This window comes from Rhopalosiphum maidis, chromosome 1 (assembly GCF_003676215.2).
Source record: "Rhopalosiphum maidis isolate BTI-1 chromosome 1, ASM367621v3, whole genome shotgun sequence".
Classification (NCBI taxonomy): Eukaryota; Metazoa; Arthropoda; class Insecta; order Hemiptera; family Aphididae; genus Rhopalosiphum; species Rhopalosiphum maidis.
In genome coordinates, this window is record NC_040877.1 from 30,964,161 (window position 1) to 31,015,103 (window position 50,943).

At 25.2% G+C, this 50,943-nt stretch overlaps 7 protein-coding genes across 13 annotated transcripts; 5 read left to right on the forward strand and 2 right to left on the reverse strand.

The window, feature by feature from the left end:
• Nucleotides 1-6,740: 6,740 nt before the first annotated feature.
• LOC113549159 (vesicle-trafficking protein SEC22a-like) lies at nt 6,741-12,046 on the forward strand. The gene is made up of 5 exons (XM_026950339.1): nt 6,741-7,170; nt 8,862-9,025; nt 10,641-10,820; nt 11,205-11,329; nt 11,692-12,046. Exons 1-5 carry the CDS (start codon nt 6,980-6,982, stop codon nt 11,953-11,955), a joined length of 924 nt encoding a protein of 307 aa, XP_026806140.1. The 5' UTR covers nt 6,741-6,979; the 3' UTR covers nt 11,956-12,046.
• A 2,561-nt stretch (nt 12,047-14,607) lies between these two features.
• LOC113548830 lies at nt 14,608-18,402 on the reverse strand. Of its 3 annotated transcripts, none has more exons than XM_026949913.1 (11): nt 18,238-18,402; nt 18,041-18,060; nt 17,159-17,257; nt 16,991-17,098; nt 16,685-16,801; nt 16,508-16,606; nt 16,308-16,359; nt 16,053-16,171; nt 15,874-15,957; nt 15,264-15,687; nt 14,608-15,188 (listed from the first exon to the last, which is right to left on the reverse strand). In XM_026949913.1, exons 3-11 carry the CDS (start codon nt 17,237-17,239, stop codon nt 14,725-14,727), a joined length of 1,548 nt encoding a protein of 515 aa, XP_026805714.1. In that variant the 5' UTR covers nt 17,240-17,257; nt 18,041-18,060; nt 18,238-18,402; the 3' UTR covers nt 14,608-14,724. The 3 variants fall into 3 exon arrangements, with proteins under 3 accessions (XP_026805714.1, XP_026805712.1, XP_026805713.1); XM_026949911.1 differs by having other exon boundaries at nt 18,041-18,098; XM_026949912.1 differs by having other exon boundaries at nt 18,041-18,402.
• Nucleotides 18,403-18,736: 334 nt separating this feature from the next.
• LOC113560917 (60S ribosomal protein L37a) lies at nt 18,737-20,640 on the forward strand. Its single transcript, XM_026967042.1, has 3 exons — nt 18,737-18,876; nt 19,098-19,226; nt 20,438-20,640. Exons 1-3 carry the CDS (start codon nt 18,874-18,876, stop codon nt 20,582-20,584), a joined length of 279 nt encoding a protein of 92 aa, XP_026822843.1. The 5' UTR covers nt 18,737-18,873; the 3' UTR covers nt 20,585-20,640.
• A 3,253-nt stretch (nt 20,641-23,893) lies between these two features.
• On the forward strand, nt 23,894-29,282 carry LOC113548879. Of its 4 annotated transcripts, none has more exons than XM_026949966.1 (5): nt 23,894-24,217; nt 24,524-25,562; nt 27,627-27,695; nt 28,181-28,270; nt 29,099-29,282. In XM_026949966.1, exons 2-5 carry the CDS (start codon nt 24,558-24,560, stop codon nt 29,165-29,167), a joined length of 1,233 nt encoding a protein of 410 aa, XP_026805767.1. In that variant the 5' UTR covers nt 23,894-24,217; nt 24,524-24,557; the 3' UTR covers nt 29,168-29,282. The 4 variants fall into 4 exon arrangements, with proteins under 4 accessions (XP_026805767.1, XP_026805768.1, XP_026805769.1 ...); XM_026949967.1 differs by having other exon boundaries at nt 23,894-24,064; XM_026949968.1 differs by having other exon boundaries at nt 23,894-24,051.
• Nucleotides 29,283-33,958: 4,676 nt separating this feature from the next.
• Nucleotides 33,959-38,401, forward strand: LOC113549524. The gene is made up of 5 exons (XM_026950871.1): nt 33,959-34,954; nt 37,064-37,132; nt 37,211-37,300; nt 37,511-37,629; nt 37,842-38,401. Exons 1-4 carry the CDS (start codon nt 33,959-33,961, stop codon nt 37,568-37,570), a joined length of 1,215 nt encoding a protein of 404 aa, XP_026806672.1. The 3' UTR covers nt 37,571-37,629; nt 37,842-38,401.
• Nucleotides 38,402-38,576: 175 nt separating this feature from the next.
• On the reverse strand, nt 38,577-44,603 carry LOC113558075 (ATP-binding cassette sub-family F member 2). The gene is made up of 13 exons (XM_026963595.1): nt 44,445-44,603; nt 43,947-44,089; nt 43,146-43,352; nt 42,884-43,072; nt 42,684-42,824; nt 42,456-42,582; nt 41,341-41,443; nt 41,170-41,265; nt 40,867-41,046; nt 40,123-40,263; nt 39,867-40,058; nt 39,602-39,805; nt 38,577-38,790 (listed from the first exon to the last, which is right to left on the reverse strand). Exons 2-13 carry the CDS (start codon nt 44,086-44,088, stop codon nt 38,659-38,661), a joined length of 1,854 nt encoding a protein of 617 aa, XP_026819396.1. The 5' UTR covers nt 44,089; nt 44,445-44,603; the 3' UTR covers nt 38,577-38,658.
• Nucleotides 44,604-46,681: 2,078 nt separating this feature from the next.
• LOC113548970 (uncharacterized protein KIAA1143 homolog) lies at nt 46,682-48,320 on the forward strand. 2 transcript variants are annotated; one of them, XM_026950088.1, is made up of 4 exons: nt 46,682-46,966; nt 47,227-47,353; nt 47,462-47,638; nt 48,062-48,320. In XM_026950088.1, exons 1-3 carry the CDS (start codon nt 46,859-46,861, stop codon nt 47,617-47,619), a joined length of 393 nt encoding a protein of 130 aa, XP_026805889.1. In that variant the 5' UTR covers nt 46,682-46,858; the 3' UTR covers nt 47,620-47,638; nt 48,062-48,320. The 2 variants fall into 2 exon arrangements, with proteins under 2 accessions (XP_026805889.1, XP_026805888.1); XM_026950087.1 differs by having other exon boundaries at nt 46,685-46,966; nt 47,462-47,625.
• Nucleotides 48,321-50,943: the final 2,623 nt, after the last annotated feature.

Consider the following 50,943-nt stretch of genomic DNA (forward strand, 5'->3'; position numbering starts at 1 on the left):
TGTGAAAATATTGTACATAATTTATCTCTTATATATTTTTATTAGGAGAATGATAAAAAAAATAATCAATATTTAGTATACCTATCTTTGAAATGGTTGGTAATTTTTTTTGTTCTTTAAAATTTAACTGCATATATATATAGAGCTTATAGTTTTTATTTTTTCATTATTATCATATTATTTTAAATACGCCTCATAAAACTAATGAACTATCAATTATCCAATCATGTTCAAATATTTAGGTAGGTAACCTATTATTAGATTCTGAGCGGAGAAATTAATGTATTAATTTTATAATAATATTTATTTATTTGTGTCTATCATCATTTTTTGAGACACTATAAAGGCTTTGACAGTGAGTTAAACTTTTAACTTTAAGGGTTTTTTTTTAAAAAAAAAAAACTGGATCTAGTTATTATTTTTTGGGGATCAAAACTAAAAAAAATCGTAGCAATTCTCTAAATAACCAGGAAAAACAAGCAAAAATTAAGGAAAACGGGAATTTTCACGCAAAATCAGTATTTTCTGTAGTAAAATAATTTTTTTTTTTAGTTTAACTTAAAAATGAATAATCTTAATTACTTGAAATATTTATCAAATGTTAATTTTAGCGTTTCTTACACATAGTATAATCATCAAAATATTTTGAGCTATTAATAGATTAAAAATTTTCATGTTTAAATGTTTTTAATTTACGTATAATTTCTTATACCTATAAAGAAATTTTAATAAATATATGAAAATAATTTTAGCCGTAAATTGATAAATGCTTAAATTCTTTTTTAATTGATACCACTACGTACAATAATAATGTGAAGTTGAACTAGTATTGTAGCATGTAGGACCATCATGGAGTAATAATTAGTCTATATGTACTATAGGACATACATTTTTCAATGGATATCAATATATTTTTAGTAAATTTTGTATTATTTTATTACGATTATGGAAAACTTGTTGTCTGATCAGTAAATGTGTTATTAATGACTGTCGATGAGATATCGGTCGAATTGAGCAACAGCCAACAAGCAGTACATCGAGACTACGATAGTAAGTACAAATAAAAACTTTTAGTTTATGATTAAACACTCATTTCTAAATATTTTAATTTAAAAATAATCTTTGTATTAAACATAATTATGTATTTATTATTATTGATTGAATTAAATTAAAATTCAATAATAAAAATAATTGTTAATAATAATTACTATATAAAACAATAAATTAAAAACGTAATACCTAAAGTCCTAATTTCCTAACAAGCTCTAAAGTCAAAATGAGAAGAAAGATTTATCGATAACGATAAATAAATAAAATTGATAATTATACTATTATACTATATTAAAGTACCTACCTACAACTTAAATAATTTAAAATTCATATAATATAATATATTGCATATTTTCTCCGTTACCTTATATATTTTCATATTCTCTATTAAAAGTAATTATAAGAGTCTGTGAGACTGTATCTAGTAACTATTGATAATTCGGATTCCATACCCCACCTTTCAAATTTAATACATTGATTTTTGTAAAAATTGTATTAAAATTAATGTACTTCAGTTTTATTTGTTATTATTATTATTTATTATCATTGTATTTTTATCTAATTTACATAAACCATTTTTGTTCATAGTTATCTGCCCGTAAATAAAAAAAATATATAACAGCGACAAATATGCAATATGCCATTGAGGTTTTAAATTAAATATATATGATTGTCGTGATATCAATTAAATGCTGCTTTTATAGTATTCATTACTCCTTAAAAATGACAACAATTTATAATATGGGCTCTGGCCTGCTTTTATAAATGCTAAAAGATGTGCTAAAATTGACCGACATCATAAATTTGATCGTAAAAATTAATAATAATTAGAGTGTGAAAAATTCCCCAGTCTCCTCACTCAAATGATATACCTGCTACTACATAATACATAATTATATGAGAAAGAAGACACTCATTAATGACAATTTAAATTATATTATAGTTCAATTATGTAGATTCTTTATAGTCATAGAGCTATTATAAGAGTACAAAATTCCGGGTGCTGCCTGAATTAAAAACAATTTATACAAAAATGTATAGTAAACATATATAAATTAATATAACCTTATATATATGCCAGCTGATAGTGTGTTATGTGTATGGTAACCAGATGTATAGTTCAGTCCGTATAGATGTTTTATAGTGACAATGCACTTCTCTATTCCCTCAGATATGTCTGAATGTATGAATCTCAAATACCGATGTTATAATGATGTTACATGTGTGTATAAATATACATACTAATAATAATATGACACCATATACTACACAGTGCGGCAATAATTACAAGAAATTAGTCGATATTCCTCGTTTAGAATCGACATTGATTAAATTATATACTACAAGAGTATAAGATACAGGAAACTAATATATTTGTTATAGTGTATATTTATTATCATCTATGTATTCTAAACAATTATGGTACATTGGTATATAATATATTTATTTAAGTCTTTTACAAACATAATTATTAATTTTATGCTTATTGTTAATTATTATTACAATTTTTGATTATTTCCGAAAATAGTAACACATAAATTAAAAACATTTGTATATAATATATATGTGATATATAATATTAATATGTATATAATGTATCGATTATAGAGTATTATTAACACAACTGTAATACAAGAGCTATACATATTGTACACACAATGAAATGTCATAGTCTTATATAATATATGTATTATTATTATATATATATATATATATATATATATTCATTCACTTTATGAAGTCTATAATGAACATAATGTATTATACTATTGTATATTACATATCATACTAAATTGTTAAAATATATACCTAAAAGCATTAACTATTTACTAACATACAATGTGTTCCGAGGGGGAGGGGAGTGACCGGCCGACGTTATACGAAAGTATACCTAAAATTATGAAGAAATTCCTTTAAAGAGGTGATCTAACTTTTTTATTTTTTAAATTATAGTCGATTTAACTTTTTTTAAACAAAACCAAACCTACCACGCATATTTTTTTGTTTTTAATAGAAAAAATTAAACATTTTTTTTATCAAAAGGTAGAATTTTTAAAAATAAATCTCGTATTTATCTAAATAATTCAATATTTTGTATGGGTTTTTTGTTTGTGTATTATTTTACTGAACAATACCTAAAATACCTTATAAGTTTGGTTTTCAAATCTTCCATAATTGCAGAGTTATACGCAGGGCGTTTAAACATTACAGATCTTTTGTTATTGTAGTTGTTGGTTATTTATAAATTATAATTATACTAAACATCAAGCCTAAATGAGGCATAAACGCACTAGAGGTAAAATAAAATAATTTAATAAGTTAGTTTATTTTTTAAAAACAAAATGGAACCTGATAAACGTATAAAAATACAAAATAATAATAAAGTAGTTTAAAAATAAAAATAAATAACAAGAAAATAAATGTTATGTAAATTTACTTAATTAATCATATATTCAAAGTGTTCCCTACTTGAATGTAAACAAGCTTGAGCTTGAAATGAAACACTTTGTGTAGTTCTTTGTTTTAATGGCCGATATTCGATTCTAAGAAAATTAAGATAGTGATAATAACAGCGTATAACTCTGCAATTATGAAAGGTATGTAAACCAAACTTATAAAGCTATAAGTTATTCTAGGTATTGTTCAGCAAAATAATACACGACCAAAAAACCCCACGCTAAATATTGAATTATTTGGATTAATACGAGATTTATTTTTAAAAATTCTACCTTTTGATAAAAAATGTTTACTTTTTTCAATTTAACAATAATAATTTGCATAATTTCTGATTTAATTGCATATGTTGGTTTATTGGTTGATAGAATAGTTAAATAGCTTTAAAATAAAATAATATTTGTTAAATCGTTGAAAAATTTTGAAAAAACATAAAAAATGCAAAACTCAAAAGTTGCAAATTATTAAAATTGAAAATTTTTATTTAAATTTGTTTTGTTTAAAAAATATTACATCATTGGTGAATGATGATCATTGATAGGCCCAATTAATAGTGTACACTTCAATACTTTAGTTAAATTATATAATATAAGAATATTAAATACATATACTATTACAGATTATAACTCCTTATAATATAATATACTCTAACTCTATACCAAATAACTTTATAATAAATACCCTACACATTATATTATTATTATACACCTACATTCATATATATTTTGTAATATCAGATCATTTTTTTGCTCTGTAATAAAAACAGTATAATTAATGTAATTTAGTCATTAGTCGTACTTGTATTGAGACGCAATCTTTCATTATTGACATTCACTCTTCGTCTTACTCGCTTGCGTAAGCCAGGAAAAGGACTAAAAGAATGTCGTAAATGACAAACTGAAGGATACATACGCCACTAGTTTTTTTTTTATCAAATCCGGTATTAATTACTATTTTTTTCTTTAAATGAATTATTATATATTATTCCTAAAAATAACATGGGATCTAATCAACGTAAAGTGGTTTCATCAGTCCATTTACAAACTATAATTCCGATGAAATAATTACTCTATAATGTGAACCGTTTAAGGCGTTTTCAATAACTCGCTATATCATACATGGAAACAAGGTGTTAATAAATCATCTCAATGAATGACATAAGAGTCATAAGACTATTCAATAATCATATCTGAGCATATTATGATACGTGAGAAAAATATTACAACGATTTCTCATTTTCTCATAAACTCGAGGATATATAATAATATTAAATTATAGGAGACGGAATGACCGCGAGTAGAGTAAGGCGACGTAGCCGACGAGCAACGTCGCCTGTTCGAACTTCGGTTATGGGTGGATTTTTCTCTAGAGCTAGCAACTATAAGAAAAAGAACAGCCATCACCCTAGCTATTAAAACATTAAATACATAGTCTTACAACTTCATGATAAAATAAAGAATCAATAAGCTATGCTTAAGGTACCAATAAGGAATATGTATAGACTTTTTTTCTAATTTTTATTTGAGCAATTCAATAATCTATACGTTTTTCTTTGTACAATAAGCCAAAAAGATAGAAATTAGAATTAGCAGTTATGTGGTTTGAATAGAAGACCATTTAGAGACGGCACTCTGGGTGTACTAAACTACTAACTAATCAGTAATAATTTTAATGATTAATGACTAATTTTATTAAATATATTATAAATTATAATAAAATAGAATAATTATTTTAAATAATAACTTCAAGCAATTTAGCCTGTAAAAACATACATAGGCATTTTATATACATTATTGCATTTTGTATTACTTGTAAAATATTTTAGTATTGTACCATTGATTAAGTATACTGTATAATATACTGTATATTTAATCAACGATTGTACTGTATAATGCCCTGCCTGCTACCAATAAATTAGTAACTACAAAAATAAAATTAATGGGAAAATAAAGTTTTGTGTTTTTATTTTATATTAATTAATTAAAAATGTTGAGTTTAATGTTTTACTAAAACAGATGTACAATTATAACAGAAATTCAATAAAAACTAATAATTTTACGATAAATAAATATTTTTGAGTTTTCTTAAAATTACGGAGTTACTGATTTTCACTCTAGTATTACGCCATTATCACATATAAATATAAATACTATATTATGTACATAATGACATCAGTATTAACAATAAGTATAATTTTTGCTTTAGTAGTGCTACTAACACAGTGGCGTCATTTCAATTTTTTTTTTTTTTAAGCATGGCCTATAGAGCAGGCTTATATCAATTATAATTCAGGCCAATCAATTTATAAAGTGGGTAAAATAACTATAACATTGGATTTTAAATACGCAAATATTTACCTTGTGTGGCATAGGCGCAAATAGTGTTTGAAATTTGGGGGGCTGTATCTCAGTAAGTTGTGTACTGTATTTCGAATGTATTACCTATGTAATTAAATCATTAGTTTTTTTGTGGAGTGGGGGGCATAGCAATTCTAGGGGGGCTAAGCCTATTTGCGCTTATGCTGCGTGGTCCAAATGACGCCACTGTAGTAGCATATTATACATTCACACATAAATAGGTATAAATAAATAATATTTATGAATTATTAATAATTTACATTCTGTTTTATAATTTTCAAGTATAATAAATAGTTTTATAACATTAAAAGAATTATACTTACTGAATAGGTAGGTGCTTACTGCTTAATGTAATCACAGTAACTTATATATATATAAATATATTGCTTTTAACTGGAATTGTTGTTTATTATGATTTTTTATAGGACATATTATTTATTTATACATAACCATGTATATAGTCATAAGCCGTAAATAAGTATGATTTTGTACACGATTAAAGATATTTTCATGATTTTTTATGATTTTCGTTTATAATCTGTATTCATGTTTTAATGCCAAATTCTAAGGAACTAAATGTTGATTTAAATTCAAAATCTTTCGTGATAAATAATTATATATTTATATTTTTATATATTATACATTATAAATTAAATAGCTTTATTTCTCTCAACTTGAAATTCTTTTTAAATCAAGTAGGTATTATGGTTATTCTTGGATATTATTGTATTTTAGGAACGGGCGTGGTAGAACTGAGTCGGTGAAATGATAACATTTTGATAAGATTAGGTACTGATAATAGCCACGAAAACTATAATAAATTAATAATACTAATACTGCATAGTGCATACCTATATTAAAGTACCTAGTAGTATAGATATTATTTTAAGCAAATTAGTTATTATTTATTACCATTGAGTATAAAAATATAAAATATAAATTCTACAATACTTGCCAAATGCTATTAGTTATTAGTTATTAGTTATTACTTTTTTGTATTGAATTACAGTGCTCAATATAACCGTTAAAATAGATACCTATAGTAATAAAAATTTCTGTTGTCAATTAATAATGAACTTGTTTTAAGTGTGAAACCGGTAGTGTGTCAACTTTGGGATATGATTTTATATGCTTTAATTTTAAGAAGCCGGGACCTCCTACCACTGACGTCCACTACTAATTATCATTGTAGTAATGGCGAGAGCGCCATTGACTTGAAATTAATTAACAAGATTGTAAAGAATGTTTTAAAGAAAAATGATATGCCCAAAAACAAATGTTTCCTTCGCACAAATGACAAGACCTACTAGTATGTATACATTTTTAAATATTTGAATGACTCAATCAAAAATAAGCATATCTAGGTTTATAAATATTATCTTCTTAGATATGTATTTAAAATATTATTTAAATTTAATGCTTAAACATTTACTGATTAATGACTGTGGGTAAAATATCCACAACTATCTATTTATTATTTTATTCATAGGCATAACTTGGACTCTTTTCATGTGGGGGCAAAAATAATTTTTGTGAATCTCTACACATTTTCATAATCTTATTTGAATTTGATTTTTATAATAAAACTGTTTTATCATTTTTACAACCATTTCTATATTATCCACCATTATATATACTATAATTTTTATACCAAACAATAATAAAATTGACTAATTAACTAATAGTATAGTTCAGTTAGTCGTGGGAGCAGTTGCCCTCATTTGTCTCCCCCTTAGTTACGCCTATGATTTTATTACTATAAAAATAATAATATTTAATATTCAATAATATATTAGGGTTTTTTGTTTTGATAAATTAAATTAATCCCTTAATGTCCAATTTTTTTTTTTTTTTATTTTGAATGTATTATTATATTTTTCTTTAATAATGGAGTTATTCAAAATCTGATATTTGGAATTTTCAAATACTAAAGATTTTTTACACTATTTAGAAGAACGTCAACACAACATTTGTTTTCTCGCATAGACCTATGTACAAAACAAAATAGAATCTTATAAAATTTTTATTTTTTTTTAATTTTTGAGTAGTTTAAAACTTACTACAAAAATTATTGAGTATAATATTTTTTAATATTTAACTTATTGGTTTTAAATTTTATTATTATTTGACTTTGAATTCAACTTTAAGAATTTGTCTTTTTTTTCAACTTATATGAATTTTAAATTGTTCTTAGACAATATAAAGACTAAATATAGTATATATATTATAAAATTTGTAAAACTTAGTTTTAATCTAACATTGCTTAAAAACATAAAAAAACTGATTTTTTGTTGCGTGTTGATCAGAGAGAAAAAACTAATAGTGGGTCGATTGTGGGATATAAACTTCTGTTTTTTAAACAATTACAATAATAAATAGAGTTATTAAACTTTAAGTTTAAAGGATAACGGTCAGTGCCTATAGCCCAGGGATCAAATCTTGTATCTAATATATTTTATAAATATAAACATTCACTTGATAACTTACAAATTAAAAATTTGTAAAGTCTTTTTTAAATATTTTGACAAATAGATTATGTACACTTATATGTTTTTCTAATTAATGTCTTTAATATACTACCAATTTTTAAAAATTAATAGTATTACAAAGTTTAAGTAAAAAAATATAAACGCATAATAGATAAGTATTTTTCACAAAGTAAAACACAAGATACTTTTGTATCAACTTTTCATTAAATTTTAAATTTGCTTTTTTATATTATTTTTTGATATATATGTTCCAAAATCATAATTATCAAGCAGAAAAATTAATTTTTATAATTTGTGCAAAACGTTTTTATTTTAAGAATTTGTAAAATACACATTATATTTTTAGAACAGCTAAAAATCTTCCACTTTGATTGTGTGATGTTATTTTAAAGAGGAATTGTATTTATGCATATTAAATCACGTTGACTAGTAATGAGCTATAATTAATTATGTAATAAATTAACAATTTTAAATATTATAATGCTTACCTTTTTAATTTTTTTTGTTTTAGCTTTTTACCATGCTTAAATATAATTTGCATGGCCATGTGCATTCCTTCATATCCTCAAGTTTTAGCCTACAGCTTTTTAGAAGAACTAGCTGGAGAATTTACAAAAAAATATGACCGTTTCAAAGTTGAACAAGCTTTGAGGCCTTACAATCTTATTGAATTTGGTAATATGTTTAAAATATTTTATGTATAAATCATAAATCATAATGTATAAATCTACATCTAAAAATGTAGAAAAATCCCATAAACATACAATCAAATACCTTAAAAATGCAATGATACAATAAAAATTGAATTCAAATTTTGATTGGGCTTATTATTAAAAAAAACATCACAGTTTTTGATCAAATCCATCTAATTTTTTTTACACACAGTTAATGTATTTAAGTTGCCATTTTAATCTTACAAACTTGACAAAATATGCTAAAAAAAATATTTTCCCAAATTTTCAAACATAACATGTATTTACAAATTAATAGCATTAAAAAATTAAAAATTCTACATTTTTAAAAATAAAACATAATATATTGTAAGTAATCCTTAGTATTGAAAAGTCAGTTATATTATATTGTCATTATTAATGATATTTAAGAAACTTAGAATATTATCCGTGTATACAAAATATGAATATTGTGTTCAGCTAGATAGATTCAAGTATACAAGGTGATTCTTTTATCATTGTACACTACATTATTTCAAAAAGTATTCATGTTTTTTAAAACATTTTTTTACATAGTTTTAAGTTGTTAAGAAAACAACGTTTTTATTAAAAAATTATATTTTTAAATATTTTTTATCTTTATATTTTTTTTAAGTTTTTTACTTTTTTCAATGACAATTTAATGTTTGATGCGTGGATTGAAGTGATACGTGGTTACCCCGCAAAATGTTTGTCCACTACTCCGCTTGTCTAAACTTTAAATACGTATAACTCATAAATTACTCGACCTAAATTTGATTTTTATGTATCAAGATACTCAGAAAATCATTCTGATTTGGAATATGAAGTTAAAACTATGTTGTCATTCAAAAAAGTAAAAAACTTAAAAACCAAAAGGATAAAAAATATTTAAAAATATAATTTTTTAATGTAAACGTTATTTTTCAACAACTTTAAACTATGTAAAAAAATGTTTTCAAAAACATGAATACTTTTTGAAATAATGTGTGTACAATGATAAAAAAATCACCTTGTATAATAATTATTGTGCATTATATAATATTTGAATTAAGCAGTCCCAATAATCCTTCTTACTATAAATTATAATGTTTTTTAATTTCTATGGTCCACACATGAAAAAATTCTTCAAATATCAAAATTAAAATTACAAGTCAGGTTAAATTTTCTTATGTATGAATATAATTTTGTGATTAAAAATCATTTTCTTTGACTACACTAAAAAAAAAAAGGTCTTTAACTATAAAAACTAACTAAAATATTAATATATAGTTTAATTTAAAAATAGTATACTGCCTATTGGTACTGAGTTACCGACCAAGTACATGGTTTATTAATACACAGTGGAACCTCAATAAGTTGAAAGCCTTGATAAGTCAAAATAAATGCCATTATTAAAATCCTTTACAAAAATCTCGGTTACTCAAAAATAAAAACTCTAGATAACTCAGACTTTTTGAGTTATGAATATAATTCCCTAAAAAGTTGATAACTTAAAAATTTTGATAAGTTGAAAAAACTGCATTTGAATTTTGATTTATTGAGGTTCCACTTTATTTACATTAAATCATATTCTTACACTGTGTATTTATATCATTTAGATACTACAATACATCCTATTCAACAAATGTATAATAAACCTCAACAACTGACATCCAGAATAAATTTAGCTGAAATTACTCGTGATATCACATTAGATCCCCCTCAAGAAGTATTTATTGTTGAAGAAAATTCCAAGAATAATATTCATACACCACAAGTTATTCCTCCGACTGTTCGAGGTAAATTTCAAATTAATATTTAAGTCAGATAATAAATTTAGATCGGTTTAGGTGTAATAGAATACTTAGAAAAAAAAATAATATGGTTTGTTATTTACAATATATATTTATTATTTTTGAATTACGCAATTAAACATTTTATTTTTAACAGAATTAGAGAATATAAATATAATAACAATTTATTTATAGAAAATATCCATCAATTTTGTGTAGAAACTGTGTTTGATACACTAATAATTTTAAAAAGTTTTACTTATATTCTCTAATTTATAATGCGTTTATAATATTGTTGATCATTTCTAAATACATACTTTTATAAATATTTAGGACTTATAAAAAAAATGTTTTATTAATATCATTTTTATTATTCTGATTTTTTTTCAGTTGGACCACTGCCTACTTTAGAACCTTTATCTTTCATTGACAAAACATCTTTAATTTTTACTATATGTTTAATTATTCATAGTATTGTCGTAGTAATGGATACATGGAGGAGTTGGACAACTGAGGTGTGTAATATTTTTAATAATAACGATGTTTTATAAAGTGTAAACAGCATTTTGTATATACCTATACAACTAATTACATTTCGACTAGAAAATAATAATAAAACCAATACTTAGACTTTTTAATTTTGATCTACATACAATGCATTGGGAGGCGGTTTTTTTGTCAGTATTACTCATGATACAGCTTATAAAAGGTGGGAATTATCATAATAAAGTTATTATATTTACTGTTATACATTTATGAACCATTGATTAGAGTAGTAACCGTTACCCTGCATGCTCTAATCGAGGCGCATTTGATGTAAAACATACTATAGTTTTAAATTTAATATTATTAAAAATTAACTGGTATACTGTTTCAGGAAGATGACTCACTGGATACTGGTTGGCTTCACTTTTGTAGTATTCTCTTCCGATTATCTCAAATGTATGTTCTTACGCACAAGCAAATGTATAGATGGAAGAAAGGGTGGGCACTCTTCTTAGTATTATTAGGTATAGATTGGTTTCTGTATTTCAATGATGACCTATGGCAGGTGGTTTTAGTATATGTCATTACTACACTGACACATACATGCATACTTAAACGAAAAATTGCCATTAAGTTACCACAATATCAAATTTAAACATGAATAAAATATTTAAATATTTAAAAATTTATTTTGTTATGATACTTGAGCATTAAACATAAATTGTTAAACCATTACCCCCCAAAAACATAACAATTTTCTTTTTTATACAAAAATTGCAATATAAAATAAATTTAATCTAGTTTTTTCTGAATAATTTATATTTGCTAATATATTATATTATATTGTATTTATTATTATTATTATTGTTATATTGTGATAATATAATAATTCGATTTTATAAATCTCATGTTCAGATATCTAATTTGTAACAGTATACAATTATAAACCAGTGTTAACAAGGGTAATTGAATACAATATTTCTATAATGCTATGTATATAGTTTAAATGTATGTATGCTCAGTTACAATATTTCGATTTATTGGAGTTTTTATTCAATAATTTACCTGGTATTGATAAACTAGTCTTGCTTATGGTTAATTCTGAAAGTGGAAAAAATATAGCATTCTTTTCATATACTGCAGAATGTATTTATTAATATTGGATTAATTTTTTTTGTTTAAGATGAATTTAAGAATTTATTGTATTTTTTTATAACTGTTACTAAGACGTTTATTTTGTAAAATCAATATATTGGATATTTATGTAAGTATAAGTTTGTAAGGGTGCGTCACAATATACTTAGTAAACTGTACATGTTTTAATAAATATTGTTAAAAAGAAATACATTATTACTATTTATTACATGTATACAGTTGTTGCCAGATAAATTGAGACGGCAACGGTGTGGTAACAAAAATCCTGAGGTTCTTAAATGTTATTACCGAAAATATATCAACAATAGTTTTAAAACATTTTAGAACTAATTTTATGTTCTGCTGTAGTTTTAGCATTTTATCATGGTTTAAAATTAATTTAAACTTTAAAATATTGGTTTTTTATTTTATTTATCATGCTCTTAAGTTATTTTAAATTCAAAACACACCAATATTTGGTCTATAACAATAAAAGCTTCTTAATGTAAGAATACTAAGAATGCTTAATTTATTGTTATAATTAAATACTTAAATTATGTTAATTACTATAAATTAGCTCTATGTTGTTTTATAATTTTTTATTTAGTAGATAATAATTGTATCCAATATAAATAGTTTAATATTATATTAATATATACAATATATATTATTATTATATATTAATTTTAATTAACTTAAGATAAATATTATTTAAAATTTAAAAAATTATATATTTTATAAGGGAGAATAATTAAATTAACACTTCAAAATATATATATTTTACAGAGGCTGTCATTCCTATTGATTCTGTTATGTAGTTTCAGCACAATTTTGTATTAAAATTAAATGTTCCAATCAAAGTTATAGTGCTTAATCTAGAGACATAAATCTTTTTATGTCTACGAATTGATTTTTTCAAGTTTGCCTTCGCATAATTGTCAGCTTTTTCTATCCCAATCAATTATTTTGATAATTTAAAAAAAAGGGGGTTTAGGTTTTTAAAATCAATAGATGTCTTTATAAATAGCTTTAGTGTTTTGGCACATAAAAATGTTACATCACTAAAAATCTTTAGATCTAAAACATAATTATTAAACTTACATGTACAGTATTTATAGAAGGCATCATGGTTTTACAAAATCTATCATACAATAGAACCTCAATAACCGTTAGTCTCGGGACCAGAGCTTTGACGGATAATCGAAAAGACGGTTAAGCGAGCAACATCATTTTTTTTAAACATACATTTTATTTATTATTATTTTTTAGTAATTATGATATACTTAAAATATTTGCACACAAAGAGACTAAAAACGCAAACTGTCAAGCGAACAAACAAACATGTAATATAACTAACTGACTTTTCAAAATCAAAATGTGATCACTATCACAATTAACAGTTTTTATCTCGCCCATAAAATATATATATACATAAGTATCTATCACGTATCTAGTAGATATTTCCGGAAAGTTTTGGATTATATATATTATTATTTACTGCAAGGCATAAGTAGTCCGTGCAAGTGTGGCCTGACGGTTAACCAAGAAAGACGGTTAATCGAGAGAAGGATAATCGGATAATTCTACTGTATTTTCTTTTTAAATACCACTCGACATTAATACAACCTATAGTAAGCAATTAATATAAACTTAAAGTGAACTATTTTAATTACAATTGCTCAAAAGTGCCATGCAATGAATAATTATGTACGCAGCATCCTAGTAATAATTAAAATTAAATATAATGATCCTAAAACTCATGTAGTCTGTAAAATCTGGATGTAACACAGAAACCAAGTATTAGACAATTACCTCTCTAAAATCAACACACTATCATTATAATATATATATATTAAATTTGAAAAAAGTAATTAATTAGGTACTGCCTAATTTGTTAGAGCTATAAAAAAATGATAAAAAAACTTGTAACTAAGAAAATATAAAAATAAATATGCTTACTATCAATCAAACTTTTAAATGGTGTAAAAATCTTATAACTACAATAAATCTAAGAACCTTAAGTAAAAATAGTAAAATTGAAACAGTTTAAATTACTTTCAATTATAATTTTATTTAATATTATTTTATAAAGGTAAAAAATCATTTAACAAAGATGTTATCTGTAGACATGAAGAATAATACAGCCTAAATAAAATCAACAGTGGATATAAACTGTTCTCGCAAACAATTAGATTTATTTACAAATAAAAAAAAAAAAAAATTACAAACTACAATTGAATTAAATTAAAGCACCTTTGAAATAAAATAGATTTGCTGTTCAAAAAGCACCTCAACAACAAAAATCATTAAACATTTCATCTTCATCGATTCCTTCAAAAATATTTTGAATAATAGAAATATCGTTATTTGAACATTGATATTCATTTTTTAATTCATTTCTTCTTCGTTTGGTTGGTGGTTCTTCTGGAAAATTACTAGAAATACTAGGAACATTTTTGAATAGATTATGAACTACAGGAGTTTTTGGTTTAAAAACTTTTTTAATAGTTGTTGATTGGCCAGGAGTATTATTTGTGATTTGGTAGTTAGTATTTGATGGTAGAGAAATATGATTGGTCAAAATGTTTGGTGATTTTAAATTATTAAGCATATTGGTCTGGTTCTTAATAATTACTGAATTAGAATTTTTATTTAAAGCTTCCACATTATATGCATTCCATTGCTTGGCTCTATTAACAATTTCATAATTTGTCATATCTGTTGTTCGAGTAATAATTACTCTTTGAACATCCTCTAAAATTTCATAAATCATTATTTAAAATTAGTACATTAATATTTCTTAATATAGTTTATCAATGTTATTCATACCAGAAGAATAACTGTAAATGGCAACTAAATGATCACTAGTAATATTAAGTGTAAATCCTTTAAGTATTTTTTGACATGATACGCCAACATTGGTTAATACTAAAACAGCCCCTAGTTTCAATTGACTACTAAATTGGTTCCAAACAGCTCTATGAATTGTTCCTCTGATATTTCCTGTTTTGTCAGCAAGTAGAACTGTTGGATCTGGTGATAAACAATCAATTTCTTTTAAAACAGAAACAAAAAATGGTATTTTATCTGTGAAAAAACGACCGGACGCAGTGTGGGGAAGAAGTTTCTGCTTTATCCATGCCACATTAAATTTATCTATCAAAGCATCAACATCGACGGTGAAAAAATCTGATAGAAATTGTTGGTATGGTGATGAAGAAAAAGATAAATCATTTGCTTGAGTGCACAAATTCTAAATAAAAATCATTAATACAAACTAAAATTAATAAAACATGAAACGTATATTATATATAAAATGTTATGAGTAAGTGTCCAAATAATTTAAATTTAACTGTCATTAAAATAGAATAAACAAAATAAAAAATTTAGGTTTTGGTTATAAATTATTATAAACATTTAAAATAATTAAGGTAATTACTTCTTCTTTGCTATCGTGTTCATTAACGTTAACTGACATGTCCAGAGATTCCAAGTTTGAAGGATCTTCAGAATATAGTTCTTCCTGGAAATAAGATAAAAGAAAACTATAAATTTTAAATAAATAAATAAAATATGATTAACAGTTTTAAATAATAAATAAAACTATAAAGTATTTACATTTTCTGAAAGTAGACCAGCAGGTCCAGGAAATTTTCTAGAAGTACATTTTGGAGTCATTATTTTTACACTAGTAATAGTTGTATTAAGATTACCATTGCAATTTAATTTATTAGAATCTGAAAACAGAAGTTGTACAGTTCATTATAACATATATTAGGATTTATAATAAATGCAAGTCAATAAATAAGATGAATATTTATCATGTTAAATAATTAAAATTGTGTATACCAATTTAAGATTTTTTAAATTTACTTTTTATGTCTGAAGACTTAAATTGATAATTTCCAGAGTTGACAATTGAAACCTAAAATAAGCAATTAAGAGAATTATAATTCATATTTAATAAATATGGATTTATGAAATATAATTTAAGGATAATAATATTATGATAAATATGATTTAAACATCAATTAATTTAAAAATATAATAATAATGTTTTCATAGAAAAAAACCTCATTACGATCATCATTTAAATCAAATTTAGCTGTACAGTCATTGTACTTTGATGGACTCATAGCACCTTCTATTATACTGGATGTGTTGAAAAAAGTCTGAAACATAAGTAATTTAAAAATAAATAATTAAAATTCATACTACTAACCTATGTATTTAATATATTAATATATTACTTCATCGTCAGAATCAAAATCATCATCAAAATTTAATTTAATATTATTTGGCTGACTTTCATTGAATGATTTTGTAATTTCTGGTTTGGATTGGGTTTTAAGCATATTTTGCAAAATCTTGGAAAATAAATAGAATCAATAAACACAATATCATTTTTATTTTATAAATAGAAAAACTTTCATTTTTCTTTTAATTTCGAGGTTGTAACTAAATTAATATTGATTTACTGTAGTTATATTAAAATATATTGACATTTTTATCTTAGTATTAATAGCGTGTGCCATATACATATAATATAAACTTACATCATTATTCTTTTTTTGTTCTTTTGTTGTATTTTTAATTTTTAATTCAATATTTTCAGAATGTGAAGATTCCAATTCAAAAACTGAATTTGATACATTAAGAAATATCTGAAAAATAAATATAGTATGTAAATACAAAATAATTTTATAGAAAATAAGTTAAAGTACTTCATCATCGTCTTCAAAATTTGAAGTAACAGGATTTGAATTTGATGATATTATTGGTGATCTATTAATGTCTGTTGGCATTTGAGTATTAAGAAATACCTAAAAAAAATTATATACTAATAAGTTATTTCTTAATGTAAGTGTTGTAATAAATATTAACTGTCTGATATAATTATGAGTAATCTCTATATTTTAAGTTATTGTAATTGTCTATTATTATTTATTAATAATTATTTTAAATATTTTTGTAATCACAAATGTGTAATGTTAAAATGTCAATAGGACCATATAATAAATTTAAATAAAATATATTCTACACCAGCGGTTCTTAACCTTTTGTAGAACACGGACCCCCGATGAAAGATTTTTAGAAATAGCGGACCCCCTACCAATTTTTTGTTGAATACCTTTTTTTTACAAGACATCGAATGTTATCATAACTAAAATTATAATAATTATTTTATATTACAAATTATATAAAGTAGACACAACAAAACATACACAGTTATAATTATTTTTATTAAACTTAATTTTTCATAAAACTGTAATGTAAATTATTTTATTTTTTATATTCTTAAAGCTGCCGTGGACCCCCAGGGGTCCGCAGACCACAGGTTAAGAACCGCTGTACTACACATTATATATAAATAAAATCAAATATAAAATATGTATAAATGCAGGATCGACCTGGATATTTGAGGGCCCAATAATTGTATACTGTATTTAGGGGTAACACAGTACAAGGGCCCAGGAACTATAATATGGCAAGGGGCCAGGCAGAAATCCCGGCCCTCACCAGACCGACCCTGTATAAATTTAAATTTGCTTTATATTCAATTTCAATCACTACTATAATTTTTATAATATATAAAATAGATTTACTTCATCATCTAAATCAAAATCTTCAAGTTCAAACATGTTAAAGATAAATCGTTAATATCTGTCACAACAAATAATCACATTTTAATGGTTATTGGAAATTAATAAATTAAAAATGTATTAAATGTATATTGTACAGTATTTTATCCTTTCATAGTAAAAAGCAAAAACAATTAATAATTTTATTAAAAACTAATTACTGTTAGTTTTACACTTCCACAACAATTTAAAATTTTTTGTTTTAACAGCAAGTTTCTGTTTCTCAGCTGTTTATATTTTGAAAGTTGTAACTTTTTAGATAATAAATATCCAGATCACACAATTAAATCAACTTCTCCATCATAAGTAAAATATTTATTATTATTTTTTTGTGACATTTTAAAAACATAATTATAAAATCCCGCTAAGATAAATCTTGATAACGATTAAATAAAAGATGATAATGTATTATCTAGTGCTAAACAAACAGTTATACCACAACTTATTATTCTGTGACATAATTCGTTAAATTTTAACCCCACGTTTCAATTTTATTTATTTGTAAACCAGTTATAATCATGAACTTTTAATTAAAAATGCATTATCTAAAGTATTTTAATACATTTAAAAAAATCTAAACTATGACAAAAATAAAAATGAATTGAAAATCATTTTTATGAAATATTGTATTGTGTATATATTCTATTGTTTTGTGGTAACACTGACTGTTAAATGTTTTAACCTCACAAAATGTACAATCACAAAATCTCTTTCCTTAGCTAACTCTTCTCGTTAGTGTTATTTTGCTCTATTAATTTATTTACTTGTACTTGAAAGAGGACTTCACCGCCGTCAAAATGGTATGTTAATCCAAATTTATCTAAATAATCGTTTAAGTAAAACCTATTACACCTCTGTAATGAATAATTCACAGTATTTTCAATGTTCGCTATGTATTAGATTTTTACTTGTTCAACTTGTATATGTTTTTAATTGAACAAGACAAAACTCAACTATAGTCATATAATTATTGTATTATTTTTTTACTTTTTCCTATTAATAAATTATTTTATTTTTACAGGCCAAACGTACAAAGAAGGTAGGAATTGTAGGTAAATATGGTACCCGATATGGTGCCTCGCTGCGTAAGATGGTCAAGAAAATTGAAATCACCCAGCACAGCAAATATACCTGTTCATTCTGCGGAAAGGTAAGGATATTTCAATCTTATCTTACTCAATTGATATCGATAAAATGAATTGTGGTTTAATTATGTTTTAAGTAGTGATCTGTTTAAAAAGAATTATTTCTCTGATAATATCAAATAAATTATAGGTGTTCTAATTACCTTAAAATTAAACTTAGAATGTTGAATTATCTAAACGTTATTTTAATTTTAAGTAAATTACTGTCAAGATAAAAGCTATGTCTAGATGCCCGACCATGGTTAGTAAAATAAACAACAGCTGTCTACTGTCAACAATTAGAAGCTATTGAAAAATATTTTATTGTTCAAGATCCTCCTTTAATACTCGCTAAATAGTTTTTAATTTTGTATTCTTCAAATTGTTTTGAAAATAAGAATGTCATATATGGTTAGTGTATAGTTTACTCCATGAGTCAAACGTATATTATTTAGCATCTTTCTGACAAAAAACTGGTAGCTTCTGACTGTACTTCTTAAACCAACATGAGTATAAAAAGATCATAACACAGATTAGGTTATATTCAAATTAGGTCAATTAATATGTGAATAAAGAAAATACTAAATAAGTACCTTTATCATTCAAATAAAAGCGGTTTATTTGTGTACTGTCAAGTATTCTCATCTTACTATCCGTGATCATTTATATATAGTATTAATTATATTTTACTGAAAGTTACAAATTAATTACATTTAAATATGTTGGTAATAACTTAAATTATTTGTCTTTGTTAAAATTATCTATATTATTTGGGTGTGGGCAGGGCCATACTCGGAACACACTGGAGTTTTAATTAATTAATATATTAAGTCAGACCAAACAATATTTTTATATACATCAAAATCAATCCACGATTACTAGATGTACAGTTTTTTAAATTACTATACCTACATAAATGTACAGTGGAATCACTAACATGCAACAGAATAATTTATAAATAAAGATAATTATTCAATTAAATTAGTATTATAATATTTATAATTATAGATCCTGGTGTATTCTACAATAGGATAATATCTTAGTAAATCATGAAGAAAATATAATTAAAATAAGATAATATTTCAATCTATTTTAATTTAAAATAAAACTGCATGATATCTCATTTGTCTAATTTATAAATTTTGTTGTATTAAGGTTTTTTAATGTTATGATAGTTAAAAACTATTGGTTTATAACATATATATATTAATGCCTTTATTTACCTAATTTTTTATAGGAATCTATGAAGAGAGCTTGTGTAGGAATTTGGTCATGCAAACGGTGTAGAAGAACTGTAGCAGGTGGAGCTTACGTATATTCTACAACAGCTGCAACTACTGTAAGATCCGCAATCAGACGTTTGAGGGAAGTGAATGACTTGTAATTTCCAGCATTTGATTATTATCTAATATAAGGACATTAAAAAAAAAAATGCATTTGTTTCATTTTTTCTTTATCCTTTGAAATTAATTTGTAAAAACTATTTATGATCATCTTTATTGAGTTTAGTTTTTATATTTTAATATAGATAAAATCTTGAGTGTGTAATATTCATCTAAAATAAAACTTTGCTATAGTATTTATATTTCTAATTAATTTCTTGTTTTAAAAAAACCTATTACTATTACAATTCTGTTTCTTGGAAATTATTCAAGTGGTCTAGACATTATTTATACATAAATGCTTTGAAATGCAAAACTTTGATAGGTTAAATGATGGAATTTGGAGGTGGCCAACATTTAATTTGAGTTCTTTTTTGATTTTCATGTCATATACATTATATATTAATTTGATGAATGTTAAGAAAATATGACAGCTGTTGTATAAATACAGAATTTTTTTAAAAGCATTAGTTATAATTTACATAATATTTGCTAATTTGATTTGTATACAAAATATTGGTGTACAATTGTTAAGGTATAAACAATTAACAACTATCTATTATGAAAATTAATATTGATAATACTTCTCTAACAAAACCACTAAAGTAATATCAAAATGGTCAACCATTAGTTTTGACATTTAAATGCTTGATATTTCATAAGTTATATTAACAAGTCGACTTGAAGTGCTTTTTAATGGTTAAACATAACATACTTCATATTAAGTTTAACAAAGTAATAAGCATATTATTGTTTATCAAAATACTATTTTAGTTGAGTTTAAATAGTTTTTATATTGATAATAATTTCAACATTACATTTTTTGATCATATAATATATGTTATTAAGTGTTGCTGTGTGTTCAGGTACATAAATATGTGTTTTTTATTATATTTATCTGTAATGTGTGGTAGTGAATTTATAGGTCTAACTATTGTACTCAACTAATAATTCTTTATTCAAATAAGAGGGCAAATTTTCTAGCAAATGTATTGCACGAAACCATGGCTCTTGGAATAGGAAAGATTTTTAAATAATGTATGCTGTTTAATGGTAAGTAAAACATGGTAGTAGTTTGATTATTATAGGTTGGACTGTTAAATGGAATATTTTGTAATAAATAAGTAATGTAGTTTTTTGATTATATAGAAAATAAATGTCAACTAATTCACGTCCAGAGGTGAAGGTTTAGAGGGGATATTATTGATTTTTAATCACCCCAGGGACATGGGCAGAAAAAAAGTTTCGGGAGGTGTTTTTGAAAATTAGTTATTGTTATTTCTATAATCCTGAAAATTATGGTTTTGGGTTAAACTTAAGTCTCTAATGGATGAGGCTGTTACTGAAATAAGTTAGTTTATTGTTTTTTACACAATATGTAAGTTGAATATGTTCATGAGATCTATAGAAACACATCAAGTAGCATTTATTAAAGTCTCATGCCTTAAGCCAACATGGAAATGTCTATTGCTGTGCTGGTAGGTAATTAGGCTAATGATGTTTGGAAAATGAGAAGATTGGTATATTTTAATGTATTTGTGTATGTTATTCTATATAATGTGGTGTAGGTACCAGCAGTGTTTGGAAGAAACAAATTCTTTTTTTCAAGAAAAAAGAACGAAATTTTTCGTTTCTTTCGAGTTTTAATTTACAAAAATATAATTGAAATCGAAATTTATTTTTTCTTAGTTAAGTTATCGATTATCGATATAAATTTTTACAACAATATAGACTAAATGAAATTTTTGAAAAATTAGCTCTTATTCTTAAAACAAAACCAAATAAGTAATTACATTTTATTACTGTCTATTTTTATTTAATATTAATTTGTGTCGTTTAAAAAATATTAATAAAAGAAAAAAAACTATATTATTTATTATACTATATCCTAAAATAACTAAATCGTAAATTATAAATTATAAACAGATGTATACTCAAAAAGTTAACTCAAAAATTAATAACTAACAATGCTATTTAATTAGTTATTATATGAATATTTTTATTTTTTCATTTAGCCAGTATTATTATTTCTATAAAATATAAGTGTATATACATAAAGAAAAAAAATATTGATGATTAAATAAGAAATTTTATTTTATTTGGAACTAAAAAAGGAACTAATTTATTTTCTTAAGGAACGAATTCATTTTTTTTTTAAATACAAGGAACTGAACTAATTCCCTTTTATAAGGAACTTGCCGAACAATGAGTACCAAGGTATATATATATATATATATATATGTAATAAATAGTAATTACTAATAATACCTACCTAACTATTCTATATCAATATCATTATTGATTCTCTCTATTTCACATGATAAAACATTCATTTATTAATACTGTGTCTGTTGTAGTTTCTTATTTATTTTAATTGCAAATTGCAATTGCATTTTTTCCCAATGTCCCAAAATATTATTTTTCATTGTCTTCATTTTTCTATCTTTAAATTATTTTTGGGACATTTTTTAAACCATATTTTTTTTTATATTTCATAAGTATAAATTCGAAAAAAATTAACCATAAATTATATAATTATGTAAATAAAAAAATAGGTAAGTATAATTTTGGTATTTTGCTTTGTATAATATCTGTATTATGTATATTATTATACATTTATCCCTATGTATCAGACACTAGAGAATAGACAATAGCAATAGTGATTGCATAACGAACGATCAAACAAAAGTAATTTTTGTCACGAACACTGAGTAGATAGATATAATACGACTTTAAGTAGTTTATTACTATATTTAAACCAATTTTCATTATAATTTTGTAATATTACTAATATTAGTGCATTAAGTAGTATTTTTAAAGGTATTATTCTTGATTTTTAAAATATAATAATCTATGCCATTATAATATTATTATTTTATGAGTTTATGACATAATAGTAAATACGATCTTAAGGGCTGTACAATAGGACAAGAGCTCTAGGGTGCTGAACGCAATACTACATTCGTTTTATTTAATATTCACAGTATCATCTTTAATTTGGTAAAATGTTTACCTATTCGAATATAATAATATTTTAATCTAAAAACTAATCAGTTTCTATTCATGCATTAAAAAATAAATAAATATAATTTAAGTTTTGCACATAAGTGCATGATAAATAAAGATAAAAATTTTTTTTTTATTAAGAATAAAGGTTTCAACAGCTAGGTCATGCCCGCGGTTGTATTTACATTATTGTTGGTAGGTAATTTATCTATAATTTGAGATTACATGGTTGTGAAATAAGTAGTTTTTCATTATTTAATAATAAATATTTATATTATATTAGTTTAGTTAGTTGTGTAGTTTTGCTTAGTATTAAATTTTTGTGTCGATGCCGATTGATTGAGGATATTTCTTGCGTTTAAATATAACGGACAATCTAAGACTATGTGCTTGATTGAGAGCGGTTCGTTGCATTGGCTACAGAGAGGTAACCTCAGAGGTTGTTCTTCATGTTTTATGATATGTATGTGTGTGAGGTTAGTATGACTTATTAGTTATTCTTGTTCTGGTGTTGATAACGTTGAAACGTCTAGAGGCGTTGGGCGAGTAAACCATTGAGTTATTTTCTTTTTTATTAATTTTAATTTGAGATAGGTATTTCATCCCAGGATGTTTGCCACATATTGGTAGTATGTATGATTATGTTTTTTTTATGTCTTTGTATAAAAATGATATTATTCATATTTTAAAAATATTGATTTAAAAAATGCGATAGAAATAGTAAAAAAATATCCTTAAACAACTTGTGTTATTTACTTATTTTGTTTTATTTAAAGAATATAAAAGTTGTAGATCCCTAAGAATAATAAATTTGAATTCTATATTTTTAAAAGTATTTGTATAATTTTTATAATAATGTTTTTAAAATATTCAATAATAATTACAAATGATAATCGTGTTATACAATAATACATAAAGTTTGTATGTTTGTGTAGGTATATTATATTATATTGAGGCGACACAAGCTGTATGTGGTCAATTATGTTAAATTTACAACATTTTGGTGTGATATTCTTTGACTCAAATAACGATGATAATATATATAAAACTGCATACTCTATAATGTTATTTACCACTGGCATAATTCAAGTTTCTATGTATCCTTTTGTAAGCCATAAGTTTGACGACTGGTCTGAGGTGTTTTCCATGTCTTTCACAGCAGTGACATGTAGTGCGGGAATCATAACTTCATTGCTATCAAAATTGATCATTCTGTACAACGTCAAGTATAAAAAATATCAAAAATATAAGACGACATTAGAAGGATTTGAGATTTATATACCATTGAACACAGTCGCTATGAAACACATCAAATATTTTTCTTTTACCATGATTTCCTTGTGTTTAATTATAATCGTACCTATAAATGGCCTGAAGTTAATTTATTTATTTAATAATCACACCAATCCTATTTTGATGACTACATTTTTTTTTTTCTATTACATTCACAACCTGAGCATGACTTTTACGGAATTGCACTTTGCCATCCAGTGTTTTGTAGTGTACACGAAGTTTCAAGATATAAACAAGGAGTTAATTCAAATAAATGATGAACATAACTACCACAACTACAATGTACGATATCCGTTTATTGCAAGCAGAGTGGAAACTTCAAAGAATAGAGAAGAGATGTCACCGTCTAGTATGATTATATATGAAAAAGATTTTTACTGTCCAAAGGACAAAATATACCCATTGGCGAACACTATCGAGCTTTTAAGAATTAAACATTGGTTATCTCGGGAAGCAATCAACGACCTAAAATGTTTGTTCGGCGTTCCAATGTGCCTGTCGATCATTACTTTAGCAATTACATTATTATTCGACATATATGCTGATGTATTTCATTCATCCCTAAGTATGTCATTTAATAAATCAGTATTTCGAACAAACATCTTATTCATTGGGTGGATGCTACAATATTCCTTAAGATTATGTCTTATAATTGTCACAACACACGCTACAATACGGCAGGTTGGTAAAAAAACTCTACCTATACCTCCCAATACAAAATTATTTAATACCTATAACTTATATGAGTTATACAGGATGATTCTTTTTTCAAAAAACACTCATTATTTCAAAAAGTATTAATGTTTTTGAAAAGAATTTTTTACATAGTTTTAAGTTGTTAAAAAACAACGTTTACATTAAAAAATTATATTTTTAAATATTTTTTATCCTTTTGGTTTCTAAGTTTTTTACTTTTTTGAATGACAACATAGTGTTTTAATTTCATATTCCAAAGCAGAATAATTTTCTAAGTATTTTGATACATAAAATTCGAATTTAGGGCGATTAGTTTATGAGTTATACGTATTTAAAATTTAGTTGCGCGGAGTGGAGTGGTACGGGATTACCCTGCAAAATGTTTGTCCACTACTCCGGTTGTCTAAACTTTAAATAAGTATAACTCATAAACTACTCACCCTAAATTCAAATTTTATGTATCAAAATACTTAGAAAATTATTCTGCTTTGGAATATGGAATTAAAATACTATGTTGTCATTCAAGAAAGTAAAAAACTTAAAAAATTATAAGGATAAAAAATATTTAAAAATATAAATTTTTAATAAAAACGTTGTTTTTTAACAACTTAAAACTATGTAAAAAATTTTTTTCAAAAACATTAATACTTTTTGAAATAATGAGTGTTGTTTGATAAAAGAATCATCCTGTATAGTACTTAAGTACCTTATAGTATTACATCAATATTATACGTGTAACAATGCTTTGTTTACGAGCATAAATCAAGGATAGTGGCGTGACTATACAATTCTATAACTAGGCAGTACCCAGTAGTCGTGTTTATTCATACTATATATATAGGTTATAAAGTGATAAGTTGGACTTCCATAAAAATGCATTTTTTTAAGGTGCCCAACAATTGTACTATACAACGATACTGAGTCTTAATAAACTTTTAAATGTATCTAGATTTGTTCTAAATGTTTTAAGTGTACACTATATTCTATCGAAGAATATTTTATATTTTTGTGAGTTTTAAATTCTTAAGATTTTTTGTTCATTTTGGAATTATTTTTAGAAAAATAAAAAAGAAAAAGAAAAAATATTATTTTAATTCAATTGTACCTATTAAAAAAGGTACTTTTTAAAAAATTTTAATTTATGCACTATAGCATGTAGTCTTATTATAAAACTTGTTTTCATTCATTGATCTAACTACCTAAGTATATAAAATCATTTTTCGTTCAATGCAATCTTTTTAAACATTTGTTCATTGGAATGCAATGATTGGATTCATTTTTATTCATTCTATGATACTACAATAATCAGATTCATCGAATGTTTTGATTTCGTCTAATAATCGCTTAATTTTTTTTTTCGTTCAACTAGCAATTTTATAATTATTTCTTCATCTGTATATATTGGAAATTATTATTGATGAATATATCCATCATTAAACTAAAAATGACCTAACTTATTGATAAATTGCCGGGAAAATGATTTTTGAGATATTTTTGTAAGAAAATGAATGATTATTGAACATTCTATAAATTCAATAATTGCGTTTAAACAAAAAAACAATTTATTAATACTTATTGAACAAAAACCTATCTTAAAACTATATAAATACGATTATTTTCTGATTATAGAATGATAAAATACTTATTGAATAATAATTTGACGAAATATTATTTTTTAAATACTGTCATTATTGAATAATCATAATGTGTCACCATTTAAAAAAAGTTGAAAACATTGCACTATACTGTCTACTACTGTACTTCTTTGATCTTTCAGTAAATTAATACTATTATATTATGATTCATATGATTTGTAAGCAGTCAACTGTATAAAATTCTGTTATAAAAGATATTATATTGTTTATATTATTATTTATTCGTGTGAATTGTATTTACTAAGTAAGTTGGTTCACCTATATTTTAATATAATACTTAAATTACGTATCTTGAGCTATTTCAAATATAAATAAATTATCAATGTTTTTTAAAAGTTATAATAAGCACTACTTATTTATAGATTATTATTCAGTCAATCGTTGTTTATTGTAGGCGATTAAAACCAAAAAGTTAATAACAAAAATGAACAATCGACACACAGATATTAATACGAAAGAAGAGGTAATTATGAAGCAATAAATTCCCATAAAAAAAAAATCTTCATTATTATTTTATTAGTTTTTATTATTATACATTTGTCATTTATACAAGGTAATTCTGTGGTCAAACAACACATATTATTTCAAAACATATTAACATTTTTGAAAATATATTACTCGTATAATTTACAGTTTCAATAACACAACATTTTGCATGAAACAGAATGTCAGAATATTTCTCTGAGTAATTTCGATTTTCATATGTATATTTAAATACTGCGAAAAAGATTTTGCTTCAGAATATGAAATTCAAAATATATATTATCATTCAAAAAATTAAAAAACTTGAAAAATTATAACAATAAAAAAAATGTTGTTTTATTTTGACTGGAAATTATATAAGAAAAATATTTTTAAATAATAAGTGTTCACTGTTCAACAATAAAATAATCACCCTGTATTAATACATACACGTTTTTTTCAATTTATGTATTTATTTATTTACAGCTACAATTATTTTATAATCAATTAACTGTCTGTTCATCCGAGTTCACCATTTGCGACATTTTGACTATAGAAAATAGTCTCCTAACTTCGGTAAGCAAATAACGAATAAAGGGATATATTATAATTATTAAATGTAATTAAGATGTTGAACATATAATTTTTATGAAATAAAAATATCTCGATTTATATCAATATGGGCGTTAACTAAGTACGTTAGTATACTTATAAGCAAGGCCGTAACTGAAAAAAATTTCGGGGGGGGGGTTCAAAATTTCTTTATATATAAACGTTGAAAATGTATAGTTAATAAACTATATTCATCACTAAAATATTTCAACTTTTTAAAATTTCGGGTGGGGGGTTCGGACCTCTGGACCCTCCCCCAGTTACGACCTTGCTTAAAAGGCTATAACTTACAAGGTATAACTATAAATGTTGTTATGTAATGTATTACAATATAATTATTATACTTATGCTGTATGTAGTGGCGGAACATATAGGGTCCAAGTGTGAAATGATGTTCCGTCAACTCCTTAAAGTTAGGTGGGGTCATGGTGGGTATTGATAGATGACCCACGATGAAGTAATTAACTAGTAAGTATTGATAGAAATATGATATTATAATAGGGCTGTTAGCTAGAATAGTAAAAGTATTAAATATGCATTCTACTAGATTAAATGAGTGCATTAATATTGAACAATTTTATTAAATAACATTTATTCTTAAAACGCTCTATTATTATAGGTAGGTTGCACCTACTATTATTTGAATATTTGAATATTTTAAAAAATGCCATTTTTTTATGCACTATTGTTCAATATTAATTGTCCAATTTAAATTTAATATAATTCCTCATTGAACACTGAACGATTATATTACTTACTCCTATTTTAATCTAAATATTGTTTTGATAATAGATATGGTCTGCTGGTGCAACATATATACTTATACTAGTACAATTTCATTCGGACAGAACAAGGAAATAAAAAGAACATTATTTATGTTCACACAGTCCAAGAATTAAAACTGGTAGGGTATTTGTATGCAAAATAAAATTATATTTTATTATTATAGCCTAAATGTATCATTTTCTATATTACCTTTATACTGTACTTAATATTTTATTGTATTTTAATACAAATTGAAATAACAATAACTAAATATATTATAAAGTTATAAACATAAAAGATAAATTTTATGTTAAAATGGGTTTGTAAAAAAAAATATGTAATATAATATAATATATATATATATAAGATAATATGTTTAATAATTACTATAGTATTGCAAACTCGTAGTGTATAGTGTAGGTTAACGGTTACTTTTATCAAAAGTTACATATAACTATATGCGGTGGTCATACAATTTTATTTATAAATAGCACTATATTTATCATTATTTATTTGTTAAATTTGATTGATTAAGCTTTTGATTTTGAAATGTCAATTTTTACAGCACTACAAATCTGAAATCTTAAAGTTTATATAATATTTATTTTTAAACGTTAGGGTTATTGCTGTGATCGACAATCATTTATCACTTAGGAACGCACACAGCACAGTACACAATATATTATAGTCTTTGAATTTTTGAAGAACAAACAAAAATACAAGATTAATATTTGGTATGAATGTATGCTGTCTCTTAGAATCTAGTTTATGCGTAACTAAATGTGATGTAAGACTACTCTTGTGTACGATAAGGATGCTAGGTGCAGTTACAATAGTCACAACTACAATCATTTTGATGCAATTGCACTTTTGCGGTAACTTTTTCAAAACGATTTGTATCCATCGTCTATATTTTTTATTTATTATGTATACACAATTGTCACCAAGAATTTTCACCCCCTTTTTATCATTTAATAAATTATATATTCAAATTCTGATTTTTTAGATTATTTAACACACTTCAAAGTTCATCTGTCACTACTGTCACTAGTTACTTAGTACATAAAATGCAATATCTAAAACAACATCTGCTGGTTTAAATGTTGATTTATACAGTGCCGTAGCCAGGATTTTTTTTCGGGGAAGGGGGTAGGGGGTCTTAGTTTTTGATGGCCATATATTATAACAACAAATTAAGCTAGCACTCAAGCCCACATTAAGGGAGGGGGGATTAAAAAAATGTCCATTCTTAAATTCCAATTAATTTTACAATCAAAATAAATGCCCGTACCAACCATATACTTTGAGAGGGGTTAGAACCTCTAACACCCCTCCCCCCTATACATACGCCACTGAATATTAAACAATAGTGGGCCCCTGGTGAATAGAACATTTTTTTTATTAAATCAGAAATATTTGGATATAATAGTAATAGTATGCTACCTATATTTCGTATATCAAAAGAAACATGTACAATTATTTATACAAATAACATTTTTATTTTTGCATTTAAAAGTAAGAAATAAATTTATAAATATAATTTTTTTTGGTCTGAAATATTTGTGGGTCACCAATATTTTGATTATGTTTATGTGCGATGGGCCCCTAAAATTGTTTGGCCCTAGGCCAAAAATTCTCTTAAGTCGGGCATGTAATTGCACTGTATTTCTGACAATATAATTCATATAATTATACATATTATCAAATCAAGATAAATTAAGTGTGATAAGAGAGACATTTCTTTATCACCACAAATGGTAATTAAATTAATAAAATTATTGTCGTCTGACATTTCGAGGCCCCCGAAAGCCCCCCCTGGTTACGGTACTGGATTTGTATATAAATACATCAACATTTTCAAAACTATCATACTCTTAATAATTTACAGTGCAAAACAATAGGTCTTGTTTAATAAAATAATAATTTGTATTTTGCCGCTAGATACCTCTTAAATTGCATAAAATATCCAAGTATTAGAAAATCCGATAATCAGAATTGTAAAAATGCATTGTTAAATCGTGTTATCAGATTATATTTTATATATTTACAGGACGCTTATCATTTTCGGCGCTCTATAATATGATGATGTACTTATTAGTTATTATTAGGTATATAATTTATACGAAAATTGAATATAATAAATATTTACATATTATAATTTGTTACATGCCTACAGACTGTTGACTTTATTTGATTGTTTAATATTATTATATTTCTTTAAACATAGAAAACAAAATTATTTAAATTATAATGATCGGTCATTATGTTTGACATTTAAAATGCTTGATACCTACTTCATATTATACAAATTTGATGTACTGTCCTAGTTAGTAAAATGAACACATATCAGACAGGTTAGATGAGTACCTAATTTTTTATAATGGTTTACCATAATATTAAAGTGATTATAAAAATAGTTGTGCCACCATTTGTTTATTGAATGTTTATTTAATTCAGTCATCATATTATTCTTAATTTGGTAATATTTTGATATTCAGTTAGACTATAGTAAATGAAATTTTTTTAATCGGTTACGTAGAAAATATTCAATATTATACTTTATATAACCACTAGCTGCTACATAGTATATATACATAGGTAATATATAATATATTTTAAAATACTTATAAAATGTAAGTAAGTACTAAGTAGCAGTGGCGTATCATGGGGAGGGGCCACAGGGGCCATGGCCCCCTCGCTGGCCGTATTTACTATTTTTTGTTTTAAAGATTTATATTAATTTATTTATTTGTATACATGAACGCATACTACAATATGTCTTATAAAATTTTAAATAGTGTGTGCCTCTCTGCTCTAAAAAAAATTATGGATACGCCACTGCTAAGTAGTGGTAATCATAGAGAAGTATAAAACCTTCTGACAATAATTTATTAGTAATTACTTTTATAATTTCTAATGTACTTGCCAATGGTGCACTGTTGGTGTGTTGGAGTATACATATAGTTAGCGGGGATGCAGCTTTATACATTAGTACATTACCTATCAACACATTACATAATAGAACACGATTAAGACGACGTCACACCCGCATAATATGTTGTCTCCGTCTTACAATTACAAGTACATAACATAGCAAATTTACGCTCAGCGGATCACGTTTAGCTCCGTTAGTTTAAAAATTAGAGTGAATCGATCTATTATGAAACTTGATAGTAAGAACATTATCTGTGTTCGTATATTGGTTTTTTACGATAGTTTAAATTTTTGGCAAGTTATACGTATAAAATATAACGTGAATTAAAAATGTTCATAACTCACTTAAAAACTGAACAATCGTAAAAAACCAACATTCAAAGACAGATAATATTCTTACTATCAAGTTACATAATAAGTCAATTCATTCTAATTTTTAAAGCAATGGAGTTAAACGTGATCTGCCGAGCGTAAATTTGCTATGTTGCACACGCGGGTGTTGCGCCCTCTTAATATTGTTTAATGTCACAAATGTTGAAATGTTATACTTATAATAAATAATAATAGGTATAATTGTGTATTCGTGAAGGCATATATGTTCTGTGTGACGACAATTTTTGTGTTTACTTTTTTGAAAATTTATACTTTTATTAAATATTTTCAAAACTATATGTTATAAATTATTATACTATAATCAATAATAATATTTTCAACGTGTGAATTATGATAGTGTATTAGTGCGCGCGCGCGCGCGTGTGGTAAATTAATTATCATTGTAATTTATAGTATTTGTGAAGGAAGGAGAATGGAAATATAACTAAACTTAAAAGTGGTCAGAGGATACTTGTTTTCACATTATGCAAGTAATATATAGTAAGATAAGATAGTTGTCAAATATCGATTCACTCTAACAATGTATCTGACATATTACCTATGTAATATACACAGTGAGAAAAATAAAATCAACTAAAAATATTGATTTGGTATGTACAGGGTCCGGCAAAAAAACCTCTAATGTTTCAAGAAGCAGTTACAAATAAACAAACAAATAAATAAAAAAAATTCTTTTATTTTTTACTTATAAATATTATGCCATTTTTAATTATTTATTTTGAACATTATATCGGTTAAGTGGTGTCCTCCATAGTAAACACATTCATGAAGCCTTTCCCGATAGTTTTCCATAACTCTTCGTGTCATTGCTGGTGTAAATGGAGGCTAATGCCTGGTGATTGGCTCCTTAAGTAGTTGTAGGGATACGGGGCAATTATCGTACACTTTGCCTTTAAATATCCCCAAAGAACATTATCACAGGGTGATCACGTTAAAAAATTTAAATTTAGAAATTTTTTTTTAAAATCACCTTTTATTTTCGTTATTTTTTGTTAGTTTTTATTTCGTTTTTTTTTGTTTTTGCAATCACATCTACTAAAAATGGCACGTATACCACTATTCATCGATAGCCTCTCCACTGCTATACTACCATCATAAACTCATAAAGCGCTATTTCTAAATAAGGGAGGTTTTTTTGCCGGACCCTGTATAAACTACAATAAATTATATATTATAATTTACCAACAATACAATTATATCTTAAATTCTATATCTGTTCGTCTGAAGGGAAGGAAGTATTAAAACCCCTAAATCCCTATAACTATTAATAAATAAAATAAATAAACATCCTAAGACTAAAGTAAAAGTTTAAAAATCTTAAGTCTATGTGTAAAAAATAGTATTAACTATAATTATTTTTTGAAAATATTGTTTTTTTAACCACCTAAAATTATGTAAGAGAATTTTAAAAAAAAACTTTAGTGTTTTTTTTTTTAAATAATGATGAGTACCTTATTACGTTAAATTGTTCCTCTCATGTCTATTTGTTAAATTATATTGTATTTTACTGTATTATATTATTTAGGTACATGCATAATAGTATACGCGTGGACTGTAATAATGTTTTGTTTGAAATATTTTGGGGTGATATTCATCGACTCGAATAATGATAACGACATGTGCCAAACCATTTACTCCGTTATTTTATTTACCACTTTCATAATTATTGCGATCATGACACCCTATGTTACACTTGAGTTTGATGATTGGTCGACCGCATTGTCTACGTCTATGTCACAGTTAATATGTAATACAGTGAACATTTCTTCATTTATATCAAGAATAATTGTTCTGTACAACGTCAAGTACAAAAAATATCAAAAATATAAGACGACATTAGAAGGATTTGAGATTTATATACCAATGAACACAGTCGCTTTGAAACACATCAAGTATTTTTCTTTTACCGTGATTTTCTTGTGCTTGATTACTATCTTACCTATGAATATCTTAAAATTGTTTTACCTGTTCCATAACCACACCAATCCCATTTTAATGACTACATATTTTTTTTTCTATTACATTCACAACATAAGCATGGTTTGTACGGAACTGCACTTTGTCATCCAGTGTTTTGTGGTGTACACGAAGTATCGAGATATAAGCGAGGAGTTAATTCAAATAAACGATGAACATAACTTTTACAACTTTAATGTACAATACCCGTTCATTGCTAGCCAAGTGGCAACTCCAGCGAAAAGTAATGATCCGATGCAATCTCGTGTAATCATATACGAAAAAGATTTTTACTGTTCAAAGGACAAAATAAGTCCATTAGCGAACACTATCGAACTTTTGAGGATAAAACACTGGCTAATTCGAGAAGCAGTCAATGACCTCAAATATTTGTTTGACTTTCAAATTAGTCTATCGATGATTTGTATAATCACTTCAACACTATTCGACATATATACGTATGGATTTTATTCGAAGTCATACAACAGTTCATTTAATAAACCAGTATTTCGATCCAGTATTCTATTTTATGGGTGGATGCTTCAATATTCTTTCAGGTTTTGCATCATCGTTATCACAGCACACACTGCAACTAAACAGGTAGTTATATTGTTTTATTTGTATTTGTTTGTATGAATGAATTATATATTATTATTTATTTAGGATTGATTGTCGTATTATAAAAGTCCATTCGACTAAACAGTATTTTGAAAGATTAAAAACCCTGTTTTGGCAATTTGGCATTCGAGTTATTATCGGAACGCGATCATTTCAGGGTATTGTGTAGGTTCTATATACGTTTTTAATCATTTACATCCCACACAGTGCCTATCCAGGGAGGGAGGCTTTTGGGTTTAACCCCCCTCTGAGATCCCTTTTATTTTAAATAGTGTGCGTATATATATATGATTTTAAATTATTTCCTATTTTCCTATAAAATTAAGTATGAATGTTTAAGCCCCCCTGAAAAAAATCCTGGGTACGGCACTGATCCCACATATTATTAAACACAACTATTAGTATGAGTTAATAGTTAATTATAATTTATCATGAAACATTCTCTTGTTTTAAAGTGGGAAAATACAGTTATATTTTTAATACGTCTTATATTATTATCAAATTACCCTGAATTTTTAAGATTAAACATTTTTAAAATAAAATATGATACAAATGAGTAAATTTCGAGAAAAAAGATCTTCAGTATTTTAATACTTATGAGTTATGAGTCTAAAAAGTATTACTTATATTTATAACTTATATAGATACCTAAAATACCTAACATAATTATATAAGAATTGTATCTTGTATGTAATACTACAGCTCAAACCTTGTGACACTCGAATACTCGATATGTTTAAATAGAGCCAATAGCCACTTTAAATTTTATTTTTCAGTCAGTTACTAATATTGATGTACTCGTATATGATATAATTATATATTGTATAATATTATTATACACTTTATCAGTAATACCTACACATTGCCATGCCCTTTGAATTTATTTTTCGTTGATTACATTTATTATATCAAATAATTATCAATGTGTATAAATACGTAATAAACTATTAAACACTAATTTCATTTTAAAATGGCAACTTCCCTATTTGATAACACAAAATTATTTTTTCCCTACATTTCAGTGGTTTATAAATCAACAAGTAGTAACAATCTAAATTTATTCGATTTTTCCACGACAATTTGTGAAATTTATTTTGTAACATATTTTTTAAATTCCTAATACATTGGTTACATCATGAAATAATTTTTTTCTAACTTTTTACAATTTTCTTGGATTCTGAGTGGTGATGAATTTATTGGTATTAATGTATATTTTTTCATATGGGACTGTCTCTGTCATCAACATTTCCAGCTGTAAAAATAATTTTATTTTCAACATTGAAGATTTTATCGTTAGTCGTTTATAAAATTATTAGGGGGATGGAATAGTAGAGAACAATTTGGCTTTTTACTTAAAACCAATTTTTGAAAAATTGTTGTCATAGTTATAATTATAAAATAGATGATCCATAAAGACTTGACTTTTTCATTAAACATTGAGAGGCCTCGTTACTGCCATCAATTTTAGCTCAAACAGTTTTGACAAAATTAAAGTTAGTTTAAGATGTCCGATTTTGATTCTGAAAAACAATTTGAACTCTGCAAAATATTGTCTATAGATTGTACCGAATACTTTGTAAAAATTAATTCTTATATTATAATGTAGTAAATAAAAACTTTAAATTTGAAAATATGAAGTTTTCCAAATCATATTTAAAATTAAAAACGAAGTGTTTCGTACGATCTACAGACATTTTTCTGCTTAATTTAAAGATTTTTTCAGAATCAAGATCAGACGTTAACTAACTTTAATTTTGTCAAACCAATAAGTTAGTTGTAGTGTAAAATTCGTATAGTGAATTTTTATTGTTATCGAGTGATTGACATGTGCATGCACGTACGAGAGTGGCATTCGTCTGCGGTTCCAGTCGGTACCTGCATAGAAATTTCACTCATATTAATAAGTAATAATCATTTACAACTATTATAACACATTTCCCGGGCGACTAAGATGAGCTTATAAATTGCCTAAATTTTGCCCCTTAAATAATCGTAACGAGGCCCCGAAGTTAATATTTATTGGAAATTCTGAATTTTTCAAAGTATTTTAATGCTATTTATAAAATTTAAAAAGTTTATTTTTGATTATAGGCGGTTAAAATAAAAAAGTATATAACAGAAATGAACAATCGATACTTAGATTTAAGTACAAAAGAAGAGGTAAGACATTAAAGTACCTATTTAATCATTATAAAATTATACAATATTTCCTTTTTTTTTTTTGTATTTGATTTACAGCTACACTTATTTTATAATCAATTAACCATTTGTTCACCGCAGTTCACAGTCTTTAATATTTTCACTATAAACAATGGTATAATAACTTCGGTAAGCAAAAAAGCACAAATATATGTACCTACCAATACAAATATTAATATTGCAAGATAGGTACCTTTAATAGTATAATATTATTAATATTATATAAGACGTTGAAGACAAATTTTTTCCATAAAAATCAAATCAATGAATGTATTTAGCCAGACTATTGGAGTAAGTGCGAATCAGTTAAATATTTTTTTTTGTTGGATTTAATAATAGGCAATGGCTGCTGGTTCAACATATATCTTAATATTGATACAAATTCATTCAGACAAATAAATTTATTAGGAGCAAATTTTTAGATGAAAACTATTCGTACAAAATAAAATAAAATACAGGTAGGTACGTAAATTAGGGTACATCATTATAAAATCAATTTATTATTATAATAAATAAATAGATAAATTAACCAAATGGAGTTACATGGCACCCTCGTCCTCATTCATGAGCATGCCCATAATGTCAAAATGCTGCACCATTTCTCTTCAAGGATCCATGATATAATTTTTATTTAGAAAACAATTTTAACGCTTTTGCATGTTTACTTTAGATTCAACAAACAAATTTTTTCCATTTATTGAATTGAAGACATGTAATTCACTATTGAATTATTTATTAAGAGCCGACATGAAAATCAAGACCTACGACCAACGACACTAACAGTACACAACTCAGTGTTAAAATAAAATCTATTTTTGTTAATTAAATTAACTATAAAATAAATAATACTAAACTAATCAAGTTATTAATAACAAAAAATTATGTAAAACAATAGACAGAAGGTATTTTAATTTAACGTGTTCTTCATTATTGCCATATTGTATTTAACACTATTTCTTAAAATAATGAATAAAAATCAACCTTATTGTAAGAAAGTACAATAATGTAACATTATGAATTTTGTAAAAAGAGTATACTATAAATTGGTTAAATGTTATGATATATTTATTGATAATTGAAATTTATTTTGAGTTATCTTAGCCATGGAACATATCATATATTTTATAATTAAAGATGATTTCTCAAGAATATCTTAGTACATATTTTCAAAAATTTGTTAAGTCCAATGTCACCTATATAAAATTATTTTTGCTGTTTTCCAGATTGATAAAAAAAAAAAAAAAATGTTCATATTAAAATAATTATTTATAATATTATTATTAAAAAATACCAAACATAGCAAGTTACCATCATTATAAAAATTATAATAACTGCTATTGTCAACGGTGACCAATATTACAAAATTAATTTGTTCGCAAAAAACTTAAATAAAGACAACAATACAGAATGTAAATTGAATTGTATTTATTGTTTTTGTTTATTATGTTCCAATGATGTGAAAGCAGAAAAAAAAATATGTCAACATTTCAACGCTTGTTAGAAGTACTGTCAGTATTGTTCTTCAAGATCTTCTTTTTCAAATGTTCTTTGTAATCTAGGATAGTTGACTGCCATTTAGTGGCTTTACCATTTTCACAAATCCAAATTTCTTCTGCCACCTGTTAATTAAAATGTAATTGTGATTATTGAAAGTTAAAAATCAATTACTTACAATGACAATAAGAAATTTTTATCTCATGTATAAAATATAAAGAATTTGTTTCAAATATTTTATTATTACCAGTTTTAAGAAAAACAACACCAGTTCATCTGTTAAAGACAGTCTGATATCAATCTTGTACAAAGTTGGATAATCTAACCTAACCTAACCGAATTCAGCTTGAATACAAAAATAGTAGACTGGTATTTCTCCGTTTTTAACAATCATAATTACTAATTTGATTAGCAATATAAGTAGAAATAGTTAAAATATATATGTATCATTTGAAAAATATTTAGAAAAAAATTCACACATGAATAAATCTTCATAGGGAACTTGAGTATATCAAGAAAACATAATAAATCAATTTATTTAATTAACTTTTATCATAATCTATGATGCAAATATAAATGTCGTTCAAACAACTCAAAACTGAATTATGTATGTTGAAATTAATTATAATATATTTATATTATATACTCAATATTAACAACCAATGACATTTTAAAATATTTAATTTTTTCTATGATTTAAATTTTTTAAACCAGTTTACTTGATAACATGTTACATTATGGGAATTGCTTATCTTATTAAATGTAATTTAAATTACTTTTTTGTTGGAAACAATATTAACAAAATTACATATTACAAATTAATGGTGTGAATTAACACTGTTATTTTCTTTGAGCTATTACCTAACACTAGTAGACATGTCACATAAGAGAACCAAATAGAATAAAATATATAAATAAATATATATTAAATTATACCTGAGAAATAAGTCTGAAGTCGTGGCTGACTAAAACCATTCCACCATCAAAATGATTTATAGCATCAGCTAAAGAATCAATTGTTTCCATGTCTAAATGATTAGTAGGTTCGTCCAAAAGTAATAAATGAGGAGTTTGCCAAGCTAAATAAGCAAACACAACTCTACATCGTTGACCATCACTTAGTTGACGAATTGGGCATACCTATTAAAAAAATGTACTTTTAAATTATTTCTTATGAAATTACTAAAGAGAGATAACTAACTTGTTGTCTTCCAGTTAAACCATAACGTCCAATAATTTTTCGCATTTCTTCTCGTTCTTTTACTTCAGGGAATGAGTTCATCATATATTCTAGAGGAGATAAATCCAAATCAAGGAGTTCATGAAGATGCTGATGATACCTAGCTATTCTTAAGTGAGAATTTTTACGAATCATTCCTTCAGTAGGAAAAAGCTAAAAATTATTTAATTAATTAATATTGTATAAAATATAATTGAATCTAAATTTTTCAACTTACTTCACCATAAAGTAACTTCAGAAGAGTACTTTTGCCAGCTCCATTAGGGCCCACCAAAGCTAGTCTGGTATCTAAGTCAATACCAAATTCCAGATTTTTATAAATATAAGGTGAATTATCATTATACCGGAAACTCACATTCTAATAAAGAAAATAGTAATTATTAAAAAAATTATTACATTAGAAAAAATAATAAACAAGTAGTAAAATATTAGAATATTTGGAGAATAAAAATCAACTAACTTAATATCTTTTAATGAGAATTTTTTTTTAAAATAAATAATTATTGCATTTTTTACAAAACTGCGTTCAACACTTCATTAAACAAAAAACTTGACACATCCACTGCATTATCAATTAACGTTGATTGCATGTATTGAACAATACCAATTGGTTTTTTTGTTAGTGTTTACTATAAGTATTATTTTATATGTATGTGCAAATCATACATTCGTATTTTAATTTTCTAATTTTAAAGATTTTTTTTTAAATCCCTATTTCTTCAACATCATAAAAAGTATACTAAAAAAAAAAAGAATGAAATGCAAATAACGTGTAAGCTTCTCTATAAAAACTTTCCTCATATCCATTTCATTATACTTAAAAATCTATTTCTTCTTATTTCCATACAATCTAAATCATTATTTTAAATGTAGCTTATAACAGACCAATTATAAATAAATAATAACAAGTGTTTGTTACAACTATTATAAGTTGAATTTTTAATATTTTATTATTATTTACCTGAACCATAATAACTGGTGGTGGTATAGTTCCACATGAAGGAAAATAAAATGTAACTAATTTGTCATTGGTTACTTTATCAGTTAAACCTTGTGCAACCATCTTTGCTAAGGTTTTTTCTTTACTCTGAGCTTGTCTTGCGAGTTTAGCACTTCCATGACCAAAACGTGCAATATAATTCTAAAAAAAGCGTAGTCTTATAATTTATACTAGAAAAGTTATATTAACCATAAGTTAATTATTTTTGTTATTTAAAAAATAAATGTGAATTACTAAAATCATATATTCTATATTTAAATTTACCTTCATATGAGCAATCTGATCTTGTTCCCAATTGTATTGTTTCATCTGATTTTCTAATTGTTCTTCTCTAGTGCGAACGAATGCATCATAATTACCCTACAATTTTATAATTAATAATTATAGATTATAATATGTTCTATATTTGGATTTTTACAAATATTTCATACATACTCCATAAGATTTAAGCCTCTTCTTATCCAAGTGAATAGTATTAGTACATATACCATTCAAAAAATCTTGAGAGTGTGATATTATAACCAAAATCCTCTTGTACCTATAAAATTATACATCAGATATTATCAATTAGGGATTACAACAACAGATATTATAAAAAACATTTAAAAATGCAATATAAGTTTAAAAAAAGTATTAGTACCATTTAATAATCATAGATGGAAATATAATAAATTAAAAATATGTATAAGATTATTAACTTAATGCTGTATTCACAATCAATCACTAAGCATTTGTTAATGGTCCTCTTAAACATTATTTAATGGCACACAACTAGTCTATTAAATTTTCACATATTTTATGCAACTCCAACATATGTCTAATACTTATTAAACTCTAACAATTAGAATAAGCTGATTCAGTCAATTTCACTTATAATGATGCCCGATGATGATTTTCAACAATGCATTTGTTTAGTTTCCTATCTCAAATGCATTAATTTTGATCGTATATAACAATTTTAGTTACAACAATGTCATTTTGAAACAAAATTGGGTCTTACAAGTTAAAATTCCTTATAACGAATTAAAGAATAATCTCATAATCATGATAGTTACAGTATCAAAGATTAATTAAATTGTAACGGATAATTTCTAATTTATTGCTATTTTTAGTAATTGATATTAAATTGTACATAAATATTAAAAAAAAATCATATCCTCACCAAATTATAACAAAAAAAAGATAGTTATTATTGAAAAAAAATAATTATGTACCACCAAAAACTTTCAGATATTCTTAAGACTAAAAATCTATGTCGGATTGCCTTAAAAATTGTTTAATTAAATGATTCAATAGAATAACATGGGCTACTAAATCAAGTTCAAGTGACTATTAACTCACTTTAAATTCATTAAATGTTTAGAGACTGTTCATGCAATATAGCATGATCAGATTTTGAATAAATTAATTATTAAAGATAACATAATGTTCAACTCTATAATAGTTAACTCAATTTATTTTAAATTATAAAATTTTAATATTAAATACAAATATAATGAGATCCATATTTTATTTATAATATGTTATGACATTGACAATTCAAAACTTACGATTTCAATTCTTCTTCAAGCCAGACACATGCATCTAAATCCAAATGGTTGGTAGGCTCATCAAGTAACAGCAAATGTGGTTTGACATATAAAGCTCGAGCTAAAGCAATTCTCATTCTCCAACCCCCTATAATATATAAAAATAATAATAATAACAATAAAGAAAATCAATAAATACAAATGAATCCATTAATAATAAAAAATATAAAATTTTAAAAATCTTGTTACCTGAAAAATCTTTTGTTTTTTGATTTTGCATTGCTTTACTAAAACCAAGACCATGTAAAATATTAGCAGCTCGAGCTTCAGCTGTATCAGCGCTAATGTCATCCAATCTTTCATAAACATCCATTAATTGTTCTTGTGATTCTATGAATAAATTGTTTTAAAATAGAAGTCTTTAATAAAAAATTATAAAAATTACTAACCATCATCAGGACATGCTATTAATTCATCAACAAGTTTTTCGAGTCTAATTCTTTCTTGATCCACTTCCATGACACATTTGAGTGCAGATTTTTCAGATGCTGGCATTTCTCTAGTCAAATGAAAGATGTCAATTTGTTCAGGAATTGGTACTTCTCGATTTCCTAATACTGATAATAGAGTCGACTTTCCTAATAAAATAAGAAAATATGAACTAGGATTTAATAAATTAATTCTTATATGTAACAAGAAAATCACACTTACCACTTCCATTTAAACCTATTAAACCATAACGACGTCCACAATTCAATTCCAGCATAGTGTCTTGTAATAGTTCACAACCATGGAAGCTTATTGATAGATTATCAATCTTAATATCCCTAGATCTAGGATGAGATGCCAAGCTACCAGTACAAGCACGAGCTTCAGCATTTAATTTGGCATCAGCTTCTAACTTTTTACAGAGCAATTCTAAAAGTAAAAATTAAATTTGATTAATAATTATCGAGGTTACATTTTATATTAAATGTTTATCTTATTATGATAGTTATGATTAATATTTTCTATTATCAATTATTATAATACAAATTAATTTTAAAAGTTCATTATTAATCTTAAATATGGTCACACAAGTTGTCATAAGTCTAAAGGTCAGATTTAATGGTATAAAATCCAAGTATTATACCTACCAGATACATATATTTAAGTTCTATTATGTGCTATATTTAAGTATAAGTCCAAACATACTAAAACCAAAACTAAGTTTAGATATTTTAGGTAACATTTTAAAATTAAAAACAGTAGAGATTATAATATTATTGGACCTAAAATATGTTGTACTGACAAATACAATATAGATATAATTGTATACCTATACCTAGTCTTATTTAACTATAATTATTTGTAACATTTAGATTGTAATAATAGATATTATCAATTAATCAGTGCTTTAGCTTAATTTGTAAGCAATATTATAGTGTAACAACTCAGCAATATTTGAATATAAACCGGATCATAATAAGAAATAATTTTATCTATTAATTATAATATGTTAATAAGTGTTACCTTCTTCACTAATAGGAACATTTTCTTCGCCATTTGATACTCCATTACTGTCAGTTTTAGAACCAGCTGGTTTAATATTTTGTCGTGCTTTCGCTGCATCTTTCTTTTTTTGTAGTTGTCTCTTTTTCGCGTCAGATGGCATCCTGAGCAAAAAAATGTATATTAATTATCATTTGTTTATAATAATTTAAATGAATAAAACATGAAAAAATGTCAATAAGATTATGTGGAGTATAAGAAAATAAGCAAAAGTGATTACAAAAATACACATACTGTATGTTGTTACATGCAATAAGTAATAAATATTACTTGAAATGAAAGTCATAACTATTTTAACTAGTTTAAATTAAAATTTATAGTAAAAAGTAATTTTAATAAAATCACATTACAATTTAATAATTAGCAAACATAAGTATTTAATGTGGCATGACAAATAGTGTGTAAAAAGTAGAGCAATGACCCAAGACTCATTTGATACATGTTGACAAAAACTCATACCTGAATACAGTTGACACAACACAAAAATGTATTTAAAAATGTATTTTCATCAACTACAAACAACAATTAGTAAGTAAGAACCGAAGAACAGCAAACGTATCAAACTTTATAAAGTAAGACACGAGCTTTTCTAATTTTTAAAACAAAGATATGAAGTTGAGTACAATATTTAGTAAACGATAAGAAACTAACCTTAAAAAGATATTTTATAAGAAAACAAAAACAATTTTTAAATTATATTTATACAGTCATGTTCATGAAAATCTATTGATTGCTAGGTATTAGGTTTAAGTTCTATTCAATTTTAATTTTTAATTAAAATATTAATAACTAGTAAAAAACAACTATATTTTTTTCTTCCAAGAATGTATAATTAAAAATGTAGAACCATAGAACGTGTACAATATTATCACATTCCGGGAGAACGAGTAGAATTTGAATTTACGGATATAAACCATAGACTTACTATACCAATACTTTATATAGTTATATTTGTCATTGTTTTAATGGAAGTAGAATTAAATTATTTCAAATGACAAATACCCTCGTAGATACCTTGAAAACCAAAAACCAAATTGTTTTATTTCATCATTTTCACCTCGTAGTTCCCAGTCACCTCGATTGTGCGTATAAAGTATACTTTGTGTTATTTCGTGATATCTTAGTTTAAATTAAACCAAATTCAATACATTTATTATATTGATGCTGAGGTACACTCAAGACGCCTACACGCTAGTGACTAATACTTTATAGTTAATACACAGCAGTGACTGTTTCCAGTTTATTTTTATATTTTATTCATAATATAATTAATTCAACTAAGCATAATATATTATCATCTATAACCGTGCAACTAAGTGGATTAAAACCATAACCTTGAAAGGCCCTCGCAATCTAATAGAACGCTGTTAAGTGTTAATGTCCGCGGCGAGTAGTAGGCACTAGGCTGCTGCACGTGGCGCTTCTCACCTACGTGGGTTGAAAGAGCAACCAAGTACGTGATCTGCTGAAACTTTGTGTCGGGCTCAGAAGATTGCGTTTCATAAAGTCATGGCCCTGTCACACCATCACAGCTGAGGTAACCTTATTCCTCACTCGGGAGATCTCTTCGCGCTGGAACGAAAAAGAGTTCGGAACAATCTTGTTGAACAGGATAGGACTGAATCGAAGGCAAAGGTCCGTAAAGCAAAGCGCAACATCCTGTCTAACAGATAGACAACAATGCCACCTGGACACGTTGGATTCTTCCGGACCTGAGAAGACGTTCTAAAGACCTCACATTTCATGTATCCCATTACCCATGCTCTTACAGGGCACGGGTGTTTCAGGCATGTACATGTCATAGTTGCTGTCATTGCTAAAGCAAAGCCAATTTATGGGTAGTCGGTAACCAACGCAACCGACTAACCCCTCCCCGGACGAACAGGACCAGTATAGAAAGAGACCATATGCCGGCGGGTGCGTGTGACATCAGGCTGGGAATAGACTGACTTTATTTTCTTATTTTTTTTCTAATGTGATGTGCAGCACTACTTGCAAGTGCTTCATGTGTCATTTGTATTATGTATGTTATAAGTAGTATATTTAATTGAATTAATCAATAAACAATGTCAGCAGAGGAGAAATATTGTTCACACTGAGCCTCCTCTACTGTCAGTTAAACAGGAAAAAAAAAGGTAATTGTAACCATTGAACTATATATGATATATGATGTTATCATATAGAGTTCAATGATTGTAAGTTAAATATAATTTTAAATAGTTGTAGGTGACTTATAGTTATATTCCTATTGGGTATTTTAGACGTAGACCTTAACCTAACTTAATCTTAGATTATAAGGTCTACATGATTTTAAAACATAAATTTCAAATTTTAACTGTTCTAGCGACATTATCACAGTTAGTGATGATAATGTTTATCATTGACAAGTTATCAATAACTTTCATAACAGACAATATACAACATGCAGCTACTTCATAATTAATAATATATTAACATTTAACAGTAATAAGAATGTAAGGTTCCAACGTATTGATTGCTTTTATTTTTTATTAATAAATATTAATAGTTATTACTTATTACAATATAATAGTACAGTAGTTATAATATTGTAATCACATGATAGTGTGTTGTATTGTTAAACGATTTACTATTATTGTTATACACATCTTAATAATCAATTATTGATAAATTATTACTCAACTGTTACTTTTCATTATTGAAATTTGACTAATTTGAAACAGATTTTATTTATTGTGTTCTGTCTTATAGTAGGTATATAATATTTTAAACGTTTTTGAATTCTAATGTCAATATACCTTCCCACTTTATAAATAGAAACTATCTGTTTGAGATAAGGAATTCAATTACCTAAATATTATATATTTCTTATATTTAATAAAATCAGTTTTAAAATGTCAAAAAGAAACAAGATTTCATATATTAAGCCACGAGAACCATCATTTTTGAGAAAATTAAAAGAAGAAGCCAACTATAAGGAAGGACCAACAGTTGATACAAAAGTAGGTATTATTATTATTTATTATTAAAAACTAAATATTTCGAAGTATATGATAAGTTGAGGTTGATTATAATATAGATAAATAGTCGAGTAAATAGTTATTACCATCAATTATAAATACTACTAAATTAATACCTAAACAATTTATTATGTTTTTATATTATGTAAGTGCCAAACTTAACAACTATTTAGTTAATATTTTATAATTCATGTAATGTACACTAAAAATTTTTATCAGCATCAAATTTTATTTGTTTTTAGAAAATCGAACTTCCAACTTATGAAGATGACGAATCATATGATGATGACAATCCTACTGTGGTAGTATTAACTGAAGGCGATTTAACTTCTGAAGAAGCATCCAAAGAGGCATTAGCCAAAGAACAAGGTATACAATTATAAAATGTATACTTTATATAGTAACTTATATAGTTCATATAATTTTTCTTTTGAATATCTGAAAAATCTAAATTATTTATATTTAAAAAAATTTCAGAAGAAAATAGTAAACCAGCAGATTTATCTAAACGTATAATTTTCAAACGTCCAGCTAAAAGTACACCACAATCTGAAGAAAAACATAGAGTAAATAAAAAGAAAAAACGAACAGAAAAATTAGTTTTATCTTTCGATGATGAAGAGGAGGATTCTTGAACCCTGGTTTGTTTAAAATGTATTAATTTATTAAAATAGTCAAAACTAGTTTCTAATAAGTTCATAAGCTCAAATTAAAAAAAAAATTAAATTTGTTTATTTTAATATTTGCTATTATGTCAATGTCAGATTTTATTAGACATTAGTTCTAATTACAAATTGGGATCAATCATAATTTTTCATTAAAATTTTGTTTATCTAAAGTTGCGCTTAAATAATTAAGAAAATGTTATAAAAACTTATTTTGTTTTATTTATATTTTTATTTTATATTTATACTATGCATTGGGGAAGTAGTTTTTCTATTTTGGGAAAATTAAATTTCTGTTGTGTGTATGACGTGTGTATAATAAGTGCAACTAAATTATTTTAAATATTTATTGTTACATTTACTAAAGTAATTATTTCAATTGATATAAATATAATATGTGTATTTTTTTTAGGATACTGCAAAATTACTTTTTGTTTATCAAGATATGGTTGTCTCAATAGTTGTTTGTACCAATGACTTTTTCAAACAAACACCTATCTATGTATATAATATGTATTTTAATAAAATATGTACTTATAATGGCAATGTATTATTAAAACAAACTATGATGACTTTTTTGATTTCCAGATAAATTTTGTAATTTTATTTGATTCAATAAAACATTTAAGGATAAAGTTATTTAAATTTTGTATATAATTTTAAAAATGTTAACTGACCATATTATAAAATGTATACTAATTATTTTAATTATCAAACTATAATAAACAATATTTCTTTGAACTGTATGTTTTTTTTTTTGAACAAGTATCATAACAACTCATAATTAATAATTAATTAAACTTATTAACTTAAATTATTTTTTATAATGTTTTACATTATATGTATTAATAAATTGTTATTATTATTACTTTTAGTTATGAGTAAAAAAGAAATGTTTTACCATTAACAAATTCTTTTTTTCTCAAATTTTGTAAATATTATAATAGTATTTATTAATAGAGCTATGAATTTAATGCATTAAAAAACCATAAAAATGAGCTTAAAATCTTGAAAACTGTTAGAATACTAACAGTAAAGTATACTAAGAAATCATAATTTTAAAAATATGAAAAGCTATCAAGTTTATTTTAAATTAAAAATGATAATAGTTAAGTGTGTTATGTGTTTATGATGTGTAAAATATTTATAAGACAAAAATTTAAAAAAGTGGGTATCGCTCTGCTGTATAGTAGAGATGGAGAGTAGGTCACTATAATGGATGTGTTAAATTTGAATGCAATGACAAGTATCATTGTATATGAAAAACAATTCTGAACGGAGATGATTTGTCAGTCTAGGATATATTATATTATTACTTATATTTAAATTGTAATGTATTGTTATTTTACTTGATTTTGTAAAAAAATACACTCATAAATTTTTTTCTATATTGATGCTGGAGTTTTTTTTTTACAGTTATTTAAAGAAAAAGTTATGAAGAACCTTGTGTTGGGTTTTTTAATCTCAGGTATAAATTATAAAAATTTTATGAATTTTTAACTTCTTTTTTTTTTTATTTATTAAATTAAAATTTATTTATAGTGTGTAAAAATAATACATTTTTCTAAAAATTCACGGCCATATTTATCTATTTACGAAAGATGAGCCAGTTTTTAAAAAATGATTAATTCTGGTTCCAAAATTTTACCTTCGATTATCAATACCAGTTCCGATACCGATTATTTTTTTAAATATCATTTTAAATAAGAATAATACATTTATAAAGAATTTTATTATAAAACATAAATAATGGGGATATCCCAAGTGCGCCCCGTTTTTAATTTTTACCTTTTTTATAGCCTGAGTGCGTCCACAGTCTTATCAACAAATAATATTGAATAATCCGAGCGCATCCCAGGTCCACAGCTATAAGTACTTATTTAAGATGAAATAATCAAATAAACCTTTCAAAATACAGGTTTGGTGATCGAATATTGCGGATGAAATCTACAACTTTAATACTTTATAGGTACTTAATTTTTACAGCTATGATTGTGAAGCACTGAAACGGTGGAAAAATTGCATTCACCTCCTCGTGATGCACCCTGGGTAGCTCTAAATGAACTGTAACGCACTAAGGCTATGTCAAAAATATGATATTTTTTTGGGATGCACTCGGGTGTTACTTTTTTTGGTACACTTGGAACATTAAAAAAAGGTAATTTCGGGACGCACTTGGGAAACTCCCTAAATAGTATAGTTATAAATTAATTGTACATTTTTATTTTTTATATTAAATAATAAATTATTAATATAATATTAATTATTTATTCAGAGTTTTGTTGAAGAACGCTTACATCCTTACTTTGTTTGGGTTTAGCCTGTTTCTTTTCTTACCAATATTTTACTCAGATGTTGAAAATAGTCTTTCAAAAAAAACTGAAAATGTACTCCTAATATTTACAACTAAAGTAAAAATAAAAAATACGCATTGAAATGTTAAATTATTTTAATATTAACTCTTTATTTTTTAATTATTTTTACTTAAAAATAGATTTTAAAGAAAATTTAATACAATTTAAATGCATTTTCCATCAGAATGCAAATTATAATTTATTCATTTAGGTACCTATAGATAAAACCACGTATAAATAGGCAGTGGCGTGTCCAGAATTTTTTTTAACGGGGGCAAATACTACCTACTGCCCACTACACACACAGTCACACTAATATACTACCTATTACCAAAAAGGAAAAAGAAAATAAACCAAATATTTATAATATTTTTAATGCAAATAATGTATTTATATTTTTAGTCAGTCATTAAGAGGACGTCATACCCGCATGTGTTGTCTCTGTTTTACGAACATAAGACAGCAAATTTGCGTTCAGCAGATTCAATTTTATGCTGTTAGCTTTAATATTAGAGTCAATTCACTTATTATCAAATTTAAAAGTAATAATATTATCTAGGACATCTCATAGGCTTTGATTTTTTTAATTTTTAAACTAACAGGATAAAATTGAATTTGCTGAACGCAAATTTGCTGTCTTACGTTCGTAAGACAGAGACAACACATGCGCAGGGACGTATACAAGGGGAGGGACGTGGGGGGGTCAGATCCCCCCATTGGATTTTTATTATTTTTTTGTTTTTGCTTACATTATGCAGTATGCACTAAAATGCAATATTTTGTGATATTATGATCTACCAAGCTATTGAATTATGAAAATTTTCTCAATACTAAATACCATTATAATTTTATTTTATTTTATTTGTAGCAAAGTAATGTTTATTTAGTCGAAATATTCAATAACAACTATGTTTATACTTTATTATAGCATATTATCTTA

Excerpts from the sequence above, each read along its gene's own strand:
- LOC113549159 (XM_026950339.1), top strand. The coding sequence starts at position 6,980 with ATGATTTTATATGCTTTAATTTTAAGAAGCCGGGACCTCCTACCACTG. Across the intron at positions 10,821-11,204 it reads TATTCCTCCGACTGTTCGAG|TTGGACCACTGCCTACTTTA; the intron begins GTAAATTTCAAA and ends ATTTTTTTTCAG. Across the intron at positions 11,330-11,691 it reads GGAGGAGTTGGACAACTGAG|GAAGATGACTCACTGGATAC; the intron begins GTGTGTAATATT and ends ATACTGTTTCAG.
- LOC113548830 (XM_026949911.1), bottom strand. The coding sequence starts at position 18,076 with ATGTTTGAACTTGAAGATTTTGATTTAGATGATGAA. Across the intron at positions 15,958-16,052 it reads CTGGTCTACTTTCAGAAAAT|GAAGAACTATATTCTGAAGA; the intron begins GTAAATACTTTA and ends TCTTATTTCCAG. Across the intron at positions 15,189-15,263 it reads CATTTACAGTTATTCTTCTG|AGGATGTTCAAAGAGTAATT; the intron begins GTATGAATAACA and ends ATGAAATTTTAG.
- LOC113560917 (XM_026967042.1), top strand. Across the intron at positions 19,227-20,437 it reads CCTGTTCATTCTGCGGAAAG|GAATCTATGAAGAGAGCTTG; the intron begins GTAAGGATATTT and ends AATTTTTTATAG.
- LOC113548879 (XM_026949966.1), top strand. The coding sequence starts at position 24,558 with ATGTGGTCAATTATGTTAAATTTACAACATTTTGGTGTGATATTCTTT. Across the intron at positions 25,563-27,626 it reads CACACGCTACAATACGGCAG|GCGATTAAAACCAAAAAGTT; the intron begins GTTGGTAAAAAA and ends TGTTTATTGTAG. Across the intron at positions 28,271-29,098 it reads AAAATAGTCTCCTAACTTCG|ATATGGTCTGCTGGTGCAAC; the intron begins GTAAGCAAATAA and ends TTTTGATAATAG.
- LOC113549524 (XM_026950871.1), top strand. The coding sequence starts at position 33,959 with ATGTTTTGTTTGAAATATTTTGGGGTGATATTCATCGACTCGAATAAT. Across the intron at positions 37,133-37,210 it reads ATTTAAGTACAAAAGAAGAG|CTACACTTATTTTATAATCA; the intron begins GTAAGACATTAA and ends TTTGATTTACAG. Across the intron at positions 37,301-37,510 it reads ACAATGGTATAATAACTTCG|GCAATGGCTGCTGGTTCAAC; the intron begins GTAAGCAAAAAA and ends ATTTAATAATAG.
- LOC113558075 (XM_026963595.1), bottom strand. The coding sequence starts at position 44,088 with ATGCCATCTGACGCGAAAAAGAGACAACTACAAAAAAAGAAAGATGCA. Across the intron at positions 40,059-40,122 it reads TGAAGTTACTTTATGGTGAA|CTTTTTCCTACTGAAGGAAT; the intron begins GTAAGTTGAAAA and ends AATAATTTTTAG. Across the intron at positions 38,791-39,601 it reads ACTTCAGACTTATTTCTCAG|GTGGCAGAAGAAATTTGGAT; the intron begins GTATAATTTAAT and ends TTTAATTAACAG.
- LOC113548970 (XM_026950088.1), top strand. The coding sequence starts at position 46,859 with ATGTCAAAAAGAAACAAGATTTCATATATTAAGCCACGAGAACCATCA. Across the intron at positions 46,967-47,226 it reads GACCAACAGTTGATACAAAA|AAAATCGAACTTCCAACTTA; the intron begins GTAGGTATTATT and ends ATTTGTTTTTAG. Across the intron at positions 47,354-47,461 it reads GGCATTAGCCAAAGAACAAG|AAGAAAATAGTAAACCAGCA; the intron begins GTATACAATTAT and ends AAAAAATTTCAG.